Raw genomic sequence first — 72,089 nt, 5'->3', positions numbered from 1 at the left:
AAAGACCAGTCACAGAGTAGAGAAAATATCTGCAAAACACATCCATGGTAAAGGACTTAAAATGAAAAATATCATATAAGGATGTCTTAGTAGCAATAAGAAATCAAACCTAATTTAAAAATGTGAAAAGAGCAGTGGCTGGGAGGTTCAGTCGGTTAAGCGTCTGCCTGGGATTGAACCCCACACTGGGCCCCCTGCCCAGGGAGAAGCCTGCTTTTCCCTCTCCCACTGCCTGCTGCTACCTCTCCGTGTGCTTTTGCTGTTAATAAATAAATAGAATCTTAAAAAAAAAAAAGGATCTGAAAAGATTCTCAACATTGTATGTCATTAGGAAAATGCAAATTTAAACAAGGTACTATTACATATCACGTAGAATATAAAAAATCCAAAGCACTAGTAATACCAAATGCTAGCAAGGATGTGGGACAACCGAACTCTCATTCACTGTTGGGTCAGAATGCAAAATGGGAGACACTGTGTGAGACAGCTTGGCAGTTTCTCACAGAACTAAACACACTCTCATTATAAAATCAGTAATTGTACTCCTTTATATTTACCCAAAAGAGCTTAAAACTAGTGTCCACACAAAAACCTGCACACGGATGTTTACAGCAGCTTTATTCTCTGAAGTGCCAAAACTTGGAGGCAATCCAAATCTCTTTCAGTAGGTGAACAGGTATACTGTGCCACACCCACACAATGGATTATTTGGCAATTAAAAAGATCAATTATTAAGCCACAAGACTTGGAAGAACCTTAAATGCATATTGCTAAGTGAAAGACCAGTCTGAAATGCTAAATACTATATGCTTCCAACTCTATGGCATTCTGGAAAAGGTAAAAATTAACCAACATTTTTATTTTTTATTTATTTTTTAGGTCATCTCTATACCCAATGCCGTGGCTGGAGCTCACAACCCCAAGATCAAGAGTCAGATGCCCTAGCGACTGAGCCATCCAGGTGCCTCTGAAAAGGTAAAACTCTAGACAGTAAAAAGATCCCGGGCTGAGGAGTGAGGGAGGAGGGTGCAGACAGAGGAGAAGAAACAAATAGATGAGGTACAGGGGTTTTCAAGGCAATGAAACTAGGCTGTAAAATACCAACAGTAAGTAAATAATATTATACATTTGTCAAAACCCACAGAACTATAGAAAGAGGAGTGAACCCTAATATAAACCATGGACTTTAGTTAATACTGTATCAATGCTGGTTCATCAGTTGTAACACATGTACTACATCAGTTCAAGGTATTAATAATAGGAGATATTGAGAAAAATAGCTTCTCTTTGTACTTGGGGGGTATTTCCTATCTGAACCCAGGTAAATTACAAATCCCCCAAAAGGCCAGAAGTTGGGAGATCATAAGACATGTTGGAACACAGGAAAAGAAATGAGCAAACCAGACAAGCTACAGGCAATTAAGAACCATTAACCATTAGAGAAGCAGTGACATCACTCAAAATCAAAACCAAGTAGAGTTTAAAAGTTTAGCTACTTTACCAGCTAGCTGCAATCAGGGATGGCAAACAAAGACTAATTCGAAGTAACCTGGGAATTAATCATTTAAAACTTACCAAAAATCCAAAATTAGTAGCTTTAATGCTATAAAAATAACGTGGAATTTGGAAAGATTGAAATTCTCTAAGCCGCCAAGAAGTAAAACACTCCTTCCCAGATACATGGACTCATAAAATCACTATATACTATCTCCATGAGAAGCAGAATCCCCCAGAACCGTTACTCTGTAATGATGAGAAGTACTAAGAGGGCACATGAAATTTATAATCTCTGCCCTGAAACACATCCCACTTCATTGAGACAAAAAACCAAAATAGTTAAGCACTAATCTGCACACTACATAGGGGTTGAAAGACATAGAGAGTTTGTGTGAGCTCACGTATGTGTGTGCTTTCAACCATTCTTGAAAACAATGGACAACAGAGATGAATAAATTCCCCTGTACATTCCATAAATATTCCTTAAATATTTATTATGCAACTCTGGCTCTGCTCTAAGACCTGGGGACACAGTCATGAAAAGAAAAGACAAGGTCTCTGCTTTTAAGAAGCATATATTCTAATGCAGAAATGAGAAAATAAACATGTAAACAAACAAACAAACATGATATTAATGAACAGTGATCAAATAGTGATTAATGAATAGTGATCACAGCTAAAATGAAAAGAGGACACTATAAAGGTTTGAATGACAAACGGGATGTAATTTAACTTGGAAGAACCAGGAAATACACTTACAGAACAATGAGTTGAGATCCAAATGACACAAAGGAGCTAGCCACAGGAAGTGTGGGAAAAGTGTTCCCGCCCAATGTATCAGCATGTGTACAAAAATGTCCTTGGAGCTCTTCCCTCCAGCCCCTGCTCTCAAATTTCTGACCCAGCTAGGTGGGGACATAATCTAGGACTTGTGTCTCCCAAAACTCATTCTGAATCTTTGGTGACTAAATTATTCAAGCTTGAAAAATTAAAAACATATGCTATCAAGATCTTCCCACCATCTACAGAGAGATCATCTTAAAAGCATCATGAAATAGTAACACTGAAATTCTAAGGAACTTCTGTTCTAACATTTTAATCAATTTTATATCAAACTCCTTTGTTGAATTTATATACCTGTTTGACATATTTATGAAGAGACAAAAAAAAACCCCTACATTCCTTAAATGTATTCATCCATCTTACAAATATTTGAGTACCCAATTACACTCTGTTTCAGCTGATTTCTTCTCTTTATCTCTTTTTTCCCCTCAATTTAACACCAATCATAATCTATGTAGGCTTTTAGTTTGCTTTCCAAACTTAATTACTTGAGCTATTAAAGGAATTATCTAGTGCTAGAGTTCTCAACACTGGTCACACATTAGAATCACTTAAGCAACTTTTTTTTTAAGATTTTATTTATTTATTTGACACAGAGAGAGAGAGATTACAAGTAGGCAGAGAGGGAGGAAATCATGCTTCCTGATGAGCACAGAGCCCCATGCAGGGCTCAATCCCAGAACCCTGAGACCATGACCTGAGCTGAAGGCAGAAGCTTAACCCTTTGAGCCACTAAGGCACCCCCTCACCTGAGGAACTGAGACTCCTGGGTCATTAGAAGGATAGAAATACATTTTTACCTCTAGAAGCACAAGGCCAGCAGAAAGGGAAGCAATGACTGCCCTTGGTTTGAAGGGACAGCTAAGGGAAAATCAGGACTCCTCAGGGGGAAGTCAAAGCTCAGGTAGTTCTCTGTCCAGGAACGTTCGATCCCATGAGGCTTTTCCCGGTTACCTCCTGCTTCAGCTCAGGGTCTTTTTTCCAAGCTCCCATCTAAGACTGGGTTCATTTTTGTCACATACTTGGTCTGTACCATAACTTGCCCTTTTCCTTACAATCTGGGAAAATCAAACCAGAGATGGTGATGGAGACAAAGTAGAAGCCAGTTTCAAAACTTCTCGGGGTTAGACCTGCTAACTCTCTCCTTTCAGATGTGCTGAAATAAGATCGAAGAGTCCTTCCATGGCAAAGACACTACCTATTTTATATGCAGGATGTTCTGCATTGATGATCCAGTGGGAACATGTGACATATACACGTCCATTCGACTCTGGAGGGAAAGAAAACATATTATAGCAGAAATCACCCAGGGAAAGGAACGATACCTCGCAGAAGCAGAGAACGAGTGTTCTAAGAGTAGCAAACCAAGATGGGGTTTGAGAAATGACGAGGCTAAATCACGTAGGTAAAGAAGAGCTCATGTCAGGCACCTGACTATGAGTAAAAGCATGGGTTGCTTTAGCGCAATTCTGCACTAGCTCCAGGGTAATTTGCGAGTGGGGTTTCGGGACTTGGAGGGGTGTTGTGCGCATGTGCGTGGGTGTGCATGGTCCCTGACGAGCACATCCCACCACCTTAGCATTGAAACTTAACTCTGTTAATTATAAGCTTGGTGACTTTGGACAACTTGTGGGTTTCTGTATTTTCACCTATTAAATGAAGATACAAAAATCATACTGTGCCAGGCTTTTTTGAGGCTAAAATAAAATATTGCAGAAGAAAAGCTAAATATAATCACTTCAGATGCACTGTGCTTTGGTCTTTGTAAACATTATAGAGATGAAAATTATAGAGATATACTAGTATTGGGAATCCTATGTCTTAGAACTCTTCAGAAGGAAAGTAATCTATTGAAAATATTTATTGTTGAATAAGCAAACTTTGAACAATGGTCCTTCTCTTATTTTGGTTTGGTTCAAGTTCGCCTCTTGAATAGGAGTAGGATGGGCTGGCGAGAATGGTCACTTGGGGGCTGGCTTTACTGTATTAGCCTTGCTGGCCGTCATATGCAATGGGACAGAACTAGCCATCCAACCACAGTACCCCGCAGATGTACACACTTCCTCCTTGAATTCTCCATAACAGAAAACAAAGAGTTGATGAAGCAGCCTTGCCCATCTTTTGAGGGAGAAGACTTCTATCTCTGTTCCATTTTGTCTTGTGCTTTCCAAGTTAAGTGGGGAGTTTTAACTGAGGCCAAAGTCACCCATCAAAGGAAGGCACATAGGAAATAAGCTGTATACTTATATGGACTTCTCTTCTTTTCTGTGATTTTTTTTTAATGCAGGGTATCATTTCTAAAATCACATTAACTATAGTAATGGTGGCTGATAGGGAATGTGCAAAACTCATGATGGACATCTGTTTTCCTAATATGACCATGGATGGAAGGATGAACCCACATACTCTCCCCCCCTCCCCAGTTCTCATAATCATGCACCATTGAATACTCAATCTAGGCATAGCAAATCTCTGCCTTTACAGTTTAGAGAACCACATTTGTTTATGCAGCGTGATAGATCCACCAAAGTGAGTCTAAAAAAGCTAGAATCTCTTAAAGCATCAAATGGCCCCATAATCATTGTACATACCAAATTCATATTTTTCTTGTCGTATCCAGCCTGTAAGGACATAAATTCACTACATATCACCCATAATATTTTATTGTTGCAGATTTTGAGAGTGGGTTCCTTTCCTGTCTTTAGAAATACACCTTTGGTACCAAAAATACCCTGTGAAAATAAACAATAATTATCCTTTCAAGAACTCATTTCTGGCTTCTTGACATTCCCTTCATCCCAGGAATAAGGATTCTTAGAGATCTATTTCCATTTGTATTTGGTGTTTCTGCTAAGGAGACTAAGTCACTTGGGAAAAGGAACTACTTATGAATCCATCTCTATCCAGGGAAGATCAACAAATATCATTTAAAAAGAGATTGCAGTCAGGCTCTTCAACTCCAAATTCACTTCTCCATGGTGGAGCTCCCCTATCCCGTCCAATCAGTGATTGCCTGTGTTTCTCATTTCTCATTAACTGGAAAGAGAGCCAGAACATTTTCTCCTTAAGGCTAGACATTGCCTTGACTAGGAAGGAAAAGCAGGGTTTCCCCTACTACCTACCCATGGGCACACTGTATTTTTAGCAGTGTCCCAGTGGAGCCAGCTCTTGGACTGGAAAGTAGAGTATGGTGTTCATACTGAGGGAAGAGGACCACTGGACAGAAAATACTTGAAATCACGGGATGCAGTAGAGTTAAAACCTGTAGGGTTTGAGAGAGTAAGCTTGTGAGCGGGGCACCCAGTTGGAAAGACTGGAGTTTCTGGCCACAGACATGAAGTGGTTGGAGGTATCAGGGAATGGCACTGAAAGGGGCAAGAAATCTGACAGTCAATTATAGGAAACTGAGATAAGCCTCAGACCCTACCTATGCCCACAAAGCCATATATTATAAAAATGATATAGAGACAGATGTATCTGCCTCCCAATGTAATGTAACTATTTTGTCTGCTCAACTCTACCCAAATGTAGAAAACATCCCAAACTAATGTTAGTCACATTTTGGCAACAGAACCATCAACCCCACAAAAGGGAACTTGCATCATCTGAGCTTATAGTAAACAAAACAATAAACTATGCAACCAATCATTAGGTTCTATGGAAATTCATCCTTGTGTTCACCCACAAATAATTTTTTTTTTCCCATTCTCACTCCTTCACCTTAAGCCCGGGCCTCATTTTACGTGTGAATTACTGTGAAGCCCTTATCAGTCTACTTGATTTCATTTTGGCCCATGTCCATTTTAGCTGACACCCCAAATTGAAGGGGCAATTTTGCCAAAATACTATGTTTATCATGGCAATGACCTTTTTAGGAAAAGAAAAAGCAAACAGAAAAAAATATATAAAAGACTTCTGATGGATAAAGTCCCAAATTCACAATTGGCAACCAAACTACATCGTCAACCTTGGAAAATAACCAATAAATTCTGAACAAATAATTGAGCTGTTAGACATTTAGATTTTGGAATCGTAGCCTTGGTAAATTAAAGCAAACCCCCCTACAGGAAGGGGTTGTAGTATTCAGGCTCATCTAATATTAAAGTCAGAAATGTCAGGGATTATCGGGAACTTGAAAAATGTCTTTCATTTGGGCATTGTGAATTTACTGACCTGCCCAGTGGAATAAGAATGGAACGAGAAAACTTGAGTGGCTGTTTAGCTACACTGTGCTCACTTCATCTCGAAATTCTGACAATCCAGATCTGTTCATAGATCTGAGTATAGTAAGTTATGTATGGGAATCGTAGACATGTACATGGGTACACACACACACACACACACACATACACACTCACACACACACACAGCACATGGTCACAGAGTCTGGTTTCTACAGATTTCATGTAAATTTCCTACTTTCCCACTATTGCTTTATAATAGACTTTAAAGTAGTAAGGATCTACGATCCAAAATGGGATCCTCAGAGACATTTTGGCAACAATGAGGAGCCTACCTTGATTATGGAATTTGGAAGTAGAAAAAAAACTGGTAAAAATGCCCATGGGGTATTTGAATGAGACCACAGGACCCAAGGCAAAATTCATTTTGATTCTTTGTGCCAGTTCAGGCATGGTGGAAAAGGCTACAAACCCTAAGAGAACAGGAGACAAGACTATCTTGTAAACATTGGAAAATACTGAGGCAGCGTTTCTACTAACAAAAGTGGGATTCTGCTTTGACACTTTTTCCTTCTGTTGCAATAATCCCATGGGTGAACTGAGAAACTCTTCTGAGTTTCTGTGAAGATAATATGCCCTTAGTCTTGTTTGCTCTCATGTCCACTTTTCTTGTATTCTAGACAATTCAATTTCTCTGGGGAGAGTGAGGGATAAACTGAGTGAGCCTCCACTGCCAAGGAGTCTCGGGGACAGCTTCACCCCCCAGTGTGGGCTAAGCACTGGCAATGCTGTCATTTTACCCCAACCCTGAGATGCCAGGATGAGTCACAGAGCTTCCAGAAGTAAACAGTCGGTTCACGGGAGGGAAACACATCAGTTCTTGATGCGGTATTATCCAGTGATCCCGCAGTTGCTTTTTTCTCACAGTGCAGAGATGTCATCCCTTCCAGGGCTTTACTGGGTGCTGACCGACCTCTAGAATGTTCCCTGATTTCTCTTAGTCCCCTGTGGTCCTGGTAAGGACCAGCCATCTCTATCCGCTCTGACTTTTCAGCAACAGCATAGCAAGCATTTCAAGCCCCATGAAGATAAGGGTGGAGAGCAGCACTGCATGGGCAAGTATGTGGTCTATCTGTGTATTTTGGTTCTCTGAGATGCCTTTCTGGGCCCCCCACTGTGTGTAAGCGTGTGTGTGTGTGTGTGTGTGTGTGTGTGTGTGTGTGTGCATGTGCACACACACGCTTGCTTTTTTTTTTTTTTTCCCCTCCCTGAAAGTCTAATTGAAACACTAAAACCATCTTGGCCAGAAAAAGAACTGACTTTGTATTAATTGGCTGAGCAATTGATACAAAGATTGAACCTTGTATACTGGTCTAACACTTCCTGTAGAAGATCTCTTGAAGTATATGGAGGTGAGTTGTTCTGTGCTCACACTGACCAGCAGTGTGAGTCGGAGACTGGGTTGCTAAATGTCTTGTGAAGAGTGGATCCTTCCCACATAACAAAAATTGCTCTGCCCCAAATGCAGAAGATGCCCACTGAAAAATTCATGCCCTACATACAAGGCAGAGCAATGCTGATCATATATTTTCTGTTTTCTTTGCAGATCAGATGTAAGAGCACATTTGCATCCTGCCCACTTTCTAGACCCTATTCAAGCCATTCCTTCTCCATCTGGTTCCTCCACATGCCCAAACACCCTCACTGGGGGTGGAAGGGGGTGTTCAGATGGACCTAATTTGAATCTGTGTCCTTAAAATTGGAAGCTTTAGTGGAAGATCACTAACAAATTCACAATATTCATATAATGATTCCTCTAAATTTTTATTGGAGCTGGATTTTTTATTTTCTCTGAAAAGATCTAGGAAATCATTAGGAAGTACATTTTCAAAGAGAAGGATCTTGGACTTCTAAACATTTTCTACATAGTACTTACATTAAATTGCTAGTCCATAAATACTAAATTGCATGTTAAATAGATAAACCCAGTTTATATATGCTTTTGTGTATCAACTAAAAAAAAAAAAAAAAGTGACCATAGGGACGCCTGAGTTGGTTAATGTCTGCTTTGGCTCAGGTCCTGATCCTGGAGTCCCAGGATTAAGCCCCGCATTGGGCTTCCGGCTCAGCCGGGAGTCTTCTCCCTCTCTCTCTGCCCCGCCCCTTCTCATGTGTTCTCTCTCTCTCTAATAAATAAATAAATTCATTTTTAAAAAAAGTGATCGTATTATTTTCAATTCATTTAAATGTAAGTATAACCTCACTCTTTTACTATTTTTTAAAATCCCAAATGGGTTGTGAGGAAGATATGATCAACACGTACTTATTTTTCAGGGATATTTCATGTCATTAGGCCTTACTAGTTTTGTGCAGAAGGGACCTAGAAACTTACTCTTTGGAAATATGTTAGATTTGGGGCACATGGAAATTCTACCACCATTACAAAAGTGCTGTTGTAACCAGAAATGGAGGAAGGATTTGCTTGACACACAGTTTCTGAAATTCAAGAAAGGTGAACGCCTGCGAGGCCTTGACCCTTGTAAAACATTGACCTTTGTAAACCTATCTATGGTAGTGCCAAGGGAGTGCCCGATGAAATACATCTTCTGTTGACTGGTTTTATTTGCAATTAAGTCTACTATTGCTGAGAGATCTTATTTGGCCATTTCATCAAAACTGCAAAATGAAACAGGGGCTCGTAAGTACTTGCCACCAAGTTGAACATTCAGAGCACCCGCTCACCTATTTTTCATGCCCAGAATGCTGGTGGGCACTTCATTCTTCATCCAATTACACGTGGGCTAGAGTAGCTTCCGTTTGATGCATTTCTGTGTGTTACTGTCTAATAGCAGGACTGATTTCAGCCTTGTGTGTATGGTCTGAAGGCCTGTCCTCCCCTTCCTCCTCCCATCCCCTCCCCCTTCCCCTGCTCGGCCCGCCTCTTCTTCAAACAGCCACAGAGCCCTTCCAGACCTTCAGGCTACAGAACACTCAGCTTTGGAAGCAGAACTGGAGGCAGATCATGACTCTGGCTGAAAAACTCTTGATACATTACTTAAACCCTCTGAGCTTCAGTTTGCTCATCTGTGAAATGATCATCATGCCCATTTGGGAGCAGGCCTGCTCAAGGGACTGGATGACAGGCAAGGCATGACTCAGGTGCACCTGCTGTTGATGTTTCTTCCTGTATCAGAGACATGTTCCATATCTACCAAAATGCCACAGCACCAGTTCAGCTGGCATTCACGCAGGAGAACAAAAAGACCTTCAAAATACTCAGTAGCTATAGGTAGCCTATGAGCTCAAGGGTTGCTTATCAAAAGGACATGTAAGGAAATCTGTAAACTGACATTCCCAAGTATAAGAAAATTCTTGTGATGTCTTACAGCAAACAAGTTCCAAGCTCCCTGACAAGGAGAAATATTTCCTGATGTTTGTTCCTGCCCAAAGGCTCTGACCCTAACAATTTATTCTACCCTTCCTTGATTCCCCACCTGCCAGCGGGTGCTGAATATTTCATTAGCATGGTAAGAAAGCACACTCTGTTCTAGCAGTAGGCTTGCAAACCAACAGGGAGCTTAGCCACGAACAGGGAAATATCTTGCAAGAATCAGCCTGTCCTCTGGTGACAGCAGAAATACTTTCAGTAAAACAAGGAGGTAGCATATGAGGAGATTGTTCTCTATGGCCCATCAGCAAGGTTTTAAAAACCTCATATTGGGGTTCTCTTGAAAATGGTATCTACTACAGTTACAACCAGAATTTTTCTAAATAAAATACAGTACTGGCACACCCCATCTCTGTCCAAGAGAAAATACCTGGATTAGCTGCACTAGAATAAATAGACATTTCACGAAGTCAGGCACTTTTCTCACTCTTGAGTACTCAGAGCCTATAACTGTACATACAGGAGACACTCAGCAAACATTGATTGAATGAGTGTGTGTCCTGGTCACAGTAATTCCCTGAGCTGTCTCTTGGGATATATTTATATAGTATAGTATTGGATAAAATTGGATGTTAAAAAACCATCACGTTAAAATGATGTAACTAACTTGTGGGCCAATCAGTGGAAATCTAAATTCCTGCTGTTTCTTTCCTTTGAGATATTAGTAGAAACTACAAGTAACTATGTGCCTTCCAATGTCATGGATTAGTATTAATATCACCCACACTATTATATTCAAATAAATTGTCTCCAATTTTCCACATGATTTTTCTTAGATGAGGCTTACCTAAAGGCCCAGAATTTTTCTTTAGTGATTGACAGTGTTCTGTGTCTTCTTGATCAAGTGTTCCCCCAACTGTTTCCCATCCAGACATCATAACCTGTATCTGCTAGAAAAAACCCAAGGCAGCCATTGGCATAATTCTCCAACCAAAAGGCATTGTCTGCAAATAAGGCATGTTGCAAATACACGACTGGCTGGGATCCTGGAAGGAGGAAGGGAGAAGAGAGAGAGGGGAGAGAAAATAACTTATGATAAAGAGAACATCTCAGAACATGATAGAAACCCCTCCCACATACACACCCCACACCAGAAGAAGCAAAATCCAAGACCAGCATTCACCTTTCCCCTTGTCATTTATTGGTGTAGAGGGGGAGAGTCACGTGTAAGTTTCTCAAGCATGTTTATTATTCCCTAGCATGTGCTGTGCTGATGGATGAACATGCAGGAGCTTGTTATGGCCTCATTATACCTCTACCAAGTAGCTACTACTTTAAGGATCCTCATTTTGCAGCTGCAGAAACTGAGCTTTAAGGTAGTGAAGTACCTTTCCCAAGGAGCCACCTGGTTAACAAGATGCAGAACCAGGACACAAGCCCAGTTCTTTTTCACACCGCAGTGGGTGCTTGTAAACTGTGCTCCCAGCTCTAGGAATTCACATTTGCATATCTCAGGGGTCTGGCAAAGACAGGAAAATGGAATCCCTTGCCTCTTCCAGGGAGGAGGAGGATGGGAGCATAAATGGACAGTGACTGATTTCCTCTCCAAGCTTCTAGCCAAATCCCCAGCCTCTGCCCACCAGAGAGCATTTGAAAACCCCAAATATAATAGAGTCAGCTTAACATACCTCTGATGACTGTCAAATTCTTGAGGGGGAAGGTATTCAGGGAGATGAGGTGAACCAATGCAGAAGGTTCCAAAAGGCACCATAATTTAGTGCGTTAAGAGCACAGGCTATGGAGCTGACTGGGTTTGAGTCCTGGTTCCATCACTCGCTATGTGTGTGTGACTTTGAGCCTGTTACACAGCCTGCTCAGGTTCATCACCTGTAAAATGGTAACTATTCATAGTACTGACCTCTTAGGGATGCTGAGAGGTTTCTCAGATATAAATTAATGTAAAATTTTTAGAATAATACACTTAACCCATGGTTCTTAACTCCAAACCTTCCCCAAATTCTTCATCCTTGGAAAGGAGAAAAATGCCCTCCTTTTATGCTTCCCAGCCTCCTTCCTCCAAGCCTGGTGTTGCCAGATTTAGAAAAAAGAAAGAAAGAAAGAAAGAAAGAAAGAAAGAAAGAAAGAAAGAAAGAAAGAAAGAAAACAAAGATTAACAGGAAGACTTAGGATGGCGTTGATCTGAATTTCAGATACGGGATGAATAATTTTTGGTCAAATACATTCTAAAGAGGAACTTGTCCAAGAAACTGATTTGTTAATGATCACAGAGTCAATTGCGACTTCTGCCACTTGTCTCTTACCCTCACCTTTTTCCCACTCTCAATTTTCATTCTGAATCTCTAGAATTATGCCTTTCTTTTTTGGAGGACAGAAGTCGAATGGCCATTTTAGCCACCTCTGAATATGAATGGCAAGTTCAGTGATGGGGTATAGTATTTGCTCTCCTGTCTTCCCAGATACTCTGCTCCTTCTTCTCTGTTCCTCACTCATCCTGAGCTTTGCAGTGACTTGTCCCTACTTAAAGAGTAATTTCCTCTGCTTTTGCGTGGCTGACTCTTCATGCTAGAATTTAGGCCATATCAACACCATGCTCCTTCCTCCCACAAAACTTGTGTCCCTCTGATCAAAATATAGGAAGAATGTTCCAATTTTCCTACCTGGAAAATGTTTCAGAAGCATCAGGGTCATCTAATTTGATTTTTTAGTCCTGCCAAAGGGGGCCTATTGATTCTAAAGGGGGCAGGAGAGACTTCATGCAACCCAGCCAACCTCTTTGCGAGTGAGGAAATTCCTATCCTGGGATGCAGCAATTTTTCGCATGAGAAATGAGTCATGAACGAAAGAAATGTTGGTTCCACCTTTGCATTCACACCCCCAGCAAGCGTGCCTGTTTGCTGTCAACAAGATCTGTCTTGCCCGTCATATTTTTAGGTTCTTCGCTGTCTTCAGAAAATTGGAAAAGAAGGAGACTCCCTTTAACTGTTTAAAGACTAATCTAAGAATTGAACCAAGTTTAATAAACCAGTCATTCTCTCAGTGGAAAGCCAGTCCTAAGGTGTAGTGATATGCTGTCGCCTTCGCAGGATAGACGCATCTCGTACCTGGGCTCCGGGCATCTCTTCATCCATGGGGATTTCTGTTGACACTGAAGATGTACTCGTCCTGAGTGGTGACCTCATACTCTTCACTGGGGTAGCCATTATAGGTGATGATCTCACTCTGCCCGGTGAAAACACAGACATTAGCTCTACATCTTCTCCAAAAGGTTTTGGAAGGAACTAGAACAAAGTATCTTGTGTGTACTTATTGGGGTGAATTATCTGAAATCTGTAGCCCCAGGTAACTGTAAAATCAATTTACTATGTAAAGTCTTGATTTAAAAAAAATTAGCAGGTTATTAAAAAATGTCTGCTATTGGCAAATTTGGGGGTGGGTAGTTGGGTAGAGATGGTATTTGGTATTGACCCATTTTTCTAACAGAACTATGTTCTCCAGCTAATTCTGGAGACCCCTTTTGATTGCGGAGAAGGTGGTCATATATAATATCCAAGGGGCTTAGAATAGAAATTTTTAATATTTTAAAAATATAAATTCAAACAAGGACGTTGCCTATAAATTCTTTTTTGCTTTACATTACTGGAAAGTGTTATTTACTAAGCCAAAAGGGAAGTTCTCCCTAGCTTGACTCTCAGAGAAACCTTACATATCACCTATGTTTTATCTGTTCCCTTATTTGAGACTTTCTGCTCTCACAAGACCATGCATCTGCCTTATCTGATGCCCTTTGGAACTTGGCATGACTTACAATATTCATCCACACTTCAGGATTCTCTTCATTTTCCAAATTAAAGAATCTACCAGCATTTAAAGTTCCACAGATCAAACAACAGGTTGTTGTTAAAACCAGCCACATTGTGGGAATGCCTGACATAAGACATTTAATAATCACAGATTAATTTTATACATCAACATTGCTTAAGAAATGGAAATAGTGCCCTACTGAAAATTGGACGGACATCCTAGGGACACTGAGAAACTGTAGAAGGGAGCAAACAAACATAGTGAGCTAATTCTGAGCGTGGAAATCCATTCTTCGCATGGAAAGTGCTTTGACCCAATCCATTTCTTGCAAGACATTTCATCAAGCACCAAGACTTATTGTTTTGGTTGTCCTTTAATCAAAAGTTTTGAATCATGTTAAGTCTTTGCTTACCTGCAAATTGCCAAGATACCTGGACAGGTGTCCAAGCCACAGAAAAGGGAAAAGGGGCATTATTCTCTACTCTAACCGGCCTCCCACAAAAAAAAAAGAACAGTGAGCAGAGAGGAGGAAGATGGGCTTCCAGGGATGGGATTATTTCTCTTTTGGATACCCAAAGGGGAAGGTTGCACATTTAAATGTATGATCTCTTCCTTGGCAGGGCTTAAATTACGTCTTCCAAGGCAGAACAACCTCATGGCTGTCCAGACTGACCCTCCTATTACACCCTCCCCATCCCCAATGTGACCTGACTTTGAGGTCCAGCCTCACCACAGACAAGATATCTGACCTTGGGCAAGTTATTTTGCAGCTTTGTCTCTTGGTTTCCTTGTGGGTGAAATTAGAATAATAATGTAGCCTACCCTGCAGGGTTTACAGGAAGGATTAAATGACCTACAAAGCAAGAAACAGGTCAGTCCTTTCACTATATGAGCCAGAAAGTAACATCAGAGAGCTGTAACAAATTAATGACCGACTTCTAGAAATTTAGAGCTTTACTTTTGGAGATTTTAAATAGCTTCCCATGCATTTGCTGTCAGGTTGTCTCACATTTAGGTCTTTTATCCATTTTGGGTTTATCTTTGTGTATGGTGTAAGAGAATGGTCGAGTTTCATTCTTCTACATATAGCTGTCCAGTTTTCCCAGCACCATTAATTGAAGAGACTGTCTTTCTTCTACTGTACATTTTTTCCTGTTTTGTCGAAGATTAAATTACCATAGAGTTGACGTCCATATCTGGGCTCTCTACTCTGTTCCACTGGTCTATGTGTCTGTTTTATGCCAGTACCATGCTGTCTTGGTGATCACAGCTTTGTAGTAAAGCTTGAAATCAGGTAACGTGATGCCCCCCGTTTTATTTTTGGTTTTCAACATTTCCTTAGCGATTTGGGGTCTCTTCTGATTCCATACAAATTTTAGGATGATTTGCTCCATCTCTTTGAAGAATACTGGTGGAATTTTGATCGGAATGGCATTAAAAATATAGATTGCTCTAGGCAGTATAGACATTTTAACAATGTTTATTCTTCCGATCCAAGAGCATGGAATGGTCTTCCATCTTTTTGTGTCTTCTTCAATTTCTTTCATGAGTGTTCTGTAGTTCCTCAATTACAGATCCTTTATCTCTTTGGTTACATTTATTCCCAAGTATCTTATGGTTCTTGGTGCTCTAGTAAATGGAATCGATTCTCTAATTTCCCTTTCTGTATTTTCATTGTTAGTGTATAAGAAAGCCACTGATTTCTGCACATTGACTTTGTATCCTGCCACGTTGCAGGAGTTCTAGTAGTTTGGGGGTGGATTCTTTTCCATATAAAGAATCATGTCATCTGCGAATAGAGAGAGTTTGACTTCTTCATTACCAATTTGGGTACCTTTTATTTCCCTTTGTTGTCTGATTGCTGTTGCTAGGACTTCTAATACTATATTGAACAAGATTGGTGAGAGTGGGCCTCCTTGTCGTGTTTCTGATTTCAACGGGAAGGACACAAGCTATTTCCCCATTGAGGATGATATTTGCTGTGGGTATTTCATAGGTAGATTTGATGAAGTTCAAGAATGTTCCCTCTATCCCTATACTTTGAAGCGTTTTAATCAGGAAAGGATGCTGGATTCTGTCAAATGCTTTTCCTGCATCAATTGAGAAGACCACGTGGTTCTTCTCTCTTCTCTTATTAATTTGTTCTATCACATTGATTGATTTGCGAATGTTGAACCATCCTTATAGCCCAGGGATGAATCCCACCTGGTCATGGTGGATAATCTTTTTAATGTGCTGTTGGATCCTGTTTGTTAGGATCTTGTTGAGAATCTTAGCGTCCATATTCATAGGTGATATTGGTCTGAAATTCTCCTTTTTGGTAGGGTCATGCGTGGTTTGGGGATCAGGGAAATGCTGGCTTTTCCAGCAAGAGTCAGGAGAAAGAGTCAGGAAGTTTTCCTTCTGCTTCAATTTTTTGAAACAACTTCAGGAGAATAGGTGTTATTTCTTCTTTGAAAGTTTGGTAGAATTCCCCAGGGAATCCGTCAGGTCCTGGGGTCTTGTTTTTTGGGAGGTTTTTGATCACCACTTCAATCTCGTTACTAGATATTGATCTATTCAGGTTGTCAATTTCTTCCTCATTCAAGTTTGGGAGTTTATAGTTTTCCAGGAATGTATCCATTTCATCTAGGTTGCTTAGCTTATTGGCATGTAACTGTTGATAATAACTTCTGATAATTGTTTCTACTTCCTTGGTGTTACTTGTGATCTCTCCCTTTCATTCATAATTTTATGAATTTGGGCTTTCCCTCTTTTCTTTTGGATTACTGTGGCCAATGGTTTATCAATCTTATGGATTCTTTCAAAAAACCAGATTCTAGTTTTATTGATACATTCTACTGTATGTCTGGTTTCTACCCCATTGAACTCTGTTCTAATCTTGATTATTTCCCTTCTTACATATAGTGTTGGCTTGATTTGTTGTTTGTTCTCCAGCTCTTTAAGGTGTAGAGACAGCTGGTACATTCTGGATTTTCAATTTTTTTGAGGGAGGCTTGGCTGGCTATGTATTTCCCCCTTAGGACCGCCTTTGCTGTATCCCATAGGTTTTGGACCGAAGTGTCTTTATTCTCATTGGTTTCTATGAATTGTTTAAGTTCTTCTTTGATCTCCTGGTTGATCCAAGCATTCTTAAGCAAGGTGGTGTTTCTGAAACCTTGGTCCCACGATCATATTGCAGTCTGAGCCAATTTTTTTAATGATGGATCCTCATTCAAATATCAAGGTGTCTAAAAACATGTGCTTGAACATAGAACATGGATCCTTGAACTTGGTATCCATTGGTGACAATGATTATTATTTTCCTTCTGATGTTCTAATTCAAAATACTTTTGCTATTACATCTTATCTTTTTTTGTTTTTTGTTTGCTTCTTTCTCCCCCAAGATTGATTCTTTTTTTGTAACACATAACTTTGTGTCAAAGGGGAAATAATTTTCCCTTGAAAGCAAGTCGAGGTTAAAAATAGAAAGTAATGAGAATTTTAGAAAAACAAATAATTAAGCCTTACCCCCTTTAGACATATTTTCCTCTGGAATAAAAGACTTTGCATGAACAGAAAGACAGAATCTGTTGCTTGTTCACCAGATAATTTATCTAATTCATTATGCATCCTAAAATTCAAACAGAGCTTTAAGCATGCACGCACGCACACACACACAATGATTGATTAGCCCACCTTGGCCTTAGAAAAGGCACTTAAATTACATTTAGCTATTTTATTTCTTTACCCATAAAGCAGAGTTGGCCATGCTCATGACATGTCTAAGAAACAATGCTGTTTCTGAAGTTACCTATCAGAATGGAGCACGCTCTCTTTAATGATGGCTGCTGTTAGTGAATCTTCCAGTCAGTTCCAGTAGTCTGTACCCACCTTCAATTACTGGATGGCTATAGGATAGAGAGGCAGAAGAGAGAAAAGGCAAATGAAAAGATTTAGCATAAATATCTGAAATTTTAAAGGTTTTTGAAAAGAAGTCATAAAAAGCTAATTGAATGGACGCTCATCCTGATCGGAAATGTGCAAAGGAAAGATCACGTCCATTTAAAGAGAAGTTGTTACCAAAAGTGCAGGTGTTTGCCTTTGATGACTTCCAAGTCCTGGAGTGGCCGGATCAGGACAACATCCATGGCAAAGGTCAAAGCGTCAAGGGAATGAAGAGGAGGAGCCATATCATCTGCTGGGAGGAGATTTATAGCATCTAATCCTCCAAGTCTGTTTACCTGCCTGCCTGCAGGTATTCCCTATAGCTCGTTTTGTATTTGATTCCTATAGGGGGTATGTTCCAGTGGGAATTTGTTTTGTTTTGTTTTTTGTTTGTTTTTTTAACATGCACAGACAAAAAAACACAAACAAAACACTTGGCCAGGAATCTACGTCGTATCTAGTTTTTAGACACCATCTCATCAATTTGTGGGTAAATGAAAGGCCGTTGGAAAGAGCAACAAGATAACACTGACTATTTTGATACATGCTCCTGTTTCTTTTCTGAATTAATTTTCTGCTGTGTTATATTGCTGTTAAATCACCTTCAAATCCCCTCAACACCCCTGAAAAATGGGCCAATGGCTTTGATTTCATCCCTCTCCTAATCACTGTCAACCTCTAACGTATATGCTGAGTGAGTGAATAAATAAATGAATGAATCCAGAAGTCCAGAAAACATTGCTTAATTACTGAGGCATAATATTATTATTCATAAAAATAGTGAAATCTTAACTATTTATTATTTACTTTGTATCAGGTGTTTTACCTCATTACTCTATAGATTCTACTGGATTTCTTTGCTTTTAAGTATGCTTTGAAGGACATTTTTCTTAACTTCATTATACAGAAGATTTAATAAGAGAGTAAACTCATAGGAAAAGTCAATCTTGTTTTTGATTTTGTACTAAATGGGTATAATTCCACCGTTAGTCATAGATTACATTGCATATTGATACAATAAAAAATTACTACTGGATAGTCATTTTTCTGTTATTATTAATATACCCTTAAGTCTATTATGGCATAATCAGATATCTTTCCCACAACCTCTCTTCCTTAATTTCTCCATACATTAAAAAAAAAACACAACTCATCAATGTAGAACCATTCAAGTTTTTTTCTACAAATAACCAGATTTCTTAGGAGATAACCCTTTTCTGTATGCCAGCATTGTCCAATAGAAATGTGATGGGAACTACACATATCATTTAAATTTTCTTGTAACCAAATTTTTTTAAAGAATAAGGAAACTGGTGAAATTAATTTTTATATTATACTTCCTTTAAACCAATAGAACCCCAATATTATCATTTCAATATGTAATCAATATTATTAACAAGAGACTTTCTTTTATTATTATGATTTTTGCACTAAGTCTTTGAAACCTGGTGACTATGTGACACCCACAGCACATCCCCGTTAGGACTAACACATTGTAAAAACATTAGAGCCACATCGGACTTGTGACTGTGTATTGGAGGGGACAGTGCTGTCCTATCAGTCTTGTGCTTGCTCTTTTCTCCAACCAGATACCTTATTTCTTCACTGGAACTCTACCCAGATACATAGCTTTGTGTCATATGTCTGACCTGAATTAGATAACTGCCTACGGCACTGTTCACTCTCTGATTCATCGAACGTATCTTCTCAAGTACTCAGCCTCTGCTCTCCCCAGCTGAGCCTTGAGTCTTCCTGTCCAGCCAAATATCTGGCTTACCAATATTTAGTTATAATACTTCATCAAATGAACCTTGATCACCAGTCTTCTCCAGCTTAGTAAATCCAGATAGAGAGCTTGTTACATTGACTCTATGCCAATAACAAATGCTAAACTGTTATTTAAAACGTTTTCTTTTTTTTTTTTTTAAGGATTTCATATTTCCACTGGGTGGCTCAGTCAGTTAAGTGCCCCACTCTTGATTTTGAATCAGGTCATTGACTCAGGGTCCTGGGATGGAGAGCCCCACATTGGGCTCTGTGCTCAGCAGGGAGTCTGCCTCTCCCTCTGCCCCTTCCCCTGCTCATGCTTTCTCTCTCAAATGAATAAATAAATATTTTAAAAGTCACTAAAATAGTTTTGCCATCATTTAAATTCATTTACAAGATTGACAGCTTCCTAGATCCACTTCCTCTGAGTGTTGGCTGAATAAACAGTAGTTATATATATGTGTGATTAGTCTAGCTTTTTTTCAGAGGTTTTTACCTTGAGACCAGGGGTATCAGCACAGTTTCACTGATTATCCCTAAAAGGTGATGGAGTCCTTAATGTAGAACTGAGAAAGTATTTGTCCATGCCTAGATCTGTGGTTACAAGTAGACCTGTGGTATCCAAAGCAGCCTTACCTTCAGCTGGAGCGCTAGAACTTTCTAGTAATGCCTTCTCCATGTTGCAGCTACTGTCATTTCTGTAAATCACACATATGAGTCTGTTTTGAGCACTCTTGTAATTAAAACTCTTAAGTGGCTTTGCATTCAAAGTTCTGTGACTGTCTAGGAAAGCCCACAGCCTCCCTCTGGAACTCATCTTGCCCCACTCTCTCCTGGCTCCCCTTGCCTCTTTAATTGTCTCCAGCAAGCCTAGCTCTTTGCCACCTGAGCTAGTTCCCTGCCTGCAATATCTAGAATACTTGACAGATCTGAGATAAAATTTTGTTTGCTCAGAGACTTCCTTCCCTGTCCACCTAGATGAGAGTGTCCTTCTTGCTGGTAGATGTATCAATATTATAATTAAAGATTTAATTATGTGAGTAAACAGCTCTCAGATATATGCTTTTCTCATGAGTCTATAAGTTTCACTTGTACAGGAACAGTGTCTACTTTATTGCTCTTTGCATTCTGAATGCCCAGTTAGGTTGTAATAGGTACTCACAGCCTCATAACATAAAGATGAAGAACTTGGTAAAGTCAAGATCCCAAATTTTAGAGAACTGATATTGTGGGGGAAAGTTGTCCAATATTTACAAAGTTCAGTTCCTTCATATGGAAAGAAAGGATGAGGAAATTACCATTTTATGAGATTATTATGAAGATTAAACCTAATAGATGTAAATAACAGACATAAAGTGATGAGACTGTTTCTTATTTACATGTGGGAAGGACTCAATGTTCTTAAAGGATGTGTAGATGGTGATTTTTGCCAAAGCATATACTTCCTTTGTGTTTGTTCCCTTGGACACCAGGTAACATTCACATACTAGGACTTAGGTGTTTTATTACAGGGAAAAAATAAACTAATTTTGCCAAAAAATTGATACAGTTCTTTTAACAGCTATACTTTCCAATGCAAATTATAAACACATGTATTGATTTATGTATTGCACTTTCTGGTAATTTTAGTTATGTGGCTCAGTTTTACGCCATCACTTCTGGGACACTGCCAGGAACAAGAGTCACCATATGCCAGGCTGATATGCCGTCATCACTGAAGAGGGTCTTCCCTATGAAGCCTTCTGTTGTCCTGCCAGTCAAACTTCCCCATTCAATACCGTCCCCCTTGTATCTAAAGCTCCTTTATATATGATAAGAAATTCTTGAGAAAGGAGTCTTGGTCCAAATATATTAATCATATATCTTGAAAGTACTCCAATTCCTACAGGACCTAAACCAGTGCTAGAGGACAGAGAGGGCACTCCTAGCCATTCAGCAACTATTTATTTATGACTGATTTTGTACAATCATAATGAGAAACATCCACAGTCATTAGGCTGTTGGACTCCCACCCAAGTTCATTTGGAGACCAGATTAATCTCTGTATTCCCTGTCCCGTCCTCTTTCAGTACATCCACCCAAGACTTCCTTTATGATTCAGGCCATTCCTTTTCTCCTCTGGGCTGTCTTCTCTACTCTCAGCCTTCTGTGATCTTTCCTTTCTTTGAGGTTCAGTAACACTTTGGGCTTAGTGTCTGTTATGACGAGCTATCAGCTTCTAGGTACATGTGATTTTATTTCCACTCCTTGAAAGCATGCGGAAGTCCTTTTGGGAACTAGAAGTGACCATCTGGTTATTTGTTAATCGACCTTGGGTACCTTAGTTAATTGTTTCTGGTACTAATCTTCTTCATTTGTAAAGTGGGTATACTAATATCTAAGTCATAAACTATCCAAAGGATTAAGGGAGATAATGTGCATCTTGTTCATAATGTCACACAGCAGGGACGCTATGAGAATATTCATTCTCATCCCCATGCCACACTCAGTACCTCTTCCCCTTCTCTCCCTATAGCACTGGAGAGTAGAGTGTCAGACAAAATATCAGGGATGATTTAATTGACTGTGTGAATAAATGGGGAATAATTGATTGACAAATACTATGATGCTGGCAATATGGTACTGTGATTCAGTACTGTCTCTTGAACTGATAGACAGCTTTGGGTTTATCCTCTCTATCCCTGCAAAAATGACTCCATCTTCTGAGGAACTTATTAGCTTTTCAAACATTCCATCTTCTTATCTGTAAAATAGAGGAACCATGGAGTCCATCTTCAGGGTCAGTGTGAGAATGCAATGAGAGAACCATCTAGAAATCACTGAACAGCATGCTTGGCAAGTGTTAGGTATCTCAAAGAAATAAGTAGAGATGACTTCTAGTAATGTTACTCAGATAAGTATGTCCAAGGAAACAGGTCTTGTGATTAGATAAGACTTCACATGTGCCATTTAACGTCTTGGTATACCTAATTCCTATGTGAAACAAGAATTCTATATTTCCATATGGGATATAGATCATGACTGGAGATCTGAAACCATAATGTATCCAGCACTTTATAAATAATAATATCTACCCACCCCTTTCTATGGAACTGGCATTGTGCTAAATTCTTCTGCTTTATTACCTCACAACTCAATATAGAGGCACTTAACAATATTTCCATTTTAAAGGTAGGAAAAATGTGGATTAGGGTGATTAACTAACTTGTCTATGATATAAAGGTAACAGTGGACTAGGAACCAAACCAAAAGACTTCAGGGTCCGTGACGAAGTGCTGTCCTCTACAAATTCACTTCACAAACAGTTTCAGTCTTCATGATGGCCGCATAAAGCTGAGGCAGGAATGAGGGTCTCCATTTCATTAAAAAAAAAAAAAAAGGAAGTAGCTAGAATCCATGAGAAATGACTTTTCTAGGGTCACACAGCTAATAAATAGTGACGTTAGCTCTGAACTTCCAGTGTCTAATGTGACCATGAGGATTGTTTCCATAGCAGTTCCATGTTCCTGCTCAGTCAAGAGAAGAGGTGATCATGCAAGATGAGAACCACATTTTCCTTGTTTAATGTCCTATTATCTCCAGCCTCTGACACATAGGAGGTGCAGAGTAAATTATTATTATTGTTTTTAAAGATTTTATTTATTTATTTGACAGACAGAGATCACAAGTAGGCAGAGAGGCAGATAGAGAGTGAGGAGGAATCAGGCTTCCTGACAAGCAGAAAGCCCAATGTGCTGCTGGATCCCAGGACCCTGGGATCATGACCTGTGCCGAAGGCAGAGGCTTTAACCCACTGAGCCCCCTGGCTGCCCCAGAATAAATTATTTTTTAAGATTTTATTTATGTATTTATTTATTTAGAGAGAACACAAGCATGGGGAGAGGCAAAGGGAGAGGCAGAATCTCAACCAGACTGTACACTCAGTATAGAGCCCAAAGGGGGGCTCGATCTCAGAACCCCGAGATCATAACCTGAGCTGAAGCCAAGAGTTGGACACCTAACTGACTGAGCCACCCAGGTGCCCCACAGAGTACATTTATTTAAAAGAATGACTTGTAACTCTGAGGAGTTGCTTACAAATTTCTTTGTTGGAGGGTCACAAAGACACCCCTAGATGGAGAACTCTTAGCCCCCTGGTCCTGCACAAAGTAGGCTTAGGGTGAAACTGAAAAGTGGTTCCATGTCAAAATTTTCTCCCCTCTGGAAGCTGCCAATATTCAGATTCCTGAACACGTAATACAAAATCAAACTAAAAATACGATATTTACATGATTGATGAGAGTGATAGTGATGTGCCTTGAAGCTTTTACCGAAAATAAATTATAAACTTAAAGAGTATTTTTAAGAGACAGCACTAAAGGCAAGAAAATCCAACCTGATCAGGAAATGCAACATTGTGACTTAATTTTAATTGAATTCCATTCTCTTGAGGGCAAACAGCGTGGGCCGATCATGTGTCGAGGAGAATGAGGAAGGTGCATGGAAAGAGTGCAATAAATAAACCTCATTCAAATGAAAGATGGGCATCTGGTTAGAGAAGCAGAGGCAGATATATCTAGAAAAGCAAGTGAAATCAGGTTATGAGGAACTGTGAAATATAGCTAGGGAAGCTGGAGTTTGGTGGAAGAAAATGAAAAGCAGCAGAGTCATGGTAAGTTCCAGTACAATGGTATTTAATGTTGAAAACACCCTTGAAAAGAGGACTAGGGAAGATGAGTCAGAGGAAAAACTAAATGAGAAAAATATTCAGCAAAGAATACAATATCCAGCTAGGCTTTCATTGAAAATAGAAGGAGAGATAAAAAGCTTCCAGGATAAACAAAAACCAAAAGAATTTGCAAACACCAAATGAGCCCTATAGGAAATATTGAAAGGGGTCCTCTAAGTGAAGAGAGAGCCTAAAAGTAACAAACCAGAAAGGAGCAGAGACAATATACAGTAACAATCACCTTATAGGCAATAAAATGGCACTAAATTCATATCTTCCAATAGTTATCTTGAATGTAAATGGGTAAAATGTCCCAATCAAAAGATATAGGGCATAAGAATGGATTAAAAAAAAGTCCCATCAATATTCTGTCTGCAAGAAACTCATTTTATTTATTTTATTTTTTTTTTAAAGATTTTATTTATTTAAGAGAGAGACAGTGAGAGAGAGCATGAGCGAGGAGAAGGTCAGAGGGAGAAGCAGACTCCCCGTGGAGCTGGGAGCCTGATGCGGGACTCGATCCCGGGATTCCGGGATCATGACCTGAGCCGAAGGCAGTCGTCCAACCAACTGAGCCACCCAGGCGTCCCTGCAAGAAACTCTTTTTAGATCCAAAGACAGCTCCAGATTGAAAGTGAGGGGGTGGAAAACAATTTACCGTGCTAATGGACATCCAAAGAAAGCTGGGGTGGCAATCCTTATATCAGTTAAATTAGATTTTAAGCCCCCCAAAAAAGAAAAAGGAAGATATAAAATAGACCTAAATGGAATCTCTAGAGATGAAGAATATAGGCTCCAAAATAGAAAATGCGTCAGATAGGATTCCAGCAGACTAGACACCGTGTAAGGAAAAATTTGTGAATATGAACACACACAATGGACAATATCTAAAAGGAAGCACACCAAAGGAAAACAGTGGCAAAAACATCCAGCTTCAATGTCTTGGGGGTCAACAGCAAGTGGTCTAATGCATTAGAGATCCAGGGGATGTGAAGGCACAAAAGATGTTTGGAGGGGAAAAAAAAAGATATTTGAAGAAATATTTTAGTTAACTTATAAAATTATGAATAATTCTTAAATTATCAAGTTTGATGAAAACTTTACAGATTCAACAAGTTTTCAGATTTGATGAAAACTTTCTACAGATTCAACAAGTTCATTGAATTTCAAGTAGAATACACAACCAAAGCATCCCAAGGTTCAATCAAGTCAAATTGTGAAAAATCTCTTGGTGAAAAGAGAATCTTAGAGTAAAGAAAAAAATGTGCAGTAAATACAAAGATGGAATAGAAGAACTCGCATACTTACCAGAAACTACATGCCAGGAGTTACTGAACAACATTAAAAAACATTGCAAGAGCAGTGCCTGGTGGCTCAGTTGGTCAAGCATCTGAGTCTTGGATTTGGCTCAAGTTATGGTCTCAGGGTCCTGGGATTGAGCCTTGCATCAGGATCCTCGCTCAGCACAGAGTCTGCTCAAGATGATCTCTCTCTCCCTCTGCCTCTCCCCCTGTTTGCACATGCAAGCACACGCTCTCTCTTGTTCTTTAAAATAAATTAATAAAATCTTAAAAAAAAAACCCTGTGAGAATAACAAAATAGGAAGCATATCTGTCCAAGAGTCTCTTACTAGAAAAAAAAAAAATTTAGAAATGAAGGCAAAATACCTTCATCGATCAGCCCAGGTGGAGATTCTGGGAGCCTCTCAAACTTTTCCAAAGGATGTATGCATTGCCACTTCTCTCTCTCTCTCTTTTTTTTAAATTTATTTTTTATTTATTTTCAGCATAACAGTATTCATTATTTTTGCACCACACCCAGTGCTCCATGCAATCTGTGCCATCTATAATACCCACCACCTGGTACCCCAACCTCCCACTCCCCACCGCTTCAAAACCCTCAGATTGTTTTTCAGAGTCCATAGTCTCTCATGGTTCACCTCCCCTTCCAATTTCCCTCAACTCCCTTCTCCTCTCTAACTCCCCATGTCCTCCATGCTATTTGTTATGCTCCACAAATAAGTGAAACCATATGATAATTGACTCTCTCTGCTTGACTTCTTTCACTCAGCATAATCTCTTCCAGTGCCGTCCATGTTGCTACAGAAGTTGGGTATTCGTCCTTTCTGATGGAGGCATAATACTCCATAGTGTATATGGACCACATCTTCCTTATCCATTTGTTCGTTGAAGGGCATCTTGGTTCTTTCCACAGTTTGGCGACCGTGGCCATTGTTGCTATAAACATTGGGGTACAGATGGCCCTTCTTTTCACCACATCTGTATCTTTGGGGTAAAAACCCCGGAGTGCAATGGCAGGGTCATAGGGAAGTTCTATTTTTAATTTCTTGGGGAATCTCCACACTGTTCTCCAAAGCATTTCCACTTCTCTTGCTCACCCCTGGGGGACAGGTCCCAGGGCCATGAACCTTCTCTGTTCATTGCTGACCATCAGGGAAATACAAATCAGAACCACGAAAAGCTATCTTCTTGTAACTGCTAGGATGACTATAACAACAACACTACTATCAATAAAACAAAAGACAAAGAAATAAGTGCCGGTGTGGATGTAGAGAAATTGCACCATTACACAGTGTCAGTGAGAATATAAAATTGTGCCGCCGCTATAAAAAATGGTATGGAAGTTCCTCCAAATATTAAAAAGAGAACTCCTCCATGATCCAGAATTCACACTTCTGGGTACATATAATCAAAAGAATTGAAATTGGGATCTTAAGGGGTGCCTGGGTGGCTCAGTGGGTTAATAAACCTCTGCCGTCTGCTCAGGTCAGGATCCTGGGATCAAGCCCCACATCAGGCTTTCTGAACCTGCTTCCTCCTCTCTCTCTGCCTGCCTACTTGTGATCTCTCTAAATCTGTGTCAAATAAATAAATAAAACTTAAAAAAAAGAAATTAGGATCTTAAAAAGATACACATACTTCCAAGGTCATCCCAACATTATTTGCAGTGGCCAAAGTATGGAAACCACCTAAATGTCTATAGATGGATGAATGGATAAAGAAGATCTACTTTAAACATACATATAAGGGGATATAATCCAACCTTAAGTGATGGCAAAACCAAGATATTTTTCAGACAAACACTGTCAATTGATCGCTAGCAGATCTGCAAAACAAAAAATGTTTAAGAAAGTTCATCAAAACAAGAGAAAGAAGGAAATAAAGGTAATAAGGAACAGGGTCTCTCAAGTGTTTAACCAAAGAGACAAAATAATAATAATAATAATAATAATAATAATAATAATAATGGTCATGGTTTGTTATTACTATCAACAATAATTCACTATTGCTGGTAAGAAATTAACCACAAAGGGTGACTGGGTGGCTCAGTGGGCTAAGCCTCTGCCTTCAGCTCAGGTCATGATTCCAGGGTCATGGGACCGAGTCCCACATTGGGCTCTCTGCTTAGCAGTGAGCCTGCCTCCCCCTCTCTCTCTGCCTGCCTCTCTGCCTACTTGTGATCTCTGTCTGTCAAATAAATAAACAAAGACCTTTAAAATTTTTAAAAAAAAGAAATTAACCACAAATATGGAGGTATAAAAGAATATCCGTTTATTTTCTCACTCTTGCTGTGCATCCACAGTTTGGACATGATGCAGCTCCCTCCTCTGCTCAGGGACTTCCTGGGCTGCACATGAGGTGTGGCCAGCCTGCTTTCTCCACTGGAGGCTACACTGGGGAATAATGGGCTTCCACTCTCACCCAAGAGCTGGTTCTAATTCATCCAGCAGCTGTATGACTAATGATCCGTCAGTTTGCTGGGTTGTGGGCTGGAGGCCACCTGCAGATGCCAGATGTCACACGTGGCTCCTTTGCCATGCAAGCTTCCATATCTGTTCACTTCATCAAGCTGACAAGAGGAAGCTCTTATCCTGTCTACTTAGATGGAGTCTCATATAATAAAATGAAATCTGGAAGTGACGTCCCATCACCTTTGCCGTAAAAATGATCTAACCAAGGGAGTGGCACTGTACCCTTTGCCAGTTCTGTTGGTCAGAAGCAAGTCTCAGGGCACTCCCATACTCAGGGGAGAGGATTACCCCAACACTTGGACACTAGAAGGTGAAAATCACTGGAGGGGTCACTTTAGGGGTTTGTGTGCCACGTTATTAGTTTGAGAATCCACTTACTTAGAGAAAGGAAAATGTATTTACTTTTCCAAACATTCATCCATCAGTCTAATAGGGTCTTGGTAAATTTCCTTGGGCGCGTCCTGTCTGAGGTAAAAATCCACATGATTGTAGTGTGGGATCAACTTGTAGTAAATAAGCCTGGTAATCTTAGGGAGTAAATTCTCAACATCTTTGAGGGTCAGCCACACAGTCATGTCCTCCACTCCACACAGCCATTGGTACTCCATCTTTGTGACGTCATATAAGGAAGGTGTAAGCTAGATACAAGTAAAGAGATAGAGAAAATAAGTTTTTACAGAAAACCACCTAATGAAGTAGCATTAACTATTAATTGGTTTTTTAAAAGATTATATTTATTTAACAGAGGGAGAGAGATCACAGTAGGCAGAGCAGCAGGCAGAGAGAAGAGGAAACAGGCTCCCTGCTGAGCAGAGAGCCCTATGTGGGGCTAGATCCCAGGACCCTGAGATCATGACCTGGGCCAAAGGCAGAGACTTAACCCACCGAGCCACCCAGGCGCCCTAACTATTAATTGTTAAGCAAGTTCTTCAAATGCTCCAAGCATGCAGTTAGAATACACTTAGTGATCTATAAACATTAAAATGTTCAAAGTACTTAAAAACACTTTTGTGGAGTAAGTTCAATTGTGAGCAAATGAACAACAATGATCAAAAAACCCACAACTGGGTGGATCAGTTGGTAAAGCTTCTGCCTTTGGCTCAGGTCCTGATATCAGGGTCCTGGGATTTAGCCCTGCGTCAGTCCCTCTGCTCAGCAGGGAGCCTGCTTCCTCCTCTCTCTCTCTCTGCCTGCCTCTCTGCCTACTTATGATATGTCTGTCAAATAAATTAAAAAAAAAAAACCCACAACCATTCTGTTCCTGATTTGCACTTGGAGGAAAACAGGAAAGAATTCTAGGGGAAGGGGACACTTATTCCTATGGGGGCCATCTTTCTAGTAACACTTGCATGGGGACTATGTCCTTTTCCAACAAAATAGATGTGTTTATGTACTGGATACATGTAAATGCTTCTTCTCATACACAGAAATCTGGACAAGGAGTTACTGACACTTGAACAGGCTCTTGGGGGAGCACTGAGACCAACAAAAGAAAACATCTGAAATACAAAGTTAAGAAGGAGACAGCCAATTCCAGAGAAGAGTGGCTGTGGTATTACTCTCTTGCCCCTTTTCTCTGGACATACAGTGTTTCTCACGTGGATCTGACAAATTCCATCCTCCAGTTTATCAGTGGTCCAAGATGACCAGGCCTGTCCTATCCATCCTTCATCCTTCTGGCCTCCATGACTGGATGAGAGACAGGTACTTGGCTAAAAACCAAGCCAGAGCTTGCTCTGAACCTTGCGGCTAGAGTAACTGAGAAAAATACTGGCTTTTTCTTTGGGTTTGTGGTTGGAAGAATGCTATGAGCTAAGTACCACCAGGCACCATTTCACTACTACTTTTAAAAATAGCTTAAGAAGGGAAAGGGCATACACAAGCAGAAGTGGGAGAGAGAGAGAGAGAGAAAGAGAGAGGGACTGAGGGAGCAGGAGAGCCTGGAGGACAGTGTTTAAGTTTTTACCTATTGTGAATTTCCCACCACACTTCTTAACTCAGTAAAGCATACTGCTTTTGTATTTTTAAACTTAAAATAGAGTTGTCTTGGGGCACCTGGGTGGCTCAGTGGGCTAAAGCCTCTGTCTTCGGCTCATGACCCCAGGGTCCTGGGATTGAGCCCCACATCGGGCTCTCTGCTCCTCAGAAGCCTGCTTCCTCCTCTCTCTCTCTGCCTGTCTCTCTGCCTACTTGTGATCTCTGTCTGTCAAATAATTAAATAAAATCTTAAAAAAATAGAGTTGTCTTCTGTTTAAGCCTCCAACTCTTGGTTTTGGCTCAGGTGGTCAACTTGAGATCTTGAGATCAAGGCCCTGCACGAGGCTCCATGCTGGGAGCAGAGCCTGCTTGAGATTCTCTCCCTCTGTCTCCACCCCTCCCACTCATGCTCTCTCTCTTTCTCTGAAAATAAATAAATACATCTTTAAAAAAGAAAATTCACCATCATTAATTTTGGCAGCAACATTAGGAAGAAAAGGTCATACAGAAAAAGGTACAGATCCTTAGGAACTTGTAACCTTGTCCAGGAGAGGTTTCCTAGATGAGAAATGCACATGGGGGGCTGTCCCTAATTCGGCGAATGTGCACCCAGAATTCCCTGAGCAGGGCGGTATTCAGGCAGAGAGCATGGCTTTAGTCATTACAGAAGTCACTGGCAGTCCATGTGTTGGTGTCTGGGTCTTCGCATCGCTAAATATATTACTGTTTCCACGTACGCCTTACTGCGGCCTTGGGCTTAGAAGCAAGTGGTCAGTGAGAAGGTGTAGCTGCAACAGGGACTGAGAAAGGTCGGCAAGCAAGTGAGTGCAGGTCGGCTGCCAGCAGAAGGGCTCAGGGGAGCAGAATGGCTCAGGGGAACTGACGCAGTGCCCAAAGGCAAAAACAGCAGAGGCAAGAAGAGACGTGCTTCCCCTGACTCTGTGCGTTTCTCAGTGGGATCATACAGTGCACAACGACCCGGATGCAAGGAGGCGAGAGCACAACCCAGAGGGAGTAGCGTGTGCTAGCAAGTATATGGCAACAGACTGGGTCTCCGCAATGATTTAGGACCCTAGGAAGGACGAAAGGGACCCTAGAAGATGGCAAAGCAAACCTGAATGTGAAAATCAGGATGCAAATTAGACGTGCTGGCTTTGGGCCAAGAAATTCTTTTTTACTCTCGTGGTAATAAAGGATTGGTGATTACATTGATAATCACGCCTGCCTAATTTAGGGCTATTACTTATACTTGTGGCAAAAGCTATTGTTTTGTACACTTGATTTCATCTACCCTCAGTTTGGGATTTTCCATTATTCATTCCCTCCAAGGTCCCAAGCAAAAGATTGTAAATGAACTTGAACTACCCCCTCTCCCCACCCAGTATTCTGAGGATCTGTGAGCACACTGGTAGAGTTAAGCCTTGTGACTCAGTTCTCAACCAAATTGATATCTGAGGCCATAGATAAATTTATCAACCAAGACACTTTGCTTTGAGCAACTCTCTACTCCTGCAAGGACCAGGAGTCAATCAGTTACAAGAGTAAACGGCACTTGGGACATAGTAGATGTGTCTGTGGGTGGCCAGCAGTTTAGGAGAAAACTATAGAAGTTCGGGAGGAAAACTGGATTTTTCACACCAGCCAAAATTATGCAATTTCAATATTGCAGTTTGAGTAGCACTGAAAATTTGCTTTTTAAAAAAATTCCAATTTTTTTCGTATTCCTGATTTGAGGAACTCATATGTTTTTTATGACTACTTGTTTAATTTGAGCTCAGTCTATTAGCATGAGGCCAAAATCATATACAGATTTCCTTATAAATGCTGGAAAAATAACAACAAATAGAACATAGCCTAGTGCCATTTAATATAGAACTTTGGCCCCAAATGTTTTCAGAGATTGTGTTAGGAAATATCTTGACTCACTGTATCTCTGACAGATAACAGCACTTGTCCCTTAGAGTGATAGTTCTGTCTGGTATATCTTTAGTGATCCATATACTGTTGTTGTTGTTGTTGTTGTTTTGTGAGTCATACATGGCATCCCAAAGAACTGTCCCAAAGTGCTGAGAGTTTCTATTTTTTGAGAAGGAAGAAGTGCAGTGGAAGAAGAATGGATACAAAATCCAGGAACCCTGGGTCATAGTCAGGTCCATTACTAGCTAAATAATTTTGGCAATTTACATAACCTCTCTGAGCCTCTGCATAATGAGGACAATCATATTTACCTTGCACAGTCCTCATGAGGATCACAGTCATGATGTGAAACCTGGCAAGAAACAGAGAAGTAGCATCTGACTGATATACAACATCTGGGGTAGTGTTGGTGTTTAACGAGTGAATACTACTTTATTAGTTTTCAAGCAGGTGCCCCTGATGATTATTGCCATCTCTGTACCTGGTGGAAGTGCCTCAGGTTCTGATCAGCATTTCCCCAATCAAAAGCTTGGAACAGACCAGAATTAGCAGCCTATAATAAAATAAAAATAAAAATGTATTACCGTGATATAAGAAGACAGCACACATTGAAAGACAATAAACAGAAAATATACAAAGACTATGACATCACATCCCACTGTTTTGGCACAAGAGCTAAAACCCAGTAAAGAGGAATAAACCTGATCATATGATAAATGTTGATATACTAATTCACAGAACTGTTTTTCAATCCCTTCCCCCATACTTCTCGAATGAAAACCCTCAGGCAGCAATGTCCTTAAGTGTTCTAATGCCTATGAAATGTTTACAAGGATGGGTGGGATGATTCTTGAATATCTTAGCTTCAGGAATTTTAATATATTTTTTTTAAAAGGCACCAGCTGGACATATCCTACATTGAAAAGTGACTGTTTTCATGTACAAACAGCTTTGTACGTTATCCTAGGCAGGTGGTCTAGGATATTAGGACCATATTCCTTATTCTTAAACACTTTTGTCACCAAGGCAAGGAATGTTTATTCACTCGGAGTCTCCTCAGTGCTTTCTGTTTGAGGTACAGTGTTGCTGTCCCCCATCTGCAGAGCCCAGCAGCCTGTGTCTCCCATGTCATCTGTTCCTGTGGCCACAGCCTCCAGGTCTGAGACACCACACGTGCCCATATTTGCATTTTAATGTTTAGACTTTGGCTATTAGAATAGAAATATTCATAAGCCTCTACACCTAAGGGTTCTTTGTTCTGTGGCTTGCCAGGAAGCAGGTAACATTCACATTTGTCTCAAGGGCTTCATGAAATGATTCTCAGGCTAATCCAAGGTTTTTTTTTCCTTAACTTGACTCTCTGATTTTTTTTTCCCACTCTCATTGATTTAATCCTGATTTTTAGTTTTTTAGTTTAAAATTAGTCCCATCATGATGTCTAAGGACAGATGCAGTAGTCTGCTGCTGTTGGAATTTTGCAGGGTTTTGGCAATGGGAGGCACTATTGTGGGCTACTTAGGTCATCTTCCCCAATGCTCATCTGTGTAATGGAAATGACAACACCCTCCTCATGGGCTGTGGAGATTTTTTTTTTTCTTTTTAGTTGTGAAGTTTAAATAGGGTAACACAATGATAAAATAAATAGGATAATGCATATGAAGTGGGTGACACCTAATTACCACCATCAGTATCAGCCTCATCACCCCTGCCTTGACTGTCTGAGTAACTTAGAGCCACGTGATTTATCTCATCCCCTCCCCACATTGTCCTGACTTATGCCTGTCCTGAAGAGGATTTTCTGTCACAGGAGAAGAGACCTTCTGAAGAGCAGTCAGCTGGGAGATGCGTAAGGGACTGGCTAGGACATCTCTAGAATGGGTGTTCCAACACCTCCATGGAAAGACCGTTATTAAGAATTCAGTGAGACTGAATGAAATCACATATATGGGTCGCAGGAACACATAGTAAGTGCTCAGTAAATGTGAAATTGAGGTCACGTCACCTGGAAGGCCATGCCCATCACAGGCTCCAACCATCTCCTCACCAGGAGGAGGCCTTTTTCCTGCAGGAACTTGAAGGCTTAGCTCCTGGGGGGTAGAACTCTTCAGAGGAGTTCAGAAATCCTCAACTAGTATTTCAGGCTATCTAGAGCAGTGCTCCTCAACCTCAAACCACTGAACAAATTTATTTGGGTGGAGGTTAAAGATTCTTAGACATCTCAGATATATTAAAACTCTGGGAAGACCTTTCTCTACTCCTCCCTTTCCCCCTTCATACACACACATGTTCATACATACGTGGCTCAGAAATCTCTACTAATTGAATTTGACTTGTCTCTGCACTTGCTGAATATTGAATAATAGGATAAGTAGAACACTTAAAAAAATTTGAAACTGAGGGTAAAACCAGAAACCATTAATCTAGTTTAGTCCCTCTCTAACATTTAATTTGCTCAGAACAAAGCATGATTTCCATGCTCTGAAATGGCCCACATGCCAATAGGAAGCTGAGCAGATCTTTCTGAAACAGCCCGTATCATGCTGAATAAAGTTCTGTTAGAACTGACAATTTTCCAAAAGAGGAAATACAAGCCTTCCCAGAAAAGGCAGTTTGTAGGGATCCGACAATCACAGTTCAGTCAGAATCTGTGAGAACTAGGCCTGTACACCAGACACTATTGAGGACATGAACAGAAGAGAGAACAGGAAGTCACTGCACAACCCCACAGTGGGCTCTGTGAGACCACTTCTCAGGGGTCTCTCAGACCTACATGGACCTCATCTCAGGAATAGAAAGCTTTTACCTGGGTCCAGTGCAGCATATTCTGAACAGTCGTGCCCACGGAGCTCTGTGCCAAGTAAACATCCAAGCGACTCTGCAAAGGAGAGAATTTTTCCTCATCTAGAGGCTACTCATGTGACCACACCACAAATAAACCTGAATATTCTCTCTGTCAGGAATAAACATGTACCATACCCTCTTGAAGAACTTTCTCCTCCCTTGGCTCTAGTCTGCCCTGTGCAGCCTTCTGAAAGTCCAGAGGCCATCCTGCAGCGTCGAAGGCACTAACACATGTTCTCTCCAGCCTCACCTCAGACAGGTCTGACAGTCCAGGGGGTCAAGGGGTAAAAGCCACAGTGACCTCCTCACCCTAAGTTGAGTCCCAAAAGACATTCCCAGACAGCTGTTTATCATGAGGCATTGACAGATCTGAATGTTTGCTTTCTGATTTTAACAACGTGGTCAATATTTTATAGGGCTCTCTGAAAGTTTGTGTGACATAACCCACCATATGTGGGACATAACCGAACCAGTGTTGTAGCTTCCATTAACATTTACATTTTTTTCTGGATTAAAAAAATTTTTTTTCGTATTCTCCATTGCATATTTTTTTGCATATATGAAAGAGTTACATATTTCCACCAAAGTAAGCCTACTAGAAGCATCATGGAGCTTTTAAAAAAACACAACCCCTCATGAACTACCCAAACCTATTGAATCAATATTAAAACTTACTTCTAGGGGTGAGTTCTGGACTTGTGAAGTTTTTCGAAGTTCCACAAACTCTTACTTATGAGTCCCTGCTTATCCACTAAAACAATCTTGTAGAGACTGTAATATTCCATAGTATGGTCCCCAACAGTGAAAAAAAAAAGGGCCAATCTGACTGTAAAAGTGTACAACGAAGGCCCTCCATGGGAGTTATTCTGTGAAGTCTTTCTTTAGCAAGTTCTTATGCCATGCCTTGAAGGTACTTTTGAAATGATCTCAATTGGATGTGCATAAAGGTCCTCTTACTCAGCTCTGCCTACATGATATGCCTCCATCGAAGTGATAAACAAGCATAGTTCCCTTCAGTAAACTGAGAATAATGTAGGGTGGGGGGGATGTAGAAAGCCAGTGACTAAGGCACGCTTTCCATAAACCACCTTTATAAGTCTTGCTTGAAAGCAAGAGAGGTGTTATCAGTGCCTTCCACTAACAGAGGGAGACTAGGCTCTGGGAAGAAGTCTGGGAGATAGTCAAATACCATTTTCAGCTTTGTCCTGCCTCTGATTTCAAAGATACTTCCTCTCTGGCTGGGGAGTAAACAATACACAGTGCAAAGTAGCTGACTCTTTGGCTCAGCTAGTGGGGACCGAGGAAGAAAAGGATTTCATCTGGAGAGAACTCACCAGTAACCCAGCTTATCCCTCTCAGTGTCCCTTGAACAGTGAATCTATGCTTAACATTGGAAAGCCACCCCTTAACCTCTTTGGATTAAAGAAGTAAGTGGTTCACAAAATGACTATTTCCAAGTCACCTATGAAAGAGGAAGACTGGCTCAAAAGCAGATGCTTGAGCTTACTCCCTAAGATTCTACTTTGGTAGGTGTGGGGTAGTGTTTAGGCATAGCAAGGTAAATTTCAAAATCATAGCCTTCATGTAAGTGAAGGACTTTCCAAGGGCAGCATGTTGGCCAATAGCAAGAGTTGGTGAGAATGTTCAGTGGCCAAGCCTTCTCCTCAGATTCTCTTACTAAAGCAGGTGGACTCCTCAGCTTTGGTTGGAAAACATCACCATGTATCTTCAATTCAGAAGACAAGAAAGAAGAAAGAAAGAAGAAAGAAAGAAAGAAAGAAAGAAAGAAAGAAAGAAAGAAAGAAAGAAAGGTCTTGAAATGTGGTCTTCACATGACTCAATACAATTTCTTTTCACCTCTGTGCAACAAAAAATTGTTTTCTTGGCTCTGACTACTTACACATACCACGTTTAAGTTTTTTGGGTCAAATCCACTCAAAGTAAACAGGAAGTTGCTGCAAATATGACGAAATAGCTTCTGGTTGCACACCTTGGTGGCAATGAATTGGTCAAAAAACATATGAGGGTAGAACATCTTGCCACCAAATAGTGCCTGCAGGATGAGTATAAGACACCATCAGATTTCATGGATGTGGATGTCAAGAGTGGAAAGGAACAGACAAGGGCTGGACAGAGGTGGTATCTGCACTATATTAGTCCTCATTGAAAGGGAGAGCTCTGTTAAATTTTGTCTTTGGTTCTCCCAACCTACCCTGGTGGTCTTTCCAACTTTCCACTTGATGCCTTTTCCCAAGATCCTCTACTTGGGGGGTTTTGAGAATGCCTCTTGTGAAACCAGTCCCTGTAGGGAACTGGTAAGTCTTTGGAGTTGGGGATACCTTGGTTCAATTTTGGACTCTGTTTCTTATACCTTAAGGAAGTATTGAATTTCAATTATCCAGAAGTTTCTCAACACTGCCATGAAAAATTAACATGCAGTATGTTGTGAAGATAATAGGTCATGTTTAAAAGGAGGCTTCTGCAGGAACCTGGGTGGCTCAGTGGGTTAAGCCTCTGCCTTCAGCTCAGGTCATGATCTCAGGGTCCTGGGATCAAGCCCCACATCGGGCTCTCTACTCAGCAGGAAGCCTGCCCCCCCCCCGCTGCCTCTCTGCCTACTTGTGATCTCTCTCTCTCTGTCAAATAAATACAATCTTTAAAAAAAAAAGGAGCCTTCTGCAGTTTCTATAATCTAGTAAACACTCCTCAAACAATAACTGCTATTATAATTAGTGAATGATTGTTCCAGAATCTTTCAGCAAACTCTTCCAGAGGCAAAAGCTTAACCCCCCCAAATCAAACTCTACTAATGGAATTTTAGGCAATATTGCCAGTGAGTTTAATTTACCTTCTGAACTTTAGGAATCCCTTCAAATTAGAACACAAATTCATATATAATTCCTGTGCATAGATGATGAATCTTGCCTTTGTTTCACAATAACTTGTTTTATAATCTTAAATTAGATACAAAGATGAAAATATTCTTAAAAAAAGACTTTATGTGTTTATTTGAGAGAGAAAGAGAGCAGCAGGAGGGGCAGAGGAAGAGGGAGGGAAACAAGCAGATTCCCTGTTGAGTGCAGAGCCTGATAGCTCAATCCTAGGACCCTGAGATCATTACTTGAGCTGAAGCCAGACAACTGCTCCTTCACCCTGACCGAAAGAGGAAGGATAGCAATGCAGGTCAGCCAACCATGCAGCGCCTATTCCTAAGGTGTAGCCAACGTGACCTGTAGACTATAATTCCAAGTTCTTCTGGAGGGGGCGTACTTGTCACGTAGCAGCATCTAGTTCTAGTTGCTGTGAATTTAAGGAGTTCCTTCTAGGTACAGGGCCCAATGCCAGGTCACATGGTTTGTCAAGCAGAACATGGGCCATATGCAACTTTCAGTGGCCTGCTGAACTGGGCACCATGTGCATGACTGTGTAAGGATCCAGAACTGACTTTTTCAGGTTGGCATTGGAAAGGAGGGGAAATGACTATGTAGAAGAAAGAACATCGACCATAGATGGCCTGGTCAGATCTGGGTTCAGGTTCTGGTTCCACCACCCATTCACTGGGTCATTTGGGACAGGGTGCTTAGCCTTTTTGAGCCACAGGTTCTTCTTTTAGAAATGAAGACGGGTGCTTTGTTGGCTCAGTCAGTTAAGTGTCCGACTCTTGATTTTGGCTCAGGTCATGATCTCAGGGTTGTGAGATCGAGGCCCACCTTGGGCTCTGTGCTGAGTGTGGAGCCTGTTTTGGACTCTTTCACTCCCTCTGCCTCTAAAGAGAGGAAGAAAAAAGGAAATAGAGAAAGGATGGAAGAAAGGAAGACAATACTAACAATCCTTACTACTATAGATAACATGCAAAGAGGAAAGGGTCAAAGCAAGCTGTAGGTTAGAAAAAAGATAGAGGGGCAAGAACACGGAAATGCTCAGGGGTTAAACATGGGTGGAAGAGGTAGAGAGGAGAAGCAGTTGGTAATTAGGAGATCTGAAGCACCAGGTGCTGAGGTTTTGAATCTAAAATAAAATAATAATACTAGACAATTCTTACTGAGCACCTGCTATAAGCCAGATACGATGCTTAAACATATATTGTCTCAATCTCCAAAAAAATTTGACAAATCTTACCCTTTTTTTAACTCCTTCATTCATTTTCAACTTTACTGAGGAATAATTGATATCATGAGACAGTAAGTGTCTTATAAATGGAAGTTTGTATGCTTTGACCTACATTTCCCCATTTCCCCCTCCTCCAGCCCCTACTAACCACCATTCTATTCCCCTTTTCTATGAAATTGGTTTTTTAATATTAGATTCTACATATAAGTGATTCAGTACAGTATTTGTCATTCTCTTTCTGGCTCATTTCACTTAGCGTTGTGCCCACGAGTTTCATCTGGTTTCCTTATTCTCTTTTGACTTTTTGGTGTTCTTTTAAATTTTCCCATTTTAATTTGTCTTTACTATTTTCCAAAAGAGCTATAGGTATTTATATTTTCACCAGTAGCATACAAGGGTTCGCTTTTCTCAACATTCTTGCCAACATTTATTTCTTGTCTTTTTGGTAAAACCCATCTAACGATTATGAGGCAATGCTCCATTGTGGTTTTGGTTTCCGTCTCCCTGATGATGAGTGAAGTTGTGCATCATTCCATGTGTCTGTTGGTCATTTGCATATCTTCTTCGGAAAAATGTGCATTCTTGTCCTTTGCCCTATTTAATAGGATTACTTGCTTTTTTGGCTATTGAATTGTATGAGCGTTTTATATATTTTGGTAATTAACCCCTAATCAGATACATGGTTTGCAAAGATTTTCTCCCATTCTGTAGGCTGCATTTTCAATATATTAATCACTACTTTGCTGTTGAAGCTTTTAGTTAGTCCCATTTGCTGATATTACCAGTTCTCTTGGTGTTTTATCCAGAAAAATCATCATCAAGACCAATGTCAAGGAGGCTTTTCCCTATGCTTGTTTTTAAATAAAGATTTTATTTATTTATTTGACAGAGAGAGAGAGATCTTAGGTAGGCAAAGAGGCAGGCAGAGAGAGAGAGGGGGAATCAGGATCCCTGCTGAGCAGAGAGCCTGATGTGGGGCTCGGTCCCAGGACCCTGGGATTATGACCTGAGCCAAAGGCAGAGGCTTAACCCACTGATCCACCCAGGTGCCCCCTCTATAATTTTTTTAGGAGTTTTGTGGTTTCAGATATTCAGTGTAAGTCTTCAATCTACTTTGAGTTAATTTTTGTGAGTGGTGTAACATAGGGGTTCGGTTTCATTCTTTTTTGAGGATTTAATTTGACAAAAGAGAGAGAGCACAAGCAGAGGGAGTAGCAGGCAGAGGAAGCAGACAGAGCTGGACACAGGACTCAATGCCAGAATCCTGGGATCATGTCCTGAGCCAAAGGCAGATGCTTAACCGACTAAGCCACCCAGGCGTCCCTCATTCTTTTGCATGTGGGTCTCCAGGTACCCCAATGCCATGTATTGAAGGGATTGTTTTTTTCACCATTGTGTGTTCATAGTACCCTTGTCAGAGATCAGTAGACCAGAAGTGTGGGTTTATTTCTGGTTCCCTATTCTATCCCACTGTTCTATGCACCTGTTTTTATGTTAGTACAATACTGTTTTGATGGCTATAGTTTTGAAAGAGAGTTTGAAATCGGGAAGTGGGATGCCTCTCCTTTTGCTCTGCTTTCACAAGATTGGTTGGGCTATTTGGGGCCTTTGTATTTCCGTACAAATTTTAGGATCACATTTTCCAGTTCTGTGAAAATTGCTATTGGAATTTTGATAGGGATAGCACTGAATCTGCAGTTCTCTCTGGTTTATATGGGCACATTAGTGATATTAATCCTTCCAGTCCGTGAACACAGGGTATCTTTTTATTTATTTGCATCTTTCTTGGTTTTATAGGTATGGAACTGAATCACCATGGGCTAATTTACTTATTTCTCACAAGCCTGAATCCCTGGCTTCGACAAAAATGCTCTCCCTTCCATCCGCTTTAACTGAAATCACTGAATGCAGCAATCACTTTCAGTCTGCCATGGGAGAAGCCCATATTAATCTGTTAGAGGAAAACACACTAAACCAATTCATTTCAACAGAGTAACTGATCAGATTCGTTATCTGTAAGTGCACAGAGGGAATTTGGAGTTCAGGATATTGCCCAGATTTTGAGGAGTCAACAGACTAAGAGTCTATGAAGCATGGGCAGTTGAATAAGGTTGGGCTTTCAGTGGGGCACCAGGGTGATGCAGTTGGGTAACTCTTGATTCAGCTCAGGTGGTGATTACAGGGTTGGTAGATCTATCCCCACATCAGGCTCCATGTTCAGCAAGTAGTCTGCTTCAGATTCTCTCTCCCTCTCCTTCTGCCCTTCCTGTTCATGCTCTTTCTCTCAAATAAATAAATAAATAAATAAATAAATAAATTTTTTTTTAAAGGTTGGACTTTTCATGTGGGAAGAAAGTAGGTTCTAGGCAAATCCTGATAGCAATGAGTAACTGACATTTATTAAATTTTTATAATGTGCAAGACCAGGTTCTAAGGGATTCACAAGTCTGAACTAAATTCTCACAGCAGCTCGAGGAGTAGGATCTATTAATATTCCCTCTTTGGGGCACCTGGATGGCTCAGTGGGTTGAAGCCTCTGTCTTCTGCTCAGATCATGATATCAGGGTCCTAGGATTGAGCCCCACTTTGGGGTCCCTTTAGGGAGTCTGCTTCCTCCTCTCTCTGCCTGCCTCTTTGCTTACTTGTGATCTCTGTCAATCAAATAAATAAAATCTTAAAAAATAGATCCTATCTTTATGGGTGAAGAACATGATTCACAAAACTCATAAGGTCTTGACCAAAGTTACCTAGCCATCTAGGATCCAACCACATTCCACCCACCGCCATGCTCTGTTTTCAATCCCTACCCCATATTGCTCCTAAAAACCCAGGGGCCGCTAGAGAGAAATTTAACCCACGAGATTAAACAAATCAGTTAATCACCTCAACATTGGCTTTATCTGTGAGTGAGAAAGGACATGGGATAGAAACCCCTGATTTAGACTTAGACAATGGTATTGGTGGTGTGAGCTCCCTGAACCCTGTCAGTAAAATTATGTTATCAACAGATCTATGTAGACATCTTACATCTATGATAGTCTCAGAAGCTTGTAAAATGCCATTTTGTCTAAGGTTTTCTTCTCTTGAAATCAGTGAAAATAGAACTAGTTTTAGTAACTACAGATTTAAACTTGGAGTCACATACCTTGACTACTTCTCTGGAAAGAGTTTTGAATTTTTTCATAGGACTTTGGGTGTATTTCACCATGATGACTGGAACCAATGCAAAAAATATCTTAATCCTTTTATCCATCTCTGGATTGGTAGAGAATGCTATGAAGGCTGAAGGGGAAAAACACACGAGTCTATATATTTAAAACAATTCTTCATTCACCATAAATGAGAGCAAAAGGAGGCATGTTAAAAGCAACAACAGCCACTACAAAAACAACTCAAAATAACTACCACTGGTAAGGAAAACTTTCCTAAACTTCTCAAGAAGAAAATTGGGTAATTCAAAATGCAGTGACTTTCCTGTCCCTGCAGAATTTAAGTCTACTCATAGTGCTGCAGAAAAGGTTCAAACATCCACTGGGGGGCATGGCCAGGTAGACCCCAAGGGCCACTCTACCTTAACCATACTCTGGTATCAGACAATATTTGGCCCACAATTTTGGCTTCCCATTCACTAGCCGTGGCATGTCTTAGTTTGCTCAAACTGTAAATGTGGAAAACAGAATCCTCACAGGATGATTCTTTTGGATCACATATATATAAAACGGAAGGTATACTTTGGCATTCTTGCCACTGGGAAGGATTTCCAAGTTCAGCCATTTGTAAAACATGGAGGAAAATGGTCTTAAATGTTTCTAGGTTTGCCATGAGGTGTAGTATGTAAGATGCACAGCATCCAAAGACCTACTTTACACCAGAAACCTGGTCAGGATTCAGATGCAGAAAAGAGCCTGCTGGAGATGCTATTAGTATTGTTGAGGTGTCTAGCTACATGGGGAGCAGGGCAGGGGGCGAAGTGCCTCATGCCATTGTCAACATGGCCCCATCAACCTCTAGCCTATCCCAGGGCCTCTGGGAACAAAAAGAAACAATAATTATGGCATATGATTTCCACAGTTTGTAGTTCTCTGATTTCTTTTTGGTGTCCTCATTCAATTGAAAGCTCTTTAAGGGAAAGACTGTATCATTTTTATCTCGGCTTTCCCTGTGTCTAAACCAGCATCCAGCAACCGTGTATGGTATATACACACGTGAATAAGTGTGTCCATTTCCAAGTTAAGTCCTGAAGCAGCAGAAATCCCTGGTGTCCTCCTCACTTTATTTACTCTTCAGAAACCAGTCAGAGGAAATGGTTTCCCAGGCCAAGTCCTCAAGTTTGAGACTGCACAGAGGAAAGAAGTCCTGAATCCTTTCATGAATCTGGAAGGTTCTCTGACACTCTCAGATCCCACCTGCCCTGAACATACTGATAGTGGTGCCTTGTGAGTGGCCCACATAATAGAGTCACTCTTGCCCAGTTTTCTCTATGATAAAATAGATTGTGGCTGGAAGGTCACAGCCAGCCATCTCGTCCATGCTGCCAAAGAGAAAGAACAACAAAACTGGAAAAAGAAACCATCCATTGTCAGGCCTGCAATATTTAGACATGTTGATTGCAGGTATAGAGACATAGCTTTTGTCAGTTTAAGACTACAGTCAATATAGAACTTTGGCATCTCGGCAAGTTTTGGGGATGTCCCCTTGATTGTAAGAGTCACATGGTGAAAAGACCAGAATTGGAAAATTCTGCTTTGCAAAGGCCCAGAGAGCATTCCCCTGTAAGCCTTGTCATAGTTCATTAAATTCTATGGCAGATTTACCAACCCCCCTTGAAAAGAACAGTGTCTGGGATGCTTATGTTAAAAGCAGACTAAAGCAAGCAGATCTTCAGGTGTCAGCCCAGAAAGATGGAATCAGAATTTCCAGGGAAGTGGCACAGCGATCTATGTATTTATCAATCACATTAGCTGCTTTACTGATGTAGCTGGGAAAATGCTCAGCTAGGGAATGATCATGGTACCTGTACTCGTGTTGTCACAGAGTGGCACTGGGGTGAGGAATGAGGAAATACCGAGAAAGGCATCAATGGCTTTAGTGGCCAGTAAGGCATGCTTCTTAGCTCCTGAGCCAAGATGGATGGTCGTTCCTGGCTGCTGTGGCTTCTAGAGCAGACCATGCCCTAGGAGCTGTTGCTGGCAACTCTGCTATTCTGTCATTATGCGCCCTCAGGCTTTCTTTTTATTTCCCTGGGACCCCGACTCCAGGCTCAGGTCTCAGCCCTGCCAGCCAATGGTTTATTCCTCCTCAGCAAACAAACATTGGAGGTACCACTTGTGCAGACTCACCCAGGGTTCACTCTTGGCTTATCATAAATGTCTGGGCCTCAAAATTTGCACCCAGAACCTTGTTTCTGGTCCCATTTCTCCATCAATTTCTACTTGAGCAAGCACCCCATGTAAGCTTCCTTTGGGGTACACAGTGGCCAAGTGATAGTCCTGGAATTAACCTTCCTAAAAATGCATTTTGATTTTTCTTTTTGCATATATATTTTGCACACACACAAACACACTCACACCAGCAAGCGGGGTTTTTAAAATAAACAACAATGCAGTGAATAAGGGCATTTCTCCAGAGCCTGTGTAGAGGAAGAAACATTTGTTTCCTTCTTATGGATTCCACTGAGTTGTGTGTGCACAGAAAGGGGAAAACCCAAGGGTATTCGTGTCCATGAACAAGGTAAACCCTTTATTTATTAGAACGCAGCTCCTTACCTGAAGGCCCAGTATTATTGAGATTTGGGTGAGAATTTCAAGTGTTTCTTGGACCAGGTGTTGCCTCGGCTATTCCCCATCCACACATCATAACCGCGATCTGCCAGAAGGAATGCCAGGCTGTTGTTCGGGAGATTGCATATCCAGTTAGTGGCAGACGTGATTAAGCCATGTTGCAAATACAAGACCGGTCTCAGAGCTGAAACACACATGGGCAACAAGATTCTCATGTCTCCATGCCCTCAGGGTCTGTAGGGGAATCCTCTTTCCTGACTTCCTCTAGCAGAACAGAGGGCAAGAGATGGCATTTGGCACCTGACAAAAGTGGCTTTGAGTCCTCTGTGAACAACTTACTTGGGAAAGTAATTTGTCATCTTCTGTCTTATTTTTCTCTTTGTAAAATTTGGATTATATATACTGTTTTATTTTGTTCTGTGGGCACTGGAGTCAGGGTGTTCTTGCTCAAAGTCTATTCTACTACACATTAGCCCCTTGTGCCTCAGTTAATTTATCTGTATAATGGGCAGTGATAACAATGCTATCTCCTAGTGTAGTCAAAAGAATTAAATTAGAATTAAAATACTTAGGGGCTCCTGGATGGCTCAGTCAGTTAAGTGTCTGCCTTTGGCTCAGGTCATGATCTCAAGGTCCTATGATGGAGCCCTGTTTTGGGCTCAGCACTCAGTGGGGGGAGGGGTGTCTGCTTCAGGATTCTTTCTCTTCATCTCTGCTCCCCCCTGAACTTATCCTCTGTCACTCTCTCTAAAATAAACAAAAAAATCTTTAAAAAATACATAAAAGATTGTCCAGCATAATGAATTATTTCTCTCCGATTATTCATATCAATAAGGCTTGCTGTCTCACGGAGCATCTGACTACCAAACTAAATTTTTCTCAAAATAATAACAGAAACATTAAAAAGTGCCATTTTTGAATATTGACTGGGATCCAGGCACTAGGCTCAATTTTACCCACGCCACATGGTCTCATTCACATTGTCAGAAAGCTAAACAACAAAAGGCAAGGTGTTCAGGAATATGTTATGCAAAGTGTAATTGCAAAGTCCTGTTCACAATGTAGAACTGGGACAGCTTGATGAAGAAGAAGGTGGGAAGTGGTGTTGAGACACAAACAAGAGAGAAAGTGACAATGGTGTTCTTGTCTTTTACAAAGGGTTTGTAACTGTGCTGGTACCCAGGAGCCCCTCAGCTCCCCTGGGCTAGACCAGTTTCTGGGGATCAGACAGCTACACTGGGGTCCCAGAGAGCCTTCTGTCACCCAGACACAAGAAACTAAACTTTACGTTCATTCAGTCTACCTTTGGAGGAAACGGAAAGAAGGAGTGTTATTAATTCTGCTCAGTTATTGCTAAAGAGCAGTCATAAGCCATAGCCCACCCTGGATCTTCTCACTGTAGAGTCAACTGTCCAGCTCACGCATTTCAGCAGCTACCTGGTGAACCAAAATAAAAGTTTGGGCAGACAAAGTTCTCAATGACTATTTTCAAAGGTAATGGGGTTATCTATAATCTAGATTTTTCTCTTCACACGATAAACCATTCTGATACTGGTAAGATTCATTATACAAGACTCCAAAGGATCAAATGAGCTAAGATTTGAGAGAAGAAAGCAAAGAGTTCTTGTCAGATGAATTCCCCCTTTCTCTACAGAGATCAGTCTGTGTTGTAGGGAGCTAGGACTGACTCATTAGTCAAGTTTAAGTATAGCACTAATTGGGCCCAACTTAGGACGCCTGGGTGGCTCAGTCAGTTAAGCGTCTGAATTTGGCTCGGGGCATGATCCCAGGGTCCTGGGACCGAGCACCCCACTGGGCTCCCAGCTCAGCGAGGAGTCTGCTTCTCCCTCTACCCTTCCCCCTGCTAATGAGTTCTCTCCCTCTTTCTCTTTCTCCCTGTCTTTCAAATACATAAATAAAATATAATCTTCTAAAAAATCAGGTCAGATTTACTTAAAACATGAAGTCCCAATGACTTAAGAAGAGAACTAATTACAAATGAAGTAAGTTGCAAAGCTGTTGGGATAGCTGAAGAAAAAGACAGTGATCATGTCCAAGCCTAGACTTGAGGAATACTGAAGCAGAAAGAAGTTTTCAGATAATAGAAAGATTGGAGGTAAAATTGGTAGATCTTGGCAACTCATTGCATATAGGAAGTGATGAAGAAGAAAGTGTCAAGTTGACTCCTAGGGTTCTGGTTTGTCAGCCTGACAAGGGTATCTCCAGAACAAAACCAAGATTTCTTTCATGCTTTTTTGGAAGGAAAATGTGATGGAGTATAAAAAGATTAAATAAACAGTGTATAGTTAACCTTTGAACAACATGGGTCCACTTATGCGTGGCTTTTTCTTTTTTATTTTCAGCATCACAGTATTCATTATTTTTTTTCACCACACCCAGTGCTCCATGCAATCCATGCCCTCTATAATACCCAACACCTGGTACCCAAACTTCCCACCTCCTGCCACTTTGAACCCCTCAGATTGTTTTTCAGAGTCCATAGTTTCTCATGATTCACCTGCCTTTCCAATTTCCCCCAACTTCCTTCTCCTCCATGCTATTTGTTATGCTCCACAAATAAGTGAAACAATATGGTAATTGACTCTGCTTGACTTTCACTCAGCTCACTTATGCTATTTCACTCAGCATAATCTCTTCCAGTCCAGTCCATGTAGCTACAAAAGCTGGGTATTCATCCTTTCTGATGGAGGCATAATACTCTATAGTGTATATGGACCACATATTCCTTATCCATTCATCCGTTGAAGGGCATCTTGGTTCTTTCCACAGTTTGGCGACCATGGCCATTGCTGCTATAAACATTGGGGTACAGATGGCCCTTCTTTTTACGACATCTGTACCTTTGGGCTAAATACCCAGGAGTGCAATGGCAGGGTCATAGGGAAGTTATATTTTTAATTTCTTGAGGAATCTCCATACTCTTCCCCAAAGAGGCTGCACTAACTTGCATTCCCACCAACAGTGGAAGAGGGTTCCCCTTTCTCCACATCCCCTCCAACACATGCTGTTTCCTGTCTTCCTAATTTTGGCCATTCTAACTGGATTAAGGTGATATCTCAATGTGGTTTTAATTTGAATCTCCCTGAGGGCTAGTGATGATGAACATTTTTTCATGTGTTTGATAGCCATTTGTATGTCTTCATGGGATAAGTATCTGTTCATATCTTCTGCCCATTTTTTGATATGATTGTCTGTTTTGTGTGTGTTGAGTTTGAGGAGTTCTTTATAGATCCTGGATATCTAACCTTTTGTCTGTACTGTCATTTGCACATATCTTCTCCCATTCCGTGGGTTGCCTCTTTGTTTTCTTGACTGTTTCCTTGGCTGTGCAGAAGTTTTTGATTTTGATGAAGTCCCAAAAGTTTATTTTCGCTTTTGTTTCCTTTGCCTTTGGAGACATATCTTGAAAGAAGATTACTGCCTATGTTCTCCTCTAGGATTCTGATGGATTCCTGTCTCACATTGAGGTCTTTTATCCATTTTAAGTTTATCTTTGTGTATGGTGTAAGAGAATGGTCGAGTTTCATTCTTCTACATATAGCTGTCCAGTTTTCCCAACACCATTTATTGAAGAGACTGTCTTTTTTCCACTGTATATTTTTTCCTGTTTCATCGAAGATTAAATGACAATAGAGTTGAGGGTCCATATCTGGGCTCTCTACTCTGTTCCACTGGTCTATGTGTCTGTTTTTATGCCAGTACCATGCTGTCTTGGTGATCACAGCTTTGTAGTAAAGCTTGAAATTTGGTAATGTGATACCCCCCGTTTTATTATTGGTTTTCAAAATTTCCTTAGCGATTCAGGGTCTCTTCTGATTCCATACAAATTTTAGGATGATTTGCTCCATCTCTTTGAAGAATACCGATGGAATTTTAATCGGAATGGCATTAAAAGTATAGATTGCTCTAGGCAGTATAGACATTTTAACAATGTTTATTCTTCCGATCCAAGAGCATGGAATGATCTTCCATCTTTTTGTGTCTTCTTCAATTTCTTTCATGAGTGTTCTGTAGTTCCTTGAGTACCAATCCTTTACCTCTTTGGTTAGGTTTATTTACAGGTATCTTATGGTTCTTGGTGCTCTAGTAAATGGAATCGATTCTCTAATTTCCCTTTCTGTATTTTCATTGTTAGTGTATAAGAAAGCCACTGATTTCTGCACATTGACTTTGTATCCTGCCACATTGCTGAATTGCTGTATTAGTTCTAGTAGTTTGGGGGTGGAGTCTTTTGGGATTTCCATATAAAGAATCATGTCATTTGCCAAGAGAGAGAGTTTGACTTCTTCATTGCCAATTTGGATACCTTTTATTTCCCTTTGTTGTCTGATTGCTGTTTCTAGGACTTCTAATACTATGTTGAACAAGAGTGGTGAAAGCGGGCATCTTTGTCTTGTTCCTGATCTCAACAGGAAGGCTGCAAGCTCTTTCCCATTGAGAATGATATTTGCTGTGGGTCATCATAGATAGGCTTTATAAAGTTCAGGAATGTTCCCTCTATCCCTATACTTTGAAGCGTTTTAATTAGGAACGAATGTTAGATTTTGCCAAATGCTTTTTCTGCATCAATTGAGAGGACCATGTGATTCTTCTCTCTTCTCATATTAATTTGTTCTATCACATTGATTGATTTGTGAATGTTGAACCATCCTTGTTGCACAGGGATGAATCCCACCTGGTCATGATGGATAATCTTTTTAATGTGCTGTTGGATCCTGTTGGCTAGGATCTTTTGGAGAATCTTAGCATCCATATTCATCAGTGATAATGGTCTGAAATTCTCCTTTTTGGTAGGGTCTTTGCCTGGTTTGGGGATCAGGGTAATGTTGGCTTCATAGAAAGAGTCTGGAAGTTTTCCTTCTGCTTCAATTTTTTGAAACAGCTTCAGGAGAATAGGTGTTATTTCTTCTTTGGAAGTTTGATAGAATTCCCCAGGGAATCCGTCAGGTCCTGGGGTCTTGTTTTTTGGGAGTTTTTTGATCACCGCTTCAATCTTGTTACTAGATATCGGTCTATTCAGGTTGTCAATTTCTTCCTCATTCAATTTTGGGAGTTTATAGTTTTCTAGAAATGTATCCATTTCATCTAGGTTCCTAAGATTATTGGCATATAAGTGATGATAATAACTTCTGATGATTGTTTCTACTTCCTTAGTGTTAGTTGTGATCTCTCCCTTTTCATTCATGATTTTATGAATTTGGGCTTTCTCTTTTTTCTTTTGGATTACTGTGGCCAATGGTTTATCGATCTTATTGATTCTTTCAAAAAAAACCAGCTCTAGTTTTATTGATATATTGGTTTCTACCTCATTGATCTCAGCTCTAATCCTGATTATTTCCCTTCTTATGTGTGGAGTTGGTTTGATTTGTTGTTGATTCTCCAGTTCTTTAAGGTGTATAGACAGTTGCTGTGTTCTGGTATTTTCAGTTTTTTCGAGGGAGGCTTGGATGGCTATTTATTTCCCCCTTAGGACTGCCTTTGCTGTATCCCATAGGTTTTGGACTGAAGTGCCTTCATTCTCATTGATTTCCATGAATTATTTCAGTTCTTCGTTGATCTCCTGGTTGATCCAAGCATTCTTAAGCAAGGTGGTCTTTAGCTTCCAGGTGTTTGAATTCCTTCAGAACTTTTCCTTGTGATTGAGCTCCAGTTTCAAAGCATTGTGATCTGAGAATGTGCAGGGAATAATCTCAGTCTTTTGGTATCAGTTGAATCTTGATTTGTGACCCAGTATGTGGTCTATTTTTGAGAAGATTCCATGTGAAATTGAGAAGAATAAGTATTCTGCTGTTTTAGGGTGGAATGTTCTGTATATATCTATGAGGTCCATCTGGTCCAATGTGTCATTCAATGCTCTTGATTCTTTATTGATTTTCTGCTTCTATGATCTGTCTATTTCTGAGAGAGGCATGTTAAAATCTCCTACTATTAGTGTATTCATATCAATATGACTCTATTTGATTAACAGTTTTTGATAAATCCAGTACAGTCCTCTAAGTGTATTTTTTATTCCTTGTGATTTTCTAAACATTTCCTTTTCTCTACCCCACTTCACTGTAAGAATACTGTATATGATGCCCATAACAGACAAAGTATGTGTTAATTGACCATTTATGTTATTGGCGACGCTTGTGGTCAACAGTAGGCTATTAGTAGCTAAGTTCTGGGGGAGCCAAAAGTTACATGTGAGTTTTCAGCTGCTTGGAGTGGGGGTAGTGGTGTCCCTAACTCAGTGGTGTCCCTAACTCCTGTGTTGTTTGTTCCAACTGTGTATCTAAATGCTTGAAAAACTCCAGAAGATTCTACGAGTGAAATGGAGTGAGACTGGTGGAGGTGATGAGTTTTTTATTTCAGAACAAAAGCTGCCTGTCTGCTCTGCTTCTCTCAGCATCCCCAGGAATCTCTGCTGTAGATATTCTTCCTTTCATAACAAAATAAATCCTACTTGTTCTGGGACATCCTCTTCCATGAGGAATCCGGTAAATTCTGAGGACATAACCATCTTTGGTCACAACATCATACTCTTCCCAAGAGTAACCCCAGTAGGAAATAATCTGGCTCTGAAAAGAGAAGAGGAAAACAACACAACCATGATGTCACCTCTCAGTTTGTATACCTACACTGCAGTATTGCACTTTGAATTACACAATCTACTGTTCAGCTAAGTACTGGGATAGAATGTAGCAGGAAAATCAGGATCACCTGAGGAAGATTTTAGAAGAAGGTTGCATGCAAAGGCAGGGGAAGGCAAGGTAGGGTGATCATACCTCCTGATATTATTAATGCCACCCAGGTTCATTCTCAAAATGTTTGGGAAAAAAATTGTATGGCCATGGTCAGCTACTGAGGGAAGCCATGGGGATTGCATAGGACTCCATGGTGGGTAACAAGTGATCTATGACTAGAAAACCTTAAAGGGAGGTAGGAGAAAGTAGTCACAAGGCCCAGAATGAGATAGGTAGAAAGGGCCACATGGTGAAGGAGACAGCCCACCTAAGGACACCACATGGAGGAAACGAGGGCAATGAATCATCCGACCTCCCTCTTGTCCTTCTGATCTCTGCTTAAGATTTCAAAGGGCTGAACTGAACTGAAATCAATGTCAAAGGAGCTTGTGGACCTAGGTCAGCTTGTTGACCAGAGGGAAAGATGCAAAGAAGAGAGAGTGAACCCAAATGAAACCTCCTGTGCAGATAGATACACAGGCAGTAGGGGAAATGTTGTTTGCTGGTCATCTTCAGCAGAAAGAGTGTGGTGTATATGTTCTGCTTTATTAATCCTTACAACAAGCCTTTGAGATGGGGTTGTACCCACTTACAACGGAGAGAACGGAGTGTCAGCAAGCTGCCCAATCTATCTGAGATTGTATGCTAGGAAGAGAGAAAGACAAAATTAAAGCATAAGGAAGCTTAGCCCCACAGCTCATGGCTTTACCACAGTATTACACAGGTACCCATGCAATGTGCACAAAAGATGTGCATATGCATTTAAAGCAGTGGTTATGAGCCTAGACTCTAGAGACAAACCACATGGCATTGAAAGCTAGTTCTTTATTTTCTTAGCTGGGCAACTCCAGACAACTTATTTAACCCTTTTGTCCCTCAACTGTAAAATAAAAACAATACTAGTATCTCTTCACAAACTTGTTCTGAGGACTTTACATAAAGTATCTAGAACAGTGCTTGGCACCTACAAGTGCCCTGGAGATGTTTATCATTCTCATTATCTTTATAGAATAATTAAGAACCCCAAGCACCCAGACCAGGAAGGAAGAGAATGTGTGTGAATATGAGAGAAAGAGGGAAAATTCCACTTGATCACATATAGTCACGGACTGTGAGGTCAGCCATGTAGGAGGTTAGGGATGCCTGCTGTTTACCATTGGGAGAGGAACAACAGGAGAAACTAATTAGACACTGTGGCAGTTTCATTCTTCTTAAAGTCTTAACACAGCCTTGACATGGGTGAGGACATCACTGGTGCAGAATGTTTGCAAGAGTATGGAGTAACCCACTGGAATGAAGACTATGGTGGAAACTGGTAATTTTCTTCCTTCCTTCATTTTCTTTCTTCCTTTCCTTTCCACCTTTCTTCCTTTTTCTTTTCTTTCTTCCTTTCCTTCCCTTTTTTCTCTTATTTATTTGTTTGTTTGTTTGTTTGTTTGAGAGAGAGAGAGAGATCACAAGTAGGCAGAGAGGCAGGCAGAGAGGCGGGGGTGGGGCGGGAAGCATGCTCCCTGCTGAGCTCGATCCCAGGACCTTGGGATCATAACCTGAGCCAAAGGCAGAGGCTTTAACCCACTGAGCCACCCAGGTGCCCTCCCTTTCTTTTCTTTTCTTTTTTTTTTCTTTTCTTTTCTTCTCTTCTCTTTTCTTTTCTCTTCTTTTTTCTTTTCTTTTCTTTTCTCTTCTTTTCTTTTTCTCCCTTCCTTCCTTCCTCTGTATCTCCCTCCCTCCCTTTCTTTCTTTCCTTCTTTCCTCTCCTTTTTTGACTAACACTGTTCCATTCCACTCTATTTCTTTTCACCTCTGGTATAATTTTCTCTATGTTAAGATACTTTCAGTTATAAACAACAGAAACCATTTATGGATTATTAAACAAAGAAAAACATTGAAACAGCTCACAAATTAAAGAAATGACTTTAGAAAGAACTTCAGGGAGAATGCAGAGATACTCTGTGGAGGTCGTCAATATGAACTCATGGAACTGTTCTTCAGGAAACCACCATCAGATGGTAGCTCAAACCGCCAGGAAAGGGAATATCACTGCCTCAACTTGGCTCATATCTTTAAAAGTTTAGATTAGCAACTTCCAGACCTGGTTAGCCCATGCCAGGGAACAGGGGCACAAACACAGATTTAGTCAATGCAGAACTGCTTGTAGACAAGCACACCAATTAGATCTAAAATGATGATACATTAATAATTTTTTATCTTAATGTTTATTCTTCATGAAAGACTTAAAATATTTATATTAGCTTCAGGATTTGTTATACTTTCTATCTTGGGATAGCCATATACAGGTCCAAGTAGAAGCATCCAGTATGCTGCTGTTAAAAGCTGCCGCATTTGGGGTCTGCCTAGAAAAGGAAATATTAATATATTTGTCATCAGAAAGAAGGCTACAAGTGAACTTTGTGTGATTCTTCTGTAATACGACTGCAGGAGAGAGTAGAAACATGATTCTAGATTGTGTTTTAGCAAGCAATAAACTTAATATTCAAGACTAATTCCAAGAAAAAATATGAAATGATGAATCTTTAGTAAGAAAAGTAAGAAGGAATTAAGTAAGGAAGGAAAGCATAAACATCAAATAAGTCTCCACTACACAGCTGGACAAAAGAAGGGAATGTAGAATTTGCAGAGAAAGAAATATAGTGGCCAATATATTCATGAAGCGCATTCAATGTCTCAATAGTTATCAAATAAATTAATTCCTTTTTTTCTGATCATAGGAGTAAGCATTGGCACAAACTTTACAGAGAGAAATTTATTACCATGACATACAAATTTACAAATATTCATACTTTTCACTCAGCGATTGTTTCCAGCAGTCTATCCAAAGGAAAAATAATATGCATAATAATAAAGAAATACATATTATAAAATCACTCCTGATTATATATCTTAATGTAGAGAAATTTACCAACTAAGAGATTGATAAAATAAAAATTATGGGCGAGGAAGAACGGTATTATCCAGCCATCAAGTACAATGTTTATAAGTGTTATGTGAAATCTCTATCAAATAATATTAAGGGAAAAGCAATGTGAATTGTGCACATATGTTGAGCCCAATGACAAAAAGCAAATGACAGAGAGAGAAAAAAGACTGTCTGCTGCCAAACCCCTCATGACTGACCCTAAGACCTGACTTTGACTGCCCGCTGCACCTACCCATCCACATTCACCTGACATTTTCCTTAAGTTATTTTTTACAGCCTATCTTTTAAGCCGATGGGGGAGGTGGGAAACCATGATGGGCACAACACTCTATGATAGAAACCCAAAGTACACCCCTCAAGCAATAACAATTGTCCAGCGGAAGAGCTCCAGTCGCCCAGAGCACCATGACCGGTGTGAGCTTAAAGCCAGACTCACGCCTGCTCAGATGGACCGTGGAGTGACCTGGTTGTCTCTACCTCCTTATAACGTTAAAATCTCTACTCAAGGTGGGGCACAAGCTTATTTACATAACATGCAATGTATGTGCAGGCAAGGTTCCTCTGGGCGCATGCTCAACCTCGTCCGTGCCTCTAGTAGGTCCTACGACAAGGCTCCTGTATTTAAATACTCATCGTCACCCTGAGAAAAGGAACCCATCCACACTTGCTCAGGGGTCCCAGCTTTGGAAGTTATTATTTCCTGGGATCTCCTTATTTGTTGTCTTTGTGCGACAACACACCTGGTGTAGTTTCTCTCTGTAACCCACCAAGCAGCAAACCCACTCAGTTGCATAAACACCAAATTTTAATTATGGTTATATCTAGATGGTGAATATTTGGGTGATTATTGTCTCATTTTTCTAGACTTTCCATGCTTTACAGTACTTTAAAAAAATATCCAGTATTACTTTGTCATAAAAAAGAAGTTACTTTTCAAATAGAAAATTCTCAGAAGGGTGGGGGAGAAAATATGATTATATTCCCCATTTGGCTTTGAAACCACTTAAGTTTAAAAGCAACAGTCCAGAAAACGATCGCAGCAATAACACAGGGGGACACTTTGCAGGATGGAGAGTCATTGATTCAAGACACTGCGGCCCATCACCACTGTGTACTGCCTCTCCTGTGTGTGCTGGGACCTTGGATCAGGTCATCTCTTCGTGACTAGCAGCAAGATCACCATTCATGAAATTTACGGTAATTTAATATAAAAGTCTACAAGTTAACAATCTAATTCCAAAGACGTTGGTCACCTTGCTGCTTCCTCATTCTTGGCCCTCTGGTTAAAAAAAAAAAAAAAAAAAAAAAAAAGGAAAAACTTCTTTATTCAAGAGAAGGAGAAATTACTCATCATTACTGCACACCATCTCAAAGGGTTTGCTTTTGTTTTTTCCTCTCTCAGTATCTTCCTCTTTCCCTCCATCTTCCCTCCTTTTCTTTCCTTCTTTTCCTTCTCTCTACATCATTCTCTTTTTCCCTTCTGCCCTCCTTCCCTTCTCTGTAGCAGGAAGAATCACATCAGCGTTTGGGTTTTAAAGGACTTTTAGGGGAACCTGGGTGGCTCAGTTGGTTAAGCCTTGGTTAAGCCTCTGACTCTTAATTTTGGCTCAGGTCATGACCTCAGATTGGTGGGATGGAGCCTCACGGTGGGCTCAGCAGAAGTCTGCTTGAGGCTTCTCTCTCCCCCTCCTCTCTCTACAATAAATAAGTAAATAAACTCTTAAAAGAAATAATGGGTTTTAAATAGGACTATTCTCTCTGAGGCCAATAAACAGAACTGAAAAGTGGAAACTGCATGAATAAATCAGATTTAGATACCCACAATGGCTGTAATTAGGCCAAACAGGTGCTGTGGTTAATGAGAAGAGGAAAACAAACTTTGGATCAAATGACTCACAGTGTGCAGTCTGGAATAATAAAAACACACTGTCTGGAATAATCAGAAATTACTCTGAGGACGCTGTAATATATTTATAGCAAGCACTTTTCCTGTTCACTGTTACCAGAATTCAGGCCATGAAAGGTAACACTTGGCAGGTCTACAATATGGATTTGCTGAATAAATGTGAGAATGGTAAACAAGTAAATGTAAATTATTCTTGTTTTTAGTGGTGGTTGTCATTGCTGGTTTTAATTCTTTCAGCTGAAAATATCACTGAAGTGTCCATTTCTTATCTATTTAAAAAGTAAGAAAAGAAAATATGATTTAACAGAGAGAGATCAGTTGGTGTACTTTCCTTCCTGATAAATTGTTCTTAATCTTCTGAGTGGATCCTTGGTAGCCAAGATTATTAGAAGAATATGGACATTAATCAAATTGGCAAATAAAAGATCAGTTTCAAAACTGGAAAATAGATTTGACAAAGCTCAACTCCTCTTCCTAACCAAAACTTGTCAGCAAACTAGAAATAGAAATTCCTCAATTAGTTGAAAGACTCTGATGAAAAATCTTCCAACTGCAATTATAATCAACAGTAAAATACTAAATATTTTCACCTTAAGAATGGGACAAAAGACCGGGTATGTGCTCTGATAATGTCCATTCAGCATGGCACAGCAGGTGTCATTAAATAAAATAGAGTGAAAAGAAGGGAAAAACAAAACGAAAAAGAAGAAAAAGGTGGCAAAGTAGTAGTGAAAAGGTATTTGCAAATGACATGATAGTGCATTTAGAAAATCCTAATCAGCACAAAAATTACTAGATATCATGAGTAAATGCAGAGAAGTATCAGAACACAAGATCAACATAAAAATAAGCAATTATTTATCTTATGCTAACAAAAAATGCTTATCAAACAAAAAATTTTAAAATACGAGTTAAATAGCATAAAAAACAAAAATTGTAAGTAACAGCTTTAACAAAAGACCAGCAAGATCTTCACACTGAAAAATGCAAAACTTAAAAAACCTAAATGAGTGGAGAGAGATTACCTACTTTATACATTAAAGACTCCATATTGCTAAGCTGTCAGTTCCCAAGTTGAACTATAAATGAATTAAGTTTCCGGGACGATTTGGCCAGACTTCTTAATAAAAAATGACAAGCTGATTTTATAATTTATATAGAAATATAAAGACCCTATAGTAGCCTAAGCTATTTTTTAAAAAAAGAATAACAAAGTTGGAGGACTTACATTATACAATTTAAAGATTTACTATGGAATCACTATAGTCAAGACAATGTGGTATTGGCAAAAGGATTGAGGAAGATCCATTAAAAGAATAGAGTACAAAAAAGAAAAAGAACAGAGTACACAGAAATAGACCAAATTATATGTAATCTAATAGCTTTTGACAGATGTTCTAATGAAGTTCAATAAGAAGAGAAGAGCATTTTCAGTAATTATTTCATTGGAGCTTTGATATCCAGTTGGATATCAATTTTGAAAAAAAAAAACTTGCTACATTTCTTAAACCAGACATAAAATATACTTGAGATGTATTGCAAATAAAAAAGTGAAAACTAAACTACAAAGCTCTTAGAAGAAGTCAGAAGATAACATCTTTACAAATTTGGGATAGACAACTAATTATAAAAGAAAACATATTATAAATGAATCTTTCTTAAAATATTATAAACAAGTTTTTTTTTTTTTAATAAACTTCTGGTCATCAACAACACCATTAAGAAAATAAAAAAGACAGATCACAGACAATATAAAAACTTTTCAATGGATACCTGGTTTATAAAGTATGTATGTGTAGGATTTTTTAAAATTTAAATAATAATAAGTAACAAATTTAAAATTAGCAAAATACTTGGATAGTCACTTCACGAAAGGATATATGAAGAGCCAATAAATACACCAAAAAGATATTCAATATTGTTAGTCATCAGAAAAATGCCAATTAAAACCCTCATGAGCTACTACTGCATACTCACTACACTGGTTAACATTAAAAATACCAGCAATAGGGGCTCCTAGGGGGTTCATTGGGTTAAGAATCCAGCTCTTGGTTTCAGCACTGGTCATGATCTCAGAGTTCTGGGATCGATCCCTACACTGCCCTACACTGTACTCCCCACAGGGCATGGAGCCTGCTTGGGATTCTCTCTCCTTCTCCTTCTGTCTTCCCCCTTCTGCCCTCAAATAAATAAATCTTTAAAAACAAACAAACGAAACCGATAATAGTAAGTAGTGGAGAGAAGGAAGAGCAATCAGATCGCTCATACATTGCTAAGGGGAGTTTATAATATTAAAACTGTCAAAACTGGCAATTTCTTAAAACCCTATAAGACTACAATTCCATATTCCGGTAGTTGCTCAAAATAAAAGAAAATAAAGGTCTATATAAAAACTTGTTTACAAACTTGTTTCTTGAAGCTTCTCCAGAATAGTGAATTACTGATAATAGCCCAAATGCCCATCAATATTAGAAGGGACACACAATTAGATTACATTTATACAGTGCAACTCATTGACACATACTGCATAGATAAATCTCACAAACGTTTGCTGAGTGAAAGAAGCCAAACACAAAAGAACTCTTACTTGATAATTCTTTCTCTATGAAGACCAAGAACAGGTAAAATTAAAGGCTCCTGGCTGGTTCAGTCGGTGGAGCATATGACTCTTGATGCCAGGGCTGAGTTCGAGCCCGGCGTTGGGTGTAAAGATGACTTAAAAACAAAAACTAAGGGAAAAAAAGAACAGGTAAAATAAATATGTTGGAATAGAATAAATAATAGTGTTTGGTGGTGGCATTGATTAGAAAATGTATAAGAGCTTCTGAGTGATGACAGTGCTCTGTATCTTGACCAGGATGATTGTCAAGACTCACCAAACTGCACACTTAAGATTTGTGCATTTTTATTGTATATGATTACAACTTGATTAAAAAAAAAAACTGGAGTCACTTATGGTTTGCCTCCCTCCCAATCCCATCTCATTGGGGAGGGTATGTGATTTGGTGAGTGCTGTGAAGTGTGTAAACCAGGCGATTCACAGACCTGTACCCCTGGGGATAAAAATATATGTTTATAAAAAATAAAAAATTAAAAATAAATAAATTAATTAAAAAACAAAAAACAAAAAACTGGAAACTATGTTGCAAAGCAGGTGTTCTCAATGATTACTAGTTCTGGAATAAATTAGTGCAAGTCATTTGGTAAACAACGTTGCTACATTTACCAGGACTTCATACGATTCATATCTTATGTCCCAGAGGTTCCACTCAATAAATAAATACTAAGAGAATATATCTTTCACTTTGAAAGTGAGGCTGAGGGGGCACCTTTTTTACAAAGTTGTTTTCAGGCTTTTTATTTGAAATAAATGAAATAAAAACAGATGTTCAATTGAAAAGGGCTGATTAAATAAAATATAATATGTTAGAAGATTAATTAAATATTGTAGAGGAAAACCATGAAAATGTTCATGAAAACTACATAATAACATGAAGACACACTTAGGATATTACATTTAGTGAGGAAAAAATTGTCAGGAGGAAGAACTGTACATATCAGTGGTCTTCACCCCGGGATATGCAATGACTTTCCAAGAAATATGTAGGCATGTAAATAGCTTTTTTAAAAAAATTAGATTATAGATCTTTGACTCCTGTATATTCTTTCCTAAAACTGATACGATCTGAGAATTTCTGACTTCAAGCTGGTTTCCGTTTTTGAACCCCACAAAGGGAAGGTCTACCCATCCCATCTCCTGAATCCTAGGACCGCAAATCATACAGAAGAACACTTGACAATATTAACACTGGTATTGGCAAAAGCATTGTTGATAAAGTAGCAATCTTTTTCCAAGGACAAGTTACCTCTGCAAATGTGATGATTTTTAATTCTTTGCTTTAAAAAAATGGAAAAAAAAATCTACTTGACTTGTCAAGAGGTCAATCATTAAAAATAATTTTTGTGAATGTATTACCATCTGATTTGTGACAGAGAGCTTCAGAAAGAATTTGAGGAACTGAATGACACTATATAAACATGGTTTTTCAGCACTTACATCTGTTGAATAAATGGAAAACAATTGATGATGAATATTGTTTTATCTGCTAGTCAATAATCATCCTCAGTGGGTGTATGGATTAAAAAGTGAAATTCCATTCATGTCGTTAAGAGATTCATTCCTAGGAGTGCCTGTGATCGAGCTCTCTGCTCTCTGCTCAGTAGGGAGCCTGCTTCCTCCTCTCTCTTTTTGCCTGCCTCTTTTCCTACTTGTGATCTCTGTCAAATAAATAAATAATATCTTAAAAAAAAGATATGCATTCCTAATAACATTTGGTTTTAATGCTTAATAATTATTCATTAAACCTTTAATATATTTATGATCCTTTGAATACATGCTAATGAAAGTCACAATGGCAAGTCATTAAAAAATTAAAAGAAAATGCAACTTTATGATCAGAAAATAGAAACAATTCTAATTTCAATGCATATGCACTGTTTCAGCTGCAGAGAGCACCAATTGATCAATAAAAGACTTTTTAAGCATACAGATACATTTAGATATACATTTATAGAAATATATAAAGCACATTAAGAAAAAAAGTGGAATGGGAATATGAATTCAAGGAACAAACAAAAGATATAATTTTTTAACCCACTAAACAAGAGTTTGTTTGTTTTTTTCCCAAAGGATGATATTAAGTTTCAAATCACATTCTATTGGATATATTTTTAAAATTGTGTAATGATTTCAATTTAAACTGTCTACCATATACCTTAAGGTGCATCCCTTGCAATCATTTAAAATTATAATAGGGGCACCTGGGTGGCTCAGTGGGTTAAGCCTCTGCTTTCGGCTCAGGTCATGATCTCGAGGTCCTGGGATCCAGCCTCTCATTGGGTTCTCTGCTCAGCGGGGAGCCTGCTTCCCTCTCTCTCCCTGCCAGCTTCTCTGCCTACTTGTGATCTCTGTCTCTCTGTCAAATGAATAAATTAAAAAAAAAACTTTAAAAAATAATTAAAATTATGTTAAAAACAATTTTATGTCAACCTAAAAGTTTGTACATATTCATGGAGTCTTGCACAATTTGGGACAACAGAGGCAAAAACAATTTTTAAGCAAATTACAGATATATTTTTAAATATATTCTTTCAAAAGATCTCAAAAAAAAAAAAAAAACCAAAAACTATGATCTTCAAAAAGACTAGAAGGATTATTCCAAAATGATAATGATTATGTTTGGATTCTAGGAATAAACACTTCCCCTCTTTTGCTACTTATTGGTTATACATTTTTCCTTGATGACTTTATTACATTGAATTACTCTTGTAATATAAATATACTTAAGACATTTAGAAATAATTAGGTATAAATTTAAACCCAATGACCTCTGCGTAAATGCCGTAGTCATGTGGGAGACAAATACAGAAGAAAAATGACTAAATTTTCTTACCAGTTACAGCCTATTGTCAAGTCCTTGAAACAAGCAGAGAGACATTCCTCTAAGGGACTCACCCGCCTGGACAACAGGCAGTCTTAGCCTTGACCCCCAGGATCCTGCAAGTGTATCTTAACATACAAAAATTCCTTTGGAAACTTCCTTTATCTCTACCCCCAGAATACATGTTGGCAATCACCTCTCAAGTATATGACCCACCATACATCTGAAGGGTCTCATGGAGTAAGGGACAGGCGGGGCTAGGTAGGGAGAGGTAAGTAGGGTATTACAGGGTCAGGCTCACAGAAATCCCAGAAATGATGAGGTGTAACAAAACCAGAGATAAAGGAACAAACCAGACCACGCTGCCCTGAGCCTCAGAGATGGGGTCTTTTTGTGGCAGTCACACTGTGACCAGACCCCAAAGAAGTAAGCCCTTAAACATGCTATCACCAGCTCTCACTCAAAACGAGACATCACAACAATAATAAGGGCACAAGCTCCTGGGTCAGTTCCAAATAAAAGATTGTGGATGGAGGCCCACATTGGCAACCCAGTGAGGGACCCCTATCACTCCTGAGAGCTTTTTCTATATCCTTGTCTAATAAAACTCTATTTTGTCCATGAGATTTCATTCTCCGATCCAGTGAGACAAAAGCCTCACTCTCCTGCTTCACTGGAAGTCTTCTGAGGGGGCAAAGCTGACACGTTTTAGTATTTCTGTTTTGTAATAACCATATCAGCAGCTCCCATCCCCCCTCACTTTTTGTTGATTACAGGATTTTGGGCAGTGATGCCAATGACTGTGTTGGCTGAAAGACTGTTGTCTGTCAGTGAAGATGTTTTGGTATTTGCCACACTTTCCCTTTTTATCTGACATATTCTATCCAAAACCAATGGGGCATTTACAAAAATTTTAATTCTGTCTCGTCCTTTCTTCAGTATGCTCCACAAAGCTCTGATATTCTTATCTCTTACCAAAGAAGTGTGACTCTCAAGGCTAAGTCACTATTTAGCAACCAGGTTAATAAAAATCTGGATCCAATCTGGTTCTCTGTTTCCTGAAGTCCTCCACCCAGAGTGAAAGAGGGAATGGGGAAGAGTGAGGACATTATTATCAACAAATGAATGGGAGGAAATCATTACGCAACAGGACATCCAGGCCTGCAAATCTGGGATGTGAGGATTTAGCACTTCATGTCAAAGGAAGAAGGACTCCCAAAGCTTTGATAGAATCTACAAATGGGTTTGAGAGGCTAATAGCTCTGGGCATCAAGGCCAGGGGAATTCCAAAAGAAAAAACTTTCATCTCTTCTTTATCCATTCATCTGTTGAAGGGCCTGGTGGTGGGTATTATGGAGGGCATGTAACACACGGAGCACAGGGTGTGGTGCATAAACAATGGATCTTGGAACACTGAAAAAATAAAATTAAATTTAAAAAAAAAAGACTTTCAGGCTGTATGGGGAATAAAATGCTCACGAGGAAAAGGAAAAAGAGCAAACACCAGAGGGCATTGCATTTTCATGTCTCTTCTACTATGTTGAGGACAAAGCCCTTGAACTCTGGAAAACCATTGCATCAAAATTTATAAAAAAGTAAGATAACAAAGGAGGAGCTGTGGAAGAGATAATTCTTTTATGAAGTAATGGAGACATAGAATAGGTCAGTGAAACTGGTTGTGTTAAAGTAAAATGACTCCTTTAACGCCATTTTCCTATCCCCCAGTTAACTCCACAGGGTGTCATATTTCTGGTCTGAAATGTTAAGTGGGCTCAGGGGATTCTATATTTGAACAACTGCCTTTATTCAAACATGAACGTCTGGTAACAACTTTCTTGTTTCTGAAAACAGAGAATAAAAGATGGGATATTGTAAAAGCAAGAAAATAAACCTTTGGCTTTGACATGTGGACTGAGAGGACCATCATTTAATCTCTGATTCTCCGGGGGGTTCACACAGGTCTGAAAGTATGAGGGCTGGAGGAGCACTTGACTCTTATATCTGCATTCATAGGAACCACTTTTTCACTCCTTGCCCCATTACTCATTACAAAGTAACAGAAAGGCAGAATGACACGTCCTCAGATATTGTTGGAAGAATGTTCATAATTTCCATAAGTAAGAATGTCACTTAGAACAGCAAAGCCAGCCAGTCACTTGGCCCCACATTTTCCCACAGGTGACCCTGATTTTAAGAAGGAATATTCATGCTCAAGGCCATTGGAAGGAGACAATAAAAGGCTTTTTGAAAATTCCAAAGAAATTTGAAAACAGTATCCAAGCATTCTTCCCAAATCCCTAGATGTACAATCCAAGAGAATGGTCTCTTGAATCCATGAAATCTGCCACTTGCCTTTTCCAGCTTTGGACTTACATTACCTCCTCTTGAGGAGACTCAAATATAGATACATCTCCTATCCAAATGCTACAGCTTTCTGAAACTTGCTATGATATTCTCTCAGGAAAACTCTGTACCCTGCTGGTCCAGCCGGAGAACAACACCTGAAAGTAGGGCTGGGAGATTTAAGGAAAATAGAGAGAGAGAGAGTGGGCTCAGGAGGACTACCCCATCTCAGGCGAGTAGCAACTTTATTTCTTCAGGTAACCACTTTTATACAGCTTCAGCACAATGCTGGTATCAATACTCAATCATATACATCAGTGAAAAATGAATCAGGCAGGATGTTAACAGGCTATTAACCTCCAAAATTTGTGATAATCTTAAGGTTCCAAGAATGTGTTTTTTCTCAAGACAAGTCATAAGTGAATCACATAAAACTACACAAATGTTATTTTCACCCTGAATAGCCTTTCAGAGTCAAGCCATGCAAGCATCCCCGCTGGACTTGCTCCAAGTTCCCTTGGCACACAAGGGCATCCCCAAGTGTGTCCAAATTCACTTCTTTATCTAGGCTTCCAGAGCCATAACAATGCAAACAGTTCCCAACAGCATCCTGTCTTCTTTGTGGTCCCAATATACCTGCATTATCACTTGCTTCATGAGGTAGAAACAAATACAACATTCTTCACCAACATATGATGTTTCTGTGCCTCCAAGTATTTCCCAAGTCTCATTGAAATACTAGGACTCAGGCTTTGCAAATAGATCAGTAGTCATTGCCCACCTGATCCCTGAAGTCTCTGGGACAAGGGGGTCTGCTGTCTTCAAGCCCTGGCAGCTTCAGATGGATTCCAGCTCCTTCCAGAAGCAGTTGTGAGGAGAACATGCTCTGTTCCAGCCAGCCAGGGAGATGTCACAACCATAAACTTCTCAACTCGAGGCAGATTAATCATGGCTTTAAATATGACAGAGGCCGCCCAGGCAACCTTGTCAGGTGAGTTCTTAGCTGGGCAGAGAAAAGAAGTATGAATGGACTAAAACCTTGCTCCTGCCAAGCTGGTCCCCAGCTTCTGTGCCTCAAGGGTCAGATGGATTGGAAACTTCTCAGAAGAAAACAGACTCTCCATCCAGAAAATAATTTCACCCAAGGATGGATGCTATGACCAGTCATACAAGCATCTTCATAAAATGCATCACCCTTCACCCTCCCCCCAGCCCAGCACCATTAGTTGCAACACATGTGGTGTTATTCATTCCCAATTCCTGCCTTGGATTTCCCAAATTTTAGCTATCTTCTTATGTAAATTGAGTATTAGAACAGGCAGGAAATGGAGAAAGTGTATCCAAGTCTTTCAATGGAAACCTAGAAACACTGTCTCATTCAAGGTCTCCAGCCAGCTAACGGCAGAAGCAGGGGCTTTTGCTCTCTCCAACCAGTGTCTTTCATACTAAACGAGCAGCTCCCAGGTCTGCACTGGGGGGGGGGTGCTGGAGGGGTGTGGGATGTAACCTGCAGGGAGTGTTAGACCTATGTGGAATCCTGCTTTCTGTTTTCACAACTTGGAGGCTGCAGATCCAATCTGATGACACTAAACCAAGCAAGCTTCTAAAACGATGCAAACACTAACATTTGACATGCTTGAAAGTCATCTGAAGAAAAATGAAGTATTCATGAATCAGCCCCTGAGTTTTCCCCATAGGTTCTGGCATCTCTGTGGCCACTCAGAGCACAGGACATGGTTGCGAAGTCACAACACGACTTGTGGGGTTGCTCAGTCGGTTAAGCAGCCCACTCTTGATTTCAGTTTGGGTTGGGATCTCAGGGTCATGAGATCAAGTCCCTAATCAGGCTCTGTCCTCAATGGGGAGTCTGATGAGGAGTTTCTCTTTTCTTCTGCCTCTCTCCCCAACTCTTGTGCTCTCTTTCAATCAAATAAATCTTCAGAAAAACAAAAAGACAAAAACAAAACCAACACAAAAGGAGAACTTGCAGTTTAATGGGGTCAGTCAGTCAGGACTATGTGGCATGAGGCTGATTTTAACACCAACAAATCTCTTTGGACTGTGTCTGTGAATAATAAGATTGGACTCGATTTGATTAAGAACTGTATCAGCATTGGCTTTGCTCCTGTCCTGTAATAGTTTTGGTAGTTAATTAAAATGTTTTAGAGATTGACTTTTTTATTAGAAAATTTTTATATCTCTATGCTTTTCATAGGCAGCTCTACTTACAAAGTAATATGTTTTACCAGCCTGCCATTTTCAGTCTTGAGAAGAAAAACGAAACCCACCGGAAAGATGGTTCATGTGCTGGCAATATAGAAACATCTGGAATCTAGTCCATGCTAGAAAATTAAATATAATAAGGCAAAAAGAAATTGAAAGGTGAAGTTTTCAAGTATTGCATTAAATTATTTTAATTTTGATTTGAAGTTTTCAATGACTGCATTATTAAACTATTTTACCCAGAGTTTTCTGCAGGGCACCCTTGACCCAAAGAAAATCCAAATCCTTGTTGTTTGGAGACTTACAGTGAATGAGTTATTCACCCATATAAGGGCCCTTTGTGGATTTGTTTGTTCTTATTTAACTTGAACCTTTGTCTCTGTTCCCTGCTCCCACATGCCTGACCTCCTTTCCACCATAACCTGTCACTGTAGCATATCATTGTAAAGAATACAGTATATTACCTTTCCATATGGTATTTGTATTAAATCTAATCCTGTTTCTTACTTTTCTCTATGCTATTCTTATGAGCAGGACTGAGGGCCTACCAGACGGAGCCAGTGCAAAGGGACAACACAGGATGCCATGCTGAAAGCGATGAAGAATTTCAAGATGTAGGCAGCCGAGGAGTAAACAGCGAGAGAACATTCTGAGCACGGGGCCCTACGCTTTGCATATGTGAAGTAAACTATCAAGTCGGCCCTGCTTGTGAGAATCAGCATGTTCCTGTCTGTGCATTGGTTCATTTTTAATTACTGTCCTTCAGAATTCCGCAATATCTGTGTGGGTTTTTTTTTTTAAGATTTTATGTATTCATTTGACAGAAAGATAGAAAGCACAAGTAGGCAGAGAGACAGGCAGAGGGAGAGGGAGAAGTAGGCTTTCCACTGAGCTAGGAACCTGATGTGGCACTCGACCCCAGGACCTCAGGATCATGACTTGAGCCAAAGGCAGGTGCTTAACCAACTGAGCCACCCAAGTGTCCCTGCGATATCTCTTTTTTAAGTATCCTGTCTCCCCTGAGTCAGACATACAATTTTATTTCTGCAAAATCCTTACTGTTAAAAACATTAGCATTTACACTCCCTGTTATCAAATGTGTAAGAATTTCTTTGAGATCTATTCCTAGAAGTGAGATCTTTTGGTCATACGTCATACTGTTTGCTCAATTTTCTTGTATGCTGCCAGACTGTTCTAGAATAGGCTGTGGGCTTCCATCCAGAGTGCTGAAAGTTCTCATGTATTTCTCTACCTCTTCTGCTAGTTGTGCTGATGTAAACCTCTCTGTCAATATGTCATTTCTCTATTCCTTTCATCTATGACTTGACGCAGTGAACAGAAGTACAACTCTGTTTACATATTTACTTTTACAGGCATATCTGTGCTTTCTTTAAGCTTATTCCCCAACTCCTAGATCACCGAGGCACAGGACAAAGATGCTTTCTCTCTGTTTGGGGGTAGGGCCCATCTTACTCTGCTGCTTCTTCTTCCGGCCTTCTGCTGAAGGAGTATGTGCTCTTTTAGGAACACTTCCTTCCTCTTTCATCATGATTTCTAAAAGCTCCAGGGCATTAGGACAGAGTAAGGGAAAGGAGAGGGCAATCCCTGTCTAACTCCTGCTATAGGCTCATCCTCGTAGTCTGTGTGTGTGTGTGTGTGTGTGTGTGTGTGTGTGTGTGTGTGTCTGAGCCTATCTAGCAACCATGCTCCAGGGGCTGGGAGTGAGGGAAGTCTTAAAGGGATTGCAACATTCACAGTGGATGGGAACTAGGTCCCCAGTCTGAGCCCATTTTAAAATCTGGGCCTTCAGACGGTTTTGAGCAAAAGGAAAATACTCTGTATTATACTATCCAGGTAGTATCCTGGATGCAAATCATTACACGTTTGCTGAAACTAGTAGAATTTACAACAGTTTAAAAGACTGAACCCTAAAATAAACTGAGGATTTGTGGTGATGACCATGTGTCAAAGTAGGTTCATTGGTTCTAAATGGACCTCTCTGGTCAGGGATTCATAATGATGGGGAGGCTACCTACGCACCTGTGGAGACAGGTGATAAATGGGAAATCTCGGTACCTTCCTCTCCATTTTGCTATAAACCTAAAACTGAGCTAAAAACATTGTTTTCAAAATAAAATAAAAATCTGTGCCTTTAAGCTGGAGCCAGGGATCTGGCATTGTTTCATCAATGAGATTCTATGCCTTGGTGTGTGCATGATGTTGTACTGACTTGTATTGGTTTGCTTTATTGTCTTTGTGTACTCTCCCCTGGGGCAGTATTGTTGTGGGTTGGTAGGGACCTAAAGTATCTGTGAGATTCAAGATTTTTATTTTAGGGGATGTCATCCTCCAGAGGTATGCGCTGAAGCCCTTTTGTATGTGCCTCTGTGTATAGGCACCTGCTATTTTGTGGGCCAGAGTGTGCTGAAGATTACGAGTCACGGGGAAACAAGGCACATGGACAAAATAAACATCAAAACTCACTCCCAATAGACTCAAAATAGATGAAGGACCTCAATGTGCGAAAGGAATCCATCAAAATCCTTGAGGAGAACAGAGGCAGCAACCTCTTCTACCTCAGCTGCAGCAACATCTTCCTAGGAACATTGCCAAAGGCAAGGGAAGCAAGGGCAAAAATGAACTCTTGGGATTTCATCAAGATCAAAAGCTTTTGTACAGCAAAGGAAACAGTTAACAAAATCAAAAGACAACTGACAGAATGGGAGAAGATATTTGCAAAGGACATATCAGATAAAGGACTAGTGTCCAAAATCTGTAAAGAACTTAGCAAACTCAACACCCAAAGAACAAATAATCCAATCAAAATGGGCAGAGGACATGAACAGACATTTCTGCAAAAAAGACATCCAGATGGCCAACAGACAGATGAAAAAGTGCTCCATATCACTCGGCACCAGGGAAATACAAATCAAAACCACAATGAGATATCACCTCACACCAGTCAGAATGCCTAAAATAAACAAGTCAGGAAATGACAGATGCTGGCGAGGATGCGGAGAAAGGGGAACCCTCTTACACTGTTGGTGGGAATGCAAGCTGGTGCAGCCACTCTGGAAAACAGCATGGAGGTTCCTCAAAATGTTGAAAATAGAACTGCCCTATGACCCAGCAATTGCACTACTGGGCATTTACCCTAAAGATACAAACGTAGTGATCCAAAGGGGCACGTGCACCCGAATGTTTATAGCAGCAATGTCCACAATAGCCAAACTATGGAAAGAACCTAGATGTCCATCAACAGATGAATGGATCAAGAAGATGTGGTATATATACACAATGGAATACTATGCAGCCATCAAAAGAAATGAAATCTTGCCATTTGCGACAACATGGATGGAACTAGAGCGTATCATGCTTAGTGAAATAAGTCAAGCAGAGAAAGACAACTATCATATGATCTCCCTGAAGTGAGGAAGTGGTGATGCAACATGGGGGCTTAAGTGGGTAGGAGAAGAATCAATGAAACAAGATTGGCTTGGGAGGGAGACAAACCATAAGTGACTCTTAATCTCACAAAACAAACTGAGGGTTGCAGGGGGGAGGGGGGTTGGGAGAATGGTGGTGGGGTTATGGATATTGGGGAGGAAAAAAAAACTCACTACCTCTCCTGATGACTGCATTAATTCCTTAAGGCCTGTGGATTTTCCCAGGGAGGAGGATATTAAATTTGAAAAGACTAAAGAACTTACAGTATTTTGTTGAATCTAAGATGTCCTCATTCATAAGTTGTAACTTTCATTATATCATGTACTCCTAGGAAAGAGACAAAACATCAACCATACTCATAAGACATCAATTGTAAGAAACATTCTTAGTACTGATATATGAAAATGTAAAAAAAAAAAAAAAAAAGCATTTTGAAATCCATGAAATGTAGATTATAATTCAGCCACACCGAGTTAAATCACAAGGCTTAGACCATAAGATATTTGTAAGAATTTGCTTCACAATTTAGATATATCTATGGGTTGAAAAACTTGCATGTTTTGATATATCATGAAGTTAAATCAACCAGGATTCTGCAAGCCCCAAAGATCGTTTTTTAAAATTTCGTAGGGGTCTTAAAAGGCCATAACCTCTGGAAATAGGATACTGAGACCAACCCTTTAACTCAAATTGTCACCTAAACCCTGTTCAGTATATATTATATTGTTCATTTTACAGGTAAGAAAACAATTCCTAGAAGTTATAAATACTTAGAGAACTAGCTGGGTGGGGGGAGGACAGATAAGACTCTCCAAAACATTTAATTCCTAACACCAAATGCCTGAATTGCCCTCTTATATAGATATTTGATATTTTGTCTCATAGTCAAAATGGTCATTTGTAGACAGTCCATATGTTTGAAATACAGAAAAAGGTATCATTCAGCCCAAATGGGATTTCTAAGTCAATGTTTAACTACGTTTGTGTTATTATCCAATAAGCTGTATATACAGACAGGATCAAGTCTGTCCATTTTATAAAATGGAAGAGGCAAAAAGAGAAAAGAATTCCTCTTCCACTCAAAATATTTTATTTGTGGACTAATTGTCTCTGGTGCCTATCTTTACAAGCAACTTGAGAATTTATATTTTTAAAGGAGGCTAGCATTACCCTAATACCAAAGCCAGAAAAGGACATTACTACAAAAGAAAACTATAGGCCAATATTCTAGATGGATATAGATGCAAATATTCTCAACTAAGTATTAGCAAACTGTATTCAGCAGCACATTAAAAGGAATTTATCCCTGAGACACAGGGATGGTTCAATATACACAAATTAATCAAAGTGATAATACCATATTAATCTATGGTCATATCAATATATGCAGTAAAAGCATCTGACAAAATTCAACATCCATTCACAATAAAAACACTTAGCAAAATAGGAATAGAAGGAACATATTTCAACATAATAAAGCCAATATATGTCAGGCCCATAGAGACACTATACTTAATGGGAAAAAAGTTGAAAACTTTTCCTCTAAGATCACAAAAAAGACAAGGGTGCCTACTTTCCCCACTTTTATTCAACATAGTACTGGAAGTCCTGGACAGAGGAAGAAAAAGACAAGAAAAAGAAGTAAAAGGCATTGGAATTGAAAAGGAAGAAGTATAGTTGTTTGTATTCGCAGTTGACATTTTTTTTAAGGTTTTATTTATTTATTTGACAGAGAGAGAGCGAGAGTGATTACAAGTAGGCAGAGAGGCAGGCAGAGAAAGAGGGGGAAGCAGGTTCCCTGCTTAGCAGAGATCCCGATGTAGGGCTCGATCTCAGGACCCTGAGATCATGACCTGAGCTGAAAGCAGAGGCTTAGCCCACTGAGCAACCAAGGTGCCCCTGACATGTTTTTAATATATAAAATCATAAACTCAGCCAAAAGGCTATTAGATCTAATCAACAAATTCAGCAAAGTTGCAGGATACAAAATTAACATACAAAAATAAATAGCATTTCTGTTCATTAACAATGAATTCTCTGAAAAATAAATGAATAAAAATAAAACCAACGCCCTTTACAATAACATCAAAAACAGTAAAACACTTAGGTATAAATCTAACCAGATAAGTAAATGATCTCAATGAAAACTATCAGACAATGATAAAAGAATTCAAAGAAGACACAAATATATGGAAAAGTATCCCATGTTCAGGGATTGGAAGAAATAATATTGTTAGAATGTCAATACTGGCAAAAGCTATCATTAGGTTCAATGCAATCCCTATCCAGATTCCATGTTTTTTTTAGAAGTAGAAAAGAAAATCTTAAAATTTATATGGAACCATAAAAGATCCTAAATAGCCAAAGCAATCCTAAGAAGGAAAGATAAATTATGCCATTTACATGGGAGGACCTTGAAGACATTATGCTCAGTGAAATAATTCAGATGGAGAAAAGCAAATACTATATGATCTCATTTACATGTGGAATCTAAGGGAAAAAAAACAGGCTCATA

General features: G+C 39.8%; 2 pseudogenes across 2 annotated transcripts; both read right to left on the bottom strand.

Annotated features, from left to right (window-relative positions):
- Positions 1-3,538: 3,538 nt before the first annotated feature.
- On the bottom strand, positions 3,539-13,843 carry LOC309857156 (lipase member N-like; annotated as a pseudogene). Its single transcript has 7 exons — positions 13,736-13,843; positions 13,032-13,149; positions 10,757-10,955; positions 9,088-9,197; positions 6,857-6,994; positions 4,932-5,072; positions 3,539-3,610 (listed from the first exon to the last, which is right to left on the bottom strand). The product of its transcript is annotated as a lipase member N-like (transcript).
- A 13,382-nt stretch (positions 13,844-27,225) lies between these two features.
- On the bottom strand, positions 27,226-53,625 carry LOC309857153 (lipase member K-like; annotated as a pseudogene). Its single transcript has 10 exons — positions 53,515-53,625; positions 50,997-51,111; positions 44,516-44,714; positions 43,172-43,281; positions 41,896-42,032; positions 36,547-36,693; positions 34,603-34,674; positions 32,281-32,352; positions 28,308-28,543; positions 27,226-27,259 (listed from the first exon to the last, which is right to left on the bottom strand). The product of its transcript is annotated as a lipase member K-like (transcript).
- Between the last annotated feature and the right edge of the window lie 18,464 nt (positions 53,626-72,089).

This window comes from Mustela nivalis (assembly GCF_964662115.1).
Source record: "Mustela nivalis genome assembly, contig: HAP1_SCAFFOLD_442, whole genome shotgun sequence".
In the NCBI taxonomy this organism is placed as follows: Eukaryota; Metazoa; Chordata; class Mammalia; order Carnivora; family Mustelidae; genus Mustela; species Mustela nivalis.
Note: the sequence above shows the minus strand (reverse complement) of the source record. Positions and strands in the feature narration are given on the sequence as shown.